Source organism: Emydura macquarii, unplaced genomic scaffold, assembly GCF_026122565.2.
Source record: "Emydura macquarii macquarii isolate MOO-44397 ecotype Brisbane River unplaced genomic scaffold, CSIRO-AGI_Emac_v2 contig_1041, whole genome shotgun sequence".
Lineage (NCBI taxonomy): Eukaryota > Metazoa > Chordata > Testudines > Chelidae > Emydura > Emydura macquarii.
The window spans coordinates 1541721-1613343 of record NW_027131178.1 but is presented as its reverse complement, the minus strand read 5'-3'; the positions used below and the strand labels follow the sequence as shown (position 1 = coordinate 1613343).

The 71623-nt window shown below is 47.5% G+C and overlaps 1 protein-coding gene and 1 long non-coding RNA gene across 2 annotated transcripts; one reads left to right on the top strand and one right to left on the bottom strand.

The window, feature by feature from the left end:
• Positions 1 to 28994: 28994 nt before the first annotated feature.
• On the bottom strand, positions 28995 to 37913 carry LOC137150920 (uncharacterized). The gene is made up of 3 exons (XR_010919117.1): positions 37752 to 37913; positions 36774 to 36820; positions 28995 to 30018 (listed from the first exon to the last, which is right to left on the bottom strand). It is a non-coding gene; the product is annotated as an uncharacterized lncRNA (long non-coding RNA).
• Positions 37914 to 39510: 1597 nt separating this feature from the next.
• Positions 39511 to 60248, top strand: MCM3 (minichromosome maintenance complex component 3). The gene is made up of 17 exons (XM_067544971.1): positions 39511 to 39777; positions 41385 to 41497; positions 41967 to 42175; positions 42505 to 42635; positions 43552 to 43790; positions 44296 to 44404; positions 46037 to 46190; positions 46289 to 46420; positions 47163 to 47371; positions 49142 to 49316; positions 52568 to 52691; positions 53218 to 53368; positions 53803 to 53943; positions 54664 to 54761; positions 55272 to 55366; positions 55620 to 55695; positions 58266 to 60248. Exons 1-17 carry the CDS (start codon positions 39697 to 39699, stop codon positions 58462 to 58464), a joined length of 2436 nt encoding a protein of 811 aa, XP_067401072.1. The 5' UTR covers positions 39511 to 39696; the 3' UTR covers positions 58465 to 60248.
• Positions 60249 to 71623: the final 11375 nt, after the last annotated feature.

Genomic DNA, 71623 nt, shown 5'->3' with positions numbered 1-71623 from the left:
CACTCGATAATTGCCCTGCTTTGTTCATTCCCTCTGAAGCATCTGGCATTTGCCACTGCTGCAGGACAGGATACTGGGCTAAAAGCACCACTGGTCTCACCCAGTATGGCCAGTCTTACATATAACCCGGATTCTCTAGAAACAGCCGCTACTGTCTGGGATTTTTGCACCAGATCACTGTGCTCCCTGGCAACCAGCATTGCTAAGCTCTGAGGCACTGGGAGCTCCAGACACATTTCTGCAGCAGAAGGAAACTTGCAGCATGAAACAGGGGTCCATAGCAACCCAAGCAGCACCATTCCCCACCGAGGAGGGCTGCAGCACCCTCTTAAGGGGTAATGCAACAGATCCACTCTCTTGCATGCGGGACAGCAGTGCAGCAGGCAATGCCACCTGGGGCTTCCTGGGAGTGGATGCAGAACTACTCAGCTCCCATTGCAGAGCTGTGCTTAGAAGGCACAGTCTTTGCCCTCCCTGCTGTTTGGAGGTGCAGGGGTATATGCATGGAGAGATCGTCCTGTAAAAACCTGCAAAGCTCTTTCAAATCTCTCTGTAAAACTCACCTCTGCAGCAATGCCTACAAGATGCTCAGCTATGGCTAGGCAGCTGGTGTGTTATAACCGCTCTTTGTTACACTTAGAATGGGCTTACTAAGGGCATTGCACGTAACGGCAGACACTGCAGTCCCATAACAAAGAGATGGTCCTTGCCCCAAAGAGCTTACAATCGGCTATAAGTTGTGAGCACAAGGTAACAATGAGATGATTACCTAGTTTTTCCCATCGGTTTGTTGTGTCCACCACCTGTCTCTCATTGTATTCTTAGACTCTCTAAGAGTATGTCTACACTGCAATAAAGCCGTGTTTCTCTACCTTTTAAGTAGCAAGTACCCCCTAACTTCTGAAAATGTTAATAAGTACCCCAACACTCAATCTTCCATAGGATTTTATATTTACAGACTAATGTGAGCCATATGTTGGAAGAAGGGCTGAGTATATAAGGCCATGATATGACAGATGTCAGATCTAGTGTGGGTAGGGTTACCGTCTTTACACCAGCGGTGCACAACTCAAGTATGTCCCTGGGCTAGAGGTGATGCTGGCCAAAGCTAGGAGGCTTTGAGCAGCATGTCAATGCTGGGAAATATAAAGCGCTGCACCAAATTTTTTGCCATAGATTTGAGAGGAGGAAGGGGTGAGAGAGAGACAGGGAAGGAGGGCGAAAGCGAGAGAGACAGGAAAAGAGGGTAACTGGTAAAATCTGGGGCTGTAATAGAGCAGTGAAATTGACAAGTTTTCTGGGCACTGGGCTTTGAGCCAGGGAGGGGGCTGCCGCCTGGCTGCCAGCCCGGGAGTTGGGCGACTGCCACCCAATCCGGGCTGGGGAAGAGGAGGCTTCCATGCCGGCTGGGATCCAGGGATGTGGGCAGGCGGCTGCTGCCCGTCTTCAAGCTGGGGCGCAGGAGGCTGTCCCTCAGCTTGGAGCTGGGGCGCAGGTGGCGAGCCCAGCTCACGAGACGCAGGAGGCTGCCACCAGGCTCCCACCTGGGAGCTGGGACCCGGCAGGAAGGAGGGGACTGATGCTCGTCTCCCACAAAAGCCAGCGGCTGCCGCCACCTGCCTCCCAGCTGGGACCCGGGCAGGAAGCAGGGGGCTGCAGCCTGGCTTCCCAGGACTGTGGCGGCTGCCACCCATCTCCGAGCTGGGAACTGGGACTGGGCGGGAAGCGGGGGCTGCCACCCACCTTCCTCACAAGCCGGAGACTGCCACACAACTCCCAGCTGAGAGCTGGGACCGGGTGGGAAGCAGGCTGCTGCTGCCCGCCTCCCCTTCACTCTGTTTTTCTCCAGGTACCCCGTGCCTATGTCTCACGTACCGCCAGGGGTACGCGTACCACAGATTGAAAAACTACGCAATAAAGGACCTGTGGTATGGCAGCGACTCAGAGCTCATGGGGGCTGGACTGCAGGGCTAACAATTGCAGTGTAGACATTCCAGGCTCAGGCTGGGACCTGGGCTCTGACACTCTCCTCCCTCGCAGGACTTCAGAGCATGGGCTGCAGCCCACGCCCAAACTTCTACACTGCAATTTTTAGCCCCATAGCCTGAGCCATGCAAGCCCGAGTGAAGTGACCCAGGCTCTGAGCTGCCGGTTTTTTATTGTAGTATAGTATTGTAAGCTCTTAGGGGCAGGGACCATATCTTTGCTATAGGTTTGTGCAGTGTCTAGAACAAGGACGTTCCCATCCCTCAACTGGGACCTCCAGGAACACAGGCATTGCCAGACTGGATCAGACCCATGGTTCATCTAACCCAGTGTCCAGTCTCTGACAGGACCAGATGCCCCAGAGGAAGGTGTAAAAACCCCACGGTCAGCTTATGTAGGGTAAATTGCCCCCATGAAGGTCTCATCTTAATCCCTCAGAACTCGGCTGAAACCCTGAAGCCTAAGGATTAATTGCCTTTCCAAATCTCTTTTATTATAGCATTTACTCTTCCAACTCTGGGTTCTCCTGTTATCTGTAGGCACTAGCACAATACAAACGACAACGAGAGCCTATGGACCCGATCCTGCAAACACCTATGCTTGTACTTAACGTAACTGATCTCATTACAGGACTCCTATTACTCCGATGTGTAAAGTTAAGCATGTGCATTGATGGTTGCAGGGTCAGGGCTGACTGATCTCCTTAGTTGACATGTACACAACCACCCACTGTCATGGAGACAGTTCAAATACAAGTAAACACAGAGGAGTGTTTTGTTTGGGGGCATGAAGTATTTCCTCCTTCCTCTAAAGCATCAGACACTGGCTATGGCCAGAGACAGGATACAGGGCTTGGTGGATCCATGGTACGATCTGGTACGGAAAGCGTGATATAATAGGGGTCAGTCACATGTAGGTAGGGTGACCAGATGTCCCAATTTTATAGGGACAGTCCTGATATTCGGGGCTTTGTCTTATACAGGTTCCTATTACCCCCCCTCCTCCCCACCCCCAATCCTGATTTTTCACACTTGCTATCTGGTCACCCAACATGCAGGCATCAAGGGCAGAGCATGACTCATGGTGTTTCCTTAGGGGCCTGTTAACTCATGGCTCCACAGATCCTCCCACATCTGCTTCACTCAAACACAAAGTGAAAGAAAGCCAGGAGACGGAAACCACCACTGGAGGAAATCCACATTTGAAGCCAACACTCCCAAACTGAGAAGTCATAGACGAGCCAGAAATTAAGATTCTGAGCCTGTTTTGCAATGTCCCGGCTTTCCCCACTTCCTCCAACAACCCAACCAGTCTTAAATAGAGATTTGAATGGAACTTCCTGATTCCAACAGGCGCTGGTCACCGTTGATAAGATTGCAAAAGAGTTTCTAGCAGAGCGCCCGGTTCTCTTGCCTTCTGAAAATAACACCTCGTGGGCCTGTCATTTGCCATAGTTACCAATGGGGGAACTTGTTTGGTGAGTCTGACTCAGCCCACTTTGGTCATTTCAGGAGGGGAAATTTACAAAGTTCTAATCACAAGGTTGGTTGCGTTTTTTTGTTTTGTTTTTGTATTTTTAAACAGGGCTAAGGCAAAAAAGGTCAGAAGCATGAAAGCTCATCCGGACAGTGCCCTCACTAAGGGCTGCTGCCTTGGCAAGGTTTTGAAAGAACTGGCTTAGGAGGGCACAGAAGGGTTCACAGGGGAGAGTCCTTATGTCAACGGTTCCCAAACATTTTCCCTGCGTGAGGCCATTTTCAGAGGTGGTGTTTCCCACTACCCCAGACTGCATGGAAGTTGCCTTTTAAAAACGGTGTCCTCCCTGCCGTGTGACCTCACACGCACTCTACAGGCCAGGTCATGCCACAAGGAAGCTGCCATTTTGCTTTCCAAAATGGCATCCTCTGGACTGCATGAGCTCACACACATACGGTGCGTGCGAGGTCATGCTGCATGGCGGGCGCCGTTCTGTAGCACAAAGTAGCTTCCCCGTGCGACGTGACCTTGTGCACATGGTGCGTGTGAGGTCACGCTGTGCGGGGGGAAGCCATTTTGTAAAATGGCGTCCTCTGCCCACTCGGGATTGCCGTGACCCCATCGGCTGATGACCCCACTTGGGGTCACGACCCTCAGTTTGGGAACTGCTGCCTTATGTAAACTGAACCCAGGACAACTGTTCGGTGTTGTGCGGTGCTGCTGCTGTCAGCCTCCATTGCGCCATTTCTCCTGTGAACATTGTGCTCCAGGTCCTGACCTGTGACTGAGTGGCATTTGGTGCAATTCGGGAAAGGCGGCACAAAGGAGGTTTTAAGCTACCCATGCCCATCATGCAGATAGAGGTAAGGAATCATTTTCAGGCTCTCTGCACAGGTACTACGGTGGAGAACGATCTGGAAGACTCATCTGAGGGAATGGATCAGAAGGAGACCCTGTTGATCAGAAGGCAAGGGATGCATTGTCCTAGGGATAAAGGTTCCACGACCACCACTCCCAAAAGGAAGAGAAGGGTGATGGTTGGGGACTCCCTCCTAAGGGGGACGGAGTCATCCATCTGCCGTCCGGACCAGGAAACTAGAGAAGTGTGCTGCTTGCCTGGAGCTAGGATTCAGGATGTGACGGAGAAACTGACAAGACTCATCAAGTCCTCAGACTGCTACCCCTTCCTACTTCTCCACATGGGCACCAACGACACTGCCAAGAACCATCTTGAGCAGATCACTGCAGACTATGTGGCTCTGGGAAGAAGGATAAAGGAGTTTGAAGCACAAGTGGTGTTCTCATCCATCCTCCCTATTGAAGGAAAAGGCCCAGGTAGGGACCGTCGCATTGCGGAAGTAAATGCATGGTTACGCAGGTGGTGTCGGAGAGAGGGCTTTGGATTCTTCGATCATGGGATGTTGTTCCAGGAAGAAGGATTACTAGGAAGAGATGGGATCCACCTAACGAAGAGAGGGAAGAGTATCTTCGCAGACAGACTGGCTAAACTAGTGAGGAGGGCTTTAAACTAGGTTCGATGGGGAACGGTAAGTGGGTAAGTGGGACACCACAAGGAAGCAGAAGGAGGAGGGTGCAATAGGGGAGACCTCCTGATTCATACTGAGAAAGTAGGGCAATCGGCTAGTTATCTCAAGTGCCTATACACAAATGCAAGATGCCTGGGAAACAAGCAGGAGGAATTGGAAGTCCTGGCTCAGTCAAGAAACTATGATATGACTGGAATAACTGAGACTTGGTGGAATAACTCACACGACTGGAGCACTGTCATGGATGGGTATAAACTATTCAGGAAGGACAGACAGGGGCGAAAGGGTGGAGGAGTTGCACTGTATGTAAGAGAGCACTATGATTGCTCTGAGCTCAAGTATGAAACTGGAGATAAGCCAGTTGAGTGTCTCTGGGTTAAGCTTAAAAGCAAGAACAATAAGGGTGATGTCATGGTGGGTGTCTGTTATAGACCAATAGACCAGGAGGACGGTAGATGAGGCTTTCTTCAGTCAACTAGGGAAAGTTTCCAGTTCACAGGACCTGATTCTCATGGGGGACTTCAATCACCCTGACATCTGCTGGAAGAGCAATACAGCAGAGCACAAACAATCCAGGAAGTTGGAGAGTGTTGCATACAACTTCCTGGTGCAAGTGCTGGAGCAACCAACTAGGGGACGTGCTTCTCTTGACCTGCTGCTCACAAACAGGGAAGATTTGGTAGGGGAAGTAGAAGTGGGTGGCAACCTAGGCAGCAGTGACCATGAGATGGTCGAGTTCAGGATCCTGAAAAAAGGAAGAAAGGAGAACAGAAGGATACGGACCATGGACTTCAGAAAAGCAGACTGACTCCCTCAGGGAGCTGATGGGCAGGATCCCCTGGGAGGCTAATATGAGGGGGAAAGGAATCCAAGAGAGCTGGCTGTATTTTAAAAAAACCTTATTGAGGGTGCAGGAACAATTCATCCTGATGTGCAGAACAACAAATATGGTAGGTGTCCAGCTTGGCTTAACAAAAAAGTCTTTGGTGAACTTAAACACAAAAAAGAAGCTTACAAGAACTGGAAGCTTGGTCAGATGACTAGGGAGGATTATAAAAATACTGCTCGAACATGCAGGAATGAAATCAGGAAGGCCAAAGCACAATTAGAGTTGCAAGTAGCAAGAGACATGAAGGGGAACAAGAAGGGTTTCTACAGGTATGTTTCTAGCAAGAGGAAAATTAGGGAAAGTGTGGGCCCCTTACAGAATGGGGGAGACAACCTAGTGACAGATGATGTGGAGAAAGCTGAGGTACTCAATGCCTTTTTTGCCTCTGTCTTCACAGACAAGGTCAGCTCCCAGACTACTGCACTGGGTGGCACAGAATGGGAAGGAGGTTAACATCCCGCAGTGCTGAAGGAACAGGTCCAAGACTATTTAGAAAGATTGGACGTACACAAGTCCATGGGCCAGATGCAATGCACCCGAGGGTGCTGAGGGAGTTGGCTGATGTGATTTCAGAGCCATTGGCTATTATCTCTGAAAGCTCGTGGCAATTGGGGGAGGTCCCTGATGACTGGAAAAAAGCAAATATAGTGCCCATCTTCAAGAAAGGGAGGAAAGAGGATCCAGGGAACTACAGACTGGTCAGCCTCACCTCAATCCCTGGAAAAATCATGGAGCAGGTCCTCAAGGAATCCATTTTAAGGCACTTGGAAGAGAGGAAGGTGATCAGGAACAGTCAACATGGATTCACCAAGGGAAATTCATGCCTGACCAACCTGATTGCCTTCTATGATGAGGTGACTGGCTCTGTGGATGTGGGGAAAGTGGTGGACGTGATATACCTTGACTTTAGCAAAGCTTTTGATACCGTCTCTCACAGTATTCTTATCAGCAAGTTAAAGAAGTATAGCTTGGATGAATGGACTATAAAATGGATAGAGAACTGGCTAGATCATCAGGCTCAACGAGTAGTGATCAATGGCTCCATGTCTAGCTGGCAGCTGGTCACAAGCAGAGTGCCCCAGGGGTCGGTGCTGGGGCTGGTTTTGTTCAACATCTTCATTAATGATCTGGAGGATGGGGTAGATTGCACCCTCAGCAAGTTTGCAGATGACACTAAGCTAGCAGGAGTGGTACATATAGTGGAAGGTAGGGATAGGATACAGAAGGACTTAAAAAACTGGAGGATTGGGCCAAAAGAAATCTGATGAGGTTCAACAAGGACAAGTGCAGAGTCCTGCACTTAGGACGGAAGAATCCCATGTACAGCTACAGACTGGGGACCGACGAGCTAGGCAGCAGTTCTGCAGAAAAGGACCTGGGGGTAACAGTGGATAAAAAGCTGGATATGAGTCAGTAGTGTGCCCTGGTTGCCAAGAAGGCTAATAGCATATTGGGCTACATTAGTAGGAGCACTGCCAGCAGATTGCGGGAGGTGATTATTCCCCTCTATTCGGCATTGGTGAGGCCGCATTTGGAGTACTGTGTCCAGTTTTGGGCCCCCCACTACAAAAAGGATGTGGACAAGTTGGAGAGAGTCCAGTGGAGGGCAACAAAAATGATTAGGGGGCTGGAGCACAAGACTTATGAGGTGAGGCTGAAGGAACTAGGCTTGTTCAGTCTACAGAAGAGAAGAATGAGGGGGGATTTGATAGCAGCCTTTAACTACCTGAAAGCGGGTTCCAGGGAGGATGGAGCTAGGCTGTTCTCAGTGGTGGCAGATGACAGAACAAGGAGAACGGTCTCAACTTGCAGTGGGGGAGGTCTAGGTTGGACATTAGGAAAAGGTTTTTCCCTAGGAGGGTGGTGAAGCACTGGAATGGGTTACCTAGGGAGGTGGTGGAATCTCCATCTTTAGAAGTTTTTAAGCTGCGGCTTGACAAAGCCCTGGCTGGGATTATTTAGCTGAGGTTAGTCCTGCTTTGAGCAGGGGCTTGGACTAGATGACCTCCTGAGGTCCCTTCCAACTCTATGATTCTATGATTCTACACTTGGGTCCTATTTCCCCTCCCCGGCCCCTCAGTCCTGGGGTCATCTGAGTGCTGGGTCATTCCCTGCAGTAAGATGGAGCAGCTTCAGGGCAGCTGTGTTTTATGCTGGTGATCCATGGGGCGTCCTGGAAGCCACTGATCATCATGGAACAATTTGCCTAGGGAGGTAAATCTCCATCACTGGAGGTTTTTAAGAACAGGTTAGACAAACACCTGTCAGGGATGATCTTGTTATTACGTAGTCCTGGCTGGAGTGCAGGGGACTGGACTAGATGACCTAGATGAGCATGGTCCCTTCCAGTCCTACACTCCTATTATTCTATGATATAGGGATGCCCCAGCCATGCCCCTTTTCTCAGCCATCCTGTCCTGTGTCAGCTGCAAGGATGGGTCAATTCAGTGGCTCTGTGCCACTGAAGTATCCTGCTACAGCGGGGAAACCCTGCAGTGGCTCTGTCTACCAGACTGGAGGGTCTGGCTCTCTGTATTCAAATCCTTTCCCTATTTAACTTTAATCTTCCCTCCCATCGCCAGTTGCTCAGTTGCATCAGTGAAGGTGCAGAGATTGGAGCCGGACTAGGGCTTTTCTCATGCAGGAAGCAGCAGCACTGGGGTAGTACCACCGGGCACCAAGCTCCCATCACTAGCAAACAGGGAGGAGAAGCAAAGTGTCGTGAGGAAGGAGGGGCTGGCGGCTAGCGGGAGAGTGGGCTGACGATGCTGTGCAGAACTCACTAAGTATTTTGTCTCATGGTGCCATGGATACACTTAAAGGGCCTGATCCTGGAAGCTGCTGGGCACCCACTAAATTCCCACTGAAGTTCAGCTCAGTTCAGCCAGGATCTGGTCCATAGTCCTCAAACTAGGTCCTGCAAAACTCCCACCGAAGCAAGGCTGTCTCTGGCCCTGCGTGGGTGCGGAGAGTGCAATGCAGCTACCTCTCCCTGCACCGCTATACAAGGGTCATGCATAGCCACACACACCTGACAGTCATTCCTGCGCAGGGGCTGCGAAAGGCCTGGACTCCACTTACGCCACCAAGATAGAGCTTGACAGAGGAGCTAAGGGTGCCTAGGGAACTTCTGCAGGGGGGGCAGTTTCATCGAGGCAGTGCTGGGACTGCACAAGACTAACTCCTGCAGTAGCCCCTGCCCCTCCAATGCTTCCCTCACTGCGCCACCCAGTGATCCGACCACACACTGCAATGAGGGTAGGCTGCACCCCAAGGCCGCAGCAGCCATCACCCTCCCACGCCTACTTCAGGAACAACCCCTACAAAGATCACACCGGGGGGAGAGTGGGGACAGCTCTGCAGGGACCCCAAAGCGGGGCTGTGCGGTAAAGGCACAATACAGCCTGTAATATCATAAATGTGGCGGAGGTTTTCAGCATGGGATTTATGGGATATCGACTGCTCTGAGCATAGTGTGTCATGGGTTCCTCGCACTCCCCCTTTGGGACTACTGCAATACAAATGATAACACAGATAATGCTCCGGAAGGAAAACACGCCCACGCGTCTTGCAGATTGAACCATCTGTAGTGTGATGCAGAGATCCCATTGTCTGGTGTCTCCTGCTGGCAATCAATGGTCCATTGGTTTTGCATTATACCCCTGCGTGAGCGCTGACCTTGTGCTGCACGGTACACACCAGCTGGTTATACACCCTCTCTCTGCAGTCCCCCCGGGGCTCCCAGCCCTGCTCCTGACACCTCCCTTTTTAATAATTGCTGAGCTTTGATCCTGAAAACTCAATTGAAGCATTTAACCCTCCCCCAATGCCATCCATTCCCACACACAGGGAGCAGCCAAACACGCTCCTCCCCACACCAGGTTCCCGGAGCTGTAATGCCGCTTCAGGGCTCGGGTGACTCTGAATTATAATAGAGTGAGTGCCATTCAAACCTCAGATTGGATTTTCATCCCAGCGGCTCTCTCCAAACTCACAATCCAGCATCAATTGTCCAGGGCTGCCTGCTGGGAACGTCCGGCACAGCCCCTGATGTTTAAACCCAGAGACTCGAGCACATTAGCTGGCCTTCATGGTCATGGGGAGAGAGGCAGTCATGGCACAAAGACCACTAAGACCCAAGCCACTTGGAGAGACAGCTGTGTAGCAACTTCCTGCAATCGCTGTAGCTTCCATGTGCAGACACACGGTTCTCACCTTTCAGCATATGATCAGCCTCTCGCCTGTGGAATCATTGCTTGGGTGATGCCCACTGACAGGTCCCAAGGGAGATGGGTGGTAACCAAACACCATGCTAACCATTCCCCAGCTCGCTAAGCAAACAGCAGCCAAGAACTCAGCCCTGCTAAGGAAGGCTTAAAGCTGGGTGGTAATCACCAGGCTACCAGTGAGAACAGCTTATACCAGAGGGAGGATGGGATGGGTATTGCTAGCTTGAGTGACAAGACATGAGGCCTTTATTAACTCTATAAAGCCTCAAACCAGGATCTACACGATACAAACCCATTTATCCAAAGGTCCTGGGGCCATCCAGACTATGGCTAGTACTTTGCTGATTGGCTACTACCCTGGTGGGTGCAATCTATACATCTCAGATGGATTAGCCAGACACAGATGTGATGGCCCCTTCTGCAAACAGGGCACTGATACACTGCAAAAGCAACATGAACACGTGGTCCTGAAGCCTGGCTCAGCCTAGGCAGTGCTTCTTGTCCATTCTGCTCAAAGGCTGGGGAAGACGGTGAAGAGGGGTTCGAACAGGTCAGGCTAGCTGGGTACAAGCATGTGCACACGACCCTGGCTCCCTGGTCACAAGCCATTACATCCCCTTGGCACTGCAAGTCACAAAGGCCATTCAGAGGGGTGCCTCTGTGACTTTTGGTAGAATCCAGCCAGCCAGCGTCTGTACTAGAGTAGTACTGGTTACAATTAATATGGCGTGCGCGTCAAAGTGCGGGCCATCCAGAATCTATCTAGGGCCTGCTGTTCAAAGGTGCTGAGCCCTCACAACTCCCACTGACTTCAAGTGGAGCTGTAGGCGCTCAACGGATGACAGACAGAGACACCCACACACTCCGAGCAGTCATGTAGCTAACGGTCTAGAAAGTGCTAACTTTTAAAGAGCTAAATCAAGGTTAGACATTTTTACAATACTAACTTGATATAAAAAAAATCACAAAAAAACACATTTGAAATCTGGATAAACAACCCTAAATGTAAGAAACTCCTAGGTGGCTTATTTTCAACAAAGCCCATGACACTAGTGAGCAGGAACAAGTTGGCAATTTCCAGCAATCATGTGGTGAACAAAGCAACAAGCAATTAATGTTACAGAGAAAAGAAATCCAAGGTCAGCACTGACTGTTTCCCTTTCACAGAGCTTCTATTCTTTCCCTTCACGGGGGCGTAGCATCAGCTGAAAGCTGCATTCATTTGTAGAGCATCTATTTCAGAATCTGTCCTCATCCTGCTCTCTGGAGGATTCAATTATTTTGGCTGCTCCCAAACAACAGCAAGCAAATGTCATTTGTTTGGGATCTGAGAAAAGAGAAAGACTGAGGGGACTACAGCCAAGTTGTGTCATTACAGGCTGAATAAAAATGTGCAGATTCAAGGAGAATGATCCCTCTTCCATTTTCTCTCCCTTTTATTAATGCCACAAAACAGGTTGAAAAGATTTAACAAACCCAGACTGTTCCCAGCCCTTTACTTTTGGTCTAAGTCTAGCAGGGAGGTTTGAGTGAAGAAAATCTGATGCTATGTGACGATTCCCTATTTCCCCATCAGTTTGGCCTCAGAACTGTGACACAGAGATTGCTGATATGTTTACTTTCAGTATGTTATTGAGCAACCAGATGTCTTTGTGTGATACCTGGCAAACAAGGGTGACAAAGCTGGAACTGGAGCTGCATGGAAGTCTATTCATGTCTGTACTTGTAATTGTTGTATTTAATAAATGTCTCTTGTTTATGAAAGATTATGATTCTTTATAACATGATAATAGCAATGGTGACTTACCTCCCTCAGCAACAGCACATGTCATTACTATTTATGCAGTGCTAAAAGCATGCTTGCCACTTATGGCAGAGTTCTAGTGTCATGGGCTACAAGGTTTTGTTGACTTGCCTGCAGGCTCTTGTGATAGCTGATGGCCTGGTCCTTCAGCAAATTCATTAGAGATTGTTGAAATTTTTTGAAGTACAAAGTTTTTTAGTTGAAAATGACCATTTTTAAAAATCAAAATATTTTTGCAAAAAACATCAATGTTAAATTGTTCATGAAGTTTTTTCCAGCATTTTTCAAAGGCATCTTTTTCAAAAATCATTATGGAAACTTTTCATTTACAAAACAAGGTTTTCGGTAAATGTAAAGTTTTGGTAATGATTTCAATTAACAAAAATGTCGCCAAAACATTTGGAAAACAAAAATGGAAAATGGGTCCATTTTGAAACCTGCACAAAAAGCAACTTTGGAATTTGTCACAAATGTTTTCATCCTGACCAGCTCCAGAATTCCTTCTCCCCAAAGGGATTCTGCTTCCGTCCTGTCATCACTCCTGTTCAAACATCAGCCTCTCTCTTGTGTAATATGAAGCCCCTAAAAGGGACTGCAGGTCATTTTGGGGCGCAGTATTATTAGCTGATACTCAGCTCTATGCCTCCTTTGAATTAAAGGTAGGTTCTGCTGGCTCATTACCTTTTCAGTAGCCAGCTGAGACTGGGAACTGAGTGAAAGTGATCAAACCTGCATAAGATATGCTTGGTGGCAGTGTTTAAAAGAATGGGCAAGTCATCAGCTGAAGGGTTATGTCCACCAGTAAACATGATGGCTAATGGCCTCTGGCCCTGTTGGGGGCCACTGCTTCCTTTCAGTTCTATATCTGTAGCTGGCCAGAGTTTGTGACCATCTCTCTCTAATGTGGTCCACGCAACAGCCACCCACATGGTTGTCACTGTAATGTTCTTGAATTGAGATGGCCCTGGTAGTCCCCCTGGGACATCAACGGACGCAGAATGCAGCTGCTTGATGGCTGAGTGGGGCACGTCACAAGGGGTATGTCTATATTGCAATGTAAGCCCATGCTTGAGCCCAAGCTCAAAACTAATCCCCTCTTGCGTCTACACAGCAATTTTGCAGTGTAGCCACAGCCCCACTTGCCTCAGGTCAAGTATCCCACAATTCCATGGGACAACTTCCTTAGTCCACTCTAGCCCAACAATCTGCAACCCACTCTACTGAAAACGGAAGTCCCCTCCTCCCCCCCAGCAAACAGCAGCAGCTCAGGTCAGCGTTAACCCATTCTCTTCTGATCACCAATCTCCAACCACATTATCAGAGAACCTCCTGAATTTGTAATGGAGACTGAACCTGTAATGTGCAGGGTGGGCAGTGAAGTTTTCCCACAGTGCACCATGGTCCTAAGGCTAGAGCGCCCACATTTGGGGGTGGATGCACTAGGGACTCTGGGATATGGTTATTTTGACTCAGGTCTTGCAGTGTGAACACCAGAGTCCTAGGTTTGAGCATGGGTTAGAAAAGTCTTAACATAGGGTTTAAACACAATGTACATGCTCAAGCCCAGGGTTCCCTAACACAGGTCAGCTGACTCCAGTCCCACTAACTCTGGGCTTACATTGCGGTCTAGACATACCTAGGACCACATAGCTCTGGTGATTGAATCTCTGCACAGGTTTCTAGTTGCAGTTCAAGGTGCTGGCCATCTTTGGATTCTCTGCAACATAATTATCAGAGAGAAACTGCCCCTTCTCAGCAGTGAAGACCAATTAGGGGAGACTTGCTGTCAGTTCCTTGGGCTAAACACTCCCAGACGATGATGGGGCTTTCTCAAGGAGACCCCTGCATTTCACCTGAAAGGCACCCACTAGGAACTAGACCGAGAGCAGCCAACTCCCACCAAACAGCCTTCAGATGATCATGTCTTTGGCTTGGAACGATGTAGTGAGAGATGCACTCACAATGGGCTTGATCTGGAGCCTGCTGAAGCAGGAGTCTTTCCACTCACTGTTCTGCATTTTGATCAGGCCCATTGCCCATTTGTACTCCCCAGTCAAATCATCCTAGAACAACCTCACCTCTCAACAATCGCGGAAGTAACTTGGTCTAAAAGCAAATAGCAGAGGGGGAAAAAAATAATGGAACTTGCTTTGAATTGAGCAGCCTGGCACTACTGTAAATATTTCCCAGCTCTAATCAATGTGGCCATTGGGAACTATTGCTACCATGGCTGAGAAACAGACAGAACAATATACTTGCTGTCAGTAGCTCCCTGCACTTTCAGTCTTCACTTTCTCTTCCTGTGGTACATAAAGCTGTCACGTCCATATTTCCTGCCAACTGCTACAGCCTGAAGGTGGTGAGTACTATGCATTCAGATAACCTAGAGATAGATTCTGATCTCAGCTAAACCTGTGCAAATCCAGACTTCACTTGAGTTATTCTGGATTTATACTCACGTAGCTGAGATCAGAATCAGTTTCTGTTCTTGCACTGTCTGCATAGTAGCGTATGAGAAAATAGATTCAATGAATTTACACCAGGGATGAATTTTGCCCAAGGTGTAATGGGTGGCAATAAAAGACGCAATGATATTTTGATCATCTCGGCTCCAGTTGTCAGACACGCTGAGCACCCACACCTCTCACAAACAGAAGCTGCAGGAGCCCAGCACTTCTGTAAAATCAGGTCCCAGCTGCCTCATACTGGGCATTCAAAAATCAAAGCACCAACATTAGAGGACACAATTGGGAATATGCTTCTTAACCTCTCCATGTGAATCTACAAAATGGGGATAAGAATACCTACCAGCTTTACTTGTACATCCGTGCAGTGTGGTTTGAAATCCTTGGACGGAAGGTGCTCGAAGTGCTATTACTACACAAAACATGAAATAGGTATGATTTATTTCTCCCCAAAGGATGCAATCCTGGACCCACTGAAGTCAGTGGGAGTTTTGCCACTGATTTCATTGGGGCCAGGATTTCACCCAAACTCTATTAGATCTCTGTCAGTCAAAGGGTACATTACAAAGCGCTCACCCAAGTCTGGGACTGAATGCGTCAGGATATTAGAACTCGGCTGTGGAACTTTTCACTCTAGGTCACTCCTTTGAACCCAGACTAGGCAGAGACCAAAAGTTATTCCCACCTGGAGTTATTGCTTCTTCATAGTGAGTTGGTGGTTGCAATCTAGTTTCCCCTAGACAGCAAACGACTCCACAACTGGGTCTCTCGGATGAGAGGGGAAGGATTAAATAGGTACATTTCATAGCCTTAAAACTCACTTGGGCCAAACTTCTCTAATGTGGGTGTAGTCAGGCACCTATATTCAAGTGCTTGGATTTCCAGAATCACTGGGCCCCCACAAATCCTACCGAAGTCAACAGGAGCTGTAGATGCTCAGCAGTTCTGAAAATCAGGCTGCTTTTACTTAGGGGTCTAAATTATGGATTTAGATGCCTAATCTTAAGCACCCCGTTGGAACATTTTGGCCTGGAGGTTTCAAAAGGAAAGGTGTGTTAACTAGGTGCAAAGTTCCTCATCTCTGACTTTCTGAATCTCCGGCTGCTGCTATAGCATCTATAGCACATTGCACTCAGCCTGAAGTGTGTGGAACTGGGACGGGGACTACAGAATCCTACGGCAACTCCCACATCCTTTGCATCCTCTTAGATTTGCTCTTTAGGAGACATAGCTGCTGTTCCGTGTCCAGCCCCTTGGCTGTGAGTTCAAACAGCACATAGGGTATGGGGTGGAAACCTTTAAACCCTGAAAACATAGCTCAGTGAGACAGAACAATACAGGGAGGCTCTCGCAGATGGCAAAAGGGAAGAAGGTTCTTGCACCAGTAGTGAGGAGAGTGTGACATGAGGAAGTGGGTGGCGGGAGCAGGAAGTGACAGAAAGAGTTCAAGAGGAAAGACTGGAGCAAGTTTGAGGAGGGCTATAAATAAAAAAAAATGGGCCTAATCCTGCCCTCAGACAGACACATGTACAGCTCAAAAGGGAACGGAATACAGGGAGCTGAAGGCAGGATTTGTCCCCATACGTATTAATCCAAGATCACAGAACAAGGAGCAATGGTCTCAAATTGCAGGGGGGGAGGTCTAGGTTGGATATTAGGAAAACGTTTTTCACTAGGAGGGTGGTGAAGCACTGGAATGGGTTACCTAGGGAGGTGGTGGAATCTCCATCTTTAGAGGTTTATAAACTGCGGCTTGACAAAGCCCTTGTTGGCATGATTTAGCTGAGGTTACTCCTGCTTTGAGCAGGGGGTTGGACTAGATGACCTCCTGAGGTCCCTTCCAATTCTAATCTTCTATGATTCTATGATTCAAGAATTGGCATCTCACAATTTACAAAATTAGCCATCAGAAATGACAAGCAAGAGCAGGAATCACCATTTAAATCCACAGGAACGTCAGGGCTCCCTGTTTTCTTGCCTGGAGGCAGGCTCAGCTAGCAGCCAGCTCAGCTGTGCAGAGCCATAGTGCCTCTTGACACCAATGCTGCATTGTCTCCAGCAGATGGGAGTTGTTTATCTGGTACAATGAACAGAGTGCTAGGGCCTTTGATGACAGAGAGCTATGACAAAGCTGTGCAAGAGCGTGGCCAGACAAAAACATCAACGATGGTGGCGCTCCAGCAAAGGGAAAGGCGGTTTGCAAAGTCCTGCCAGGAGGAGATGTGCTGGAGAATTCTTCATGGGTTCTTTCAGTGCCTTGGGGACAAGAGTGGGCGAGTAGATTGAACTCATTCATGGTTGTGAGCCAGGAACTGAGGTCTAGTCTTGGCTGCTGGCTCTGCTTTCTGTGCCCTAGGGAAAGTCACTATGTCACACACAGTTTTAACCCTAGATACCGTAAGTTAGACATCTAAATATGTGGTTCAATTTGCAGAGAGACTGAGCACCCAAAGCAACTCCTAACTTGCTCAGCACCTCTGAATTCAGGCCATAAATTTAGGTGTCCTCATATGGATTTAGATGCCCTACTTTAGGCCTCTACATTTGAAAAATTTGGCCAAAATTTCTCTGTGCGTCACTGGTCATTAAGACGCTTTAGCTCATTTGTACAGTAGGGGGCGTAGTCCTAACCAAATTCCAAATACAGTTACTTTCTGCTTTCCAAAAGTCCTCTTGCAGTTTCAAGTGAAAAGAGGATCCTTCTCCACCTCCTGTCCCATATTATTGTGCAGTGTTACTGCACTCCCCAGAGGTGGCTGCATTTCAGTGGCGATGTACATGGACAGTCTGAAAAGTGGCATGCCCCCGGACAATGCCACGCACCTTCAGCATCAACCAATGGCTGGGCTGAGCATACGTTTTAAATGAAGCAGGCCAAGATCCCTTATGGGCATACATTCCACCAGGTGTAAGCAACGCTAGAGTGCAGGCTCAGCACTATTAACTGTTGCTTTGGTAGAGGTGAGTCATGGGAATCGGTAAGAAGCATGAAAAGTAACAGATATGCTTCAGAGCAACCACAGCTGGGAATTACCCTCCTAGGCCTGGGAGCTTATCGGAACATTTTAGAAGGCAGCTCCTGACTCTTTGGACACCCTCCCCCTGTCCATTTCCTCACTGTTGACAGGGTAACCTTCTTCCAGACTCAATACAGGACCAATAGCCCAGTATGGTGCTAGGGGGCGCTATGCTGCCAGAGGTTTTGTAGATGCAGCATCAGGAATCCGTCCAACAAACCCTTCCTCACACAGGTGATCCATGGACTTTGAGGAGACGACTCATGTGAGCAAGGCAAGGCCTACTTACACAAGAGTTTGCTGGATCAGGCCCTCAGGGAGGTCACTTGATGACAGCTGAAAAAGTGCTCCAAGGGCTGCTACCCAGACCAGGGGGATTTACAAGTGCCCTGCACTGCACCAACTGTGTTGCCAACTGCATTACATTTACATTCTGGGTATGGATTTTGCAATCAGGTGGCTCTCTGCAGCATGCCAAACAAACCAAACAAAACAGTGAGACCACTGTGAGAAAGCAACAAGATCTCCCACTGCACGTCCTGCTGCACGGATTAGTTTTGCTATAAACATGTCATCTCCACAAAGACAAATGCACAGAACTACTTCGAAGGCTATCATCCGGGTGCCACAGTCATTAGAAAAAAATGTACACAACTTCATGCTCATCATTAGCAATGCCCCTGAACTCGCCAACAGCGAGTGTGATTGCCGACCCTTCAGGATTACCCTGGAGTCTTTAATTAAAGATCATGTCATGTAATGAAACCTCCAAGAATACATCCAACCAAAACTGGCAACCCCCAGTCCTAACGTAATTGCCCTAGAGTTATGGATCTTTTCCATATCAGGTCTCACTTACATATTGGTAACTCCATCCTACACCCTCCTCCAGTCTAGCCAGGATCCCCTTCCCATTTAGCAATATGAGAAGAACAAAGTGATCACAACCCTCTGACACCTGTTTGCGACCCTCCAGAGAGTCATAGCCCCAGGCAGAGAACCCCTGGCTTAGGGACTCTACAAGGGAAGTTATAACTCTTGAGGATTTATGAAGCAATCATGAGTATCAAAATGAAAAGGCCAATAAAGGTTGCTGGGAGAGGATTCCTGATGCAGCTATAGCTAAACCTTGTAAATAATGCAGAATCATCCAGTTATGCACATAGCTGCTTGTGCAACCACATACATGATCCTATCATTGTTATCCTCATCCTCCCTAACTTTCTCCCTTCTGTTGTTGTTCTGCTCACTTGTTGCACGTTGCAATCAGACTGTAAATGCTTCAAGACAGGGCCCATATATCTGTGTTTGCCCAGCACCTAATGCAAAGTTGTTGGGCACAGCCTCAATGTAAACATCAAATATTAAGTAATAATAAATGATGCATCAGATATTTTTAGAGTCTGAACATTCCTGCAAACACACGGGCTTGGTGGGAAACACCCTTAGCAGCAAACACGAATAAATAAGAATGTTTTTGTGGTTTGGCTTGATTTTTCTTTCTGTTTCTAGGAATTGTTAGACAACAGCCAGATAAATTCACACTGTCCCCTAACGGTAAAGGAGGAACACAACTTATTTATATAATCCACTGTTACATTTCTATCCCATATACAAAGGGCAACCATATATTTTCAGCCTGAACATTTTTTTATACTAGATTTAGATAGGAATCAAACAAAAAGTAACAAAAGTGAGGTCTCCAGGATAAGGCGCAGCACGCGTGCCTTGTCTGTAACATACTGCACTGAACGGCAGCTGCCCTCTAGACAGGCAGACTTGTTAGAAATTAAATGGGACAGTACACATCATAAAAAATAATAGCAGTTATAGAGCTACATACAACACATTTACCTTTTATTGTATTTTTCATAATTATATAGTACTGGCATTGACGCTGGAACAATTTTTATAGTGAGGGTGTTGAGAGCTACTGAACCAAACTGTAAACCCTGTATATGATGGAAACCACTTCAAGCCAAGGTGCAACAGCACCCCTAGTTCCAGCACCTATGAATACTGGTAAGCAGCCTTTTTTTCCATGCCAGCAATAATTGAAAGAGCACAAAATAAGCAACCATATTTACGACTAATATTTTGAACACCTCGAGTTCTTTTCAGCAAAGTACTTCACAAAGGTTGGTGAGGGTTAGTCTCCATTTACAGATGGGTAAACTGAGACACAGAGAAGTTAAGTGAGCTGCCCAAGTTATTTTACCAGACAGTGGCAGAGATAGAAATAGACCTTAGGTCTCCTTCTGACAATCCATTAGATCAGCAATACAAATCATAGTTGCCCCCGTTCAGAAGTGGAGTGCAGGAGGGTTTGTCGGATTGCCATTTAACTCAAGTACATATTAAATCTTAACCAGTCAAGGTAGAAGAAGTGCAGTCTGTGATTTGTAAACTCAGGCTGTGTCTTCATTGCAGAGATAAGTCAAGTTATCTACCCTTGAGTTAACTTCTCTTGAGTGAGCCTAACAGAAGTGATCTCTGGAACCTTCTCTAGACAAAATGTACTCAGAGCCAAGCAGCAGGAGGAAGTGGTCTGTCTGCAGGATGAAATCAACAATGAACCACTCATAAAATCACAGAAATCAGAAATGGCGGAGGGCTTTTATTTCAGGTATCAAGCGCCCTAAAGTGTGTTTATATACTACATGCAATTGTGTGTGTGTGTGTATAAATAAATACACATGGGGCTGAGATTCTGCTTTCAGTCCCACTGGAGTAAGCCTCAAAGAAGTTACTGTGTGACTGAGAGCAAAATTTGGCCATGAGGTTTTAAGCAGTGATGAAGGTGGGGCTAGGAGGCAGGGGACACAGATCCAGAAAAAAAAATGATCTGAGTTACTGACAGACCCCCTATACACTTCTTCTAGACCTCTCTAAGTGCTTGTTGTAAGAAATAGACCTTTAAATTATTAAGTACCAAGGCAGAGAAACTGGCAAAAGGAAAAGCAGATTTGGGGTTTCTTTCCCTTAAGTGCAGGGTTCTCATTTTCCAAATATTAGTGAAATATACTAGCAACAGAGGGCCTGAGCCAAAAGTCATAGAAGTCAATAGAAAGACTCACCTTGTTGGATTTCAGTGAGCTTTGGATCAGGTCCACAGCTAATATACACCCTGGAAGTGTGTGTGAGGGAAAACAACACATCCCAGAAAAGAAACAAACAAAAGAGTGCATCCTTAGACAGGCAGATCAGAAATATGCCCCACTGATGTGCTAATATTGGGCCAAAACCTCAAGTCCTTATGCAGTTGTTAATCAAGGGCTTTGCTTGAGCAAGGGCAGCTGGTTTTGGCCCAGGAACCTGAAAGCTTCCCAGGCTTATGTCCTAACCACTGGACCATGTTCCTTTCCCACCACCAGGATCACCACTGTGTGGCCTGCTGTACATGCACGGCTATCTCTGTTGGTGCATAAAAGGGGAGATGCCCATCTCTGGGGTACACAGAGGCACCTATACAACAGGTGTTCAGCCTAGCCCCCCAGCTGAGAAGGGGGAAGTACAGTGGTAGCTATCTATCCATGTGGACACAGAAGGGGTGTTCATCTGGGGCTGGGGGGGCGGACAGTGGTGCCATCCATTTGTGCGCCACTCAGGGGGTGCCCATCTATGGGGGGGGGCGGGGGGGGGGCCGCACGGGACTTTCCCACGGCTGCCCCGGGAGAGGAGGTGTCTCTGCAGACTCACCGCGCCCCGAGCAGCAGCAGCTCCCGAGTCCCTGCGATCCTGGAGCGCGGCAGAGCCTGGCAGCGGCAGCCACTGCCCTAGGCTGCCCGCGATGGAGCCGCCGGCCGGCTGCGCATCTCTGCCGCCCGGGGCTGCCTGAAGGGCCGGACGGGCGGCTGGGGCGGAGCCCGGGGCTGGCGGGGAGCCCTGCCCCGCGCATGGCCCTGCCCACGGCGGCCGCCCGCCTCCGCCTCCGCCCCCGCTCCAGTGACTGTCCCGGCCGCTACCGGGCAGCGCCTAGTCCCGGCCCGAGGCGGCCTCGCTCGGCATCCGGATGATCGGGCCGGGCGGGATCCTCGCAGCGGGGGGCTGGCTCCGCATCCAGCCCGGGCTGGGACCCGGCTCTGCACCGGGACGGGACGGGCCGGGACGGGCCGGGAGCCACCCGCACAGCCGTAAACACCGCCCCAGCGAGCCCCTCCCCCACCGCCCGGGACACACCGACCCCCACCGCCCCAGCGAGCCCCTCTCCCACCGCCTGGTACACACCGACCCCCACCGCCCCAGTGAGCCCCTCCCCCACCACCTGGGACACACCGACCCCCACCGCCCCAGTGAGCCCCTCCCCCACCGCCCGGGACACACCGACCCCCACCGCCCCAGTGAGCCCCTCCCCCACCGCCTGGGACACACCGACCCCCACCGCCCCAGTGAGCCCCTCCCCCACCGCCTGGTACACACCGCCCCCACCGCCCCAGTGAGACACACACCGACCCCCACCGCCCCAGTGAGCCCCTCCCCCACCGCCCGGGACACACCGACCCCCACCGCCCCCAGCGAGCCCCTCCCCCACCGCCTGGTGCACACCGACCCCCACCGCCCCAGTGAGCCCCTCCCCCACCGCCTGGGACACACCGACCCCCACCACCCCCAGTGAGCCCCTCCCCCACCGCCTGGGACCCCCCCCACCGCCCCAGTGAGCCCCTCCCCCACCGCCCGGGACACACCGACCCCCACCGCCCCAGTGAGCCCCTCCCCCACCGCCTGGGACACACCGACCCCCACCGCCCCAGTGAGCCCCTCCCCCACCGCCCGGGACACACCGACCCCCACCGCCCCAGTGAGCCCCTCCCCCACCGCCCGGGACACACCGACCCCCACCGCCCCAGTGAGCCCCTCCCCCACCGCCTGGGAGACACCGCCCCCACCACCCCCCAGTGAGCCCCTCCCCCACAGCCTGGGACACATCGCCCCAGTGAACCCCCCACCACCAGGTACACACCGACCCCCTCCAGTGAGTCCCCCACTGCCTGGTACACATAGACCCCCACAGTGAGACCCCCCCCAACTGCCTGGTACACACTCAGCCCCATACCCACACTGGCCCCCCAGTGAGACCCCGCCCACTGCTTTGTGCACACTGATTCCCTGTGCACTAATCTTCTCCCACTGCCTGCTACACACACTGCCCCCCCAACACACCCTGCTACACACACTACACACACCCTGCTACACACACTGCCCCCCCAACACACCCTACAACACACTGCCCCCCCATAAACACAGCCGTGGTACACACACTGCCCCTCCAACAAACACACCCTGCTACACACACTGCCCCCCCAACACACCCTGCTACACACACTGCCCCCCCAACACACCCTGCTACACACACTGCCCCCCCATAAACACACCCGTGGTACACACACTGCCCCTCCAACAAACACACCCTGCTACACACACTGCCCCCCAACCCTGGTACACATACTGCTCCTCCACACCCTTGTACACACACTGCCCCACATATACACACTGACATCCCATACACAGTGACCTCCCCACACCCTCTGGTACACACAGTGACCTCCCACCCCCTGGTATAAACACAGTCCAATCCCCCCACATCCCTAATATACACACTGACACCATCCCCAACACCGCATGGTACACACACAGTACCATCCCCCACACAGTGACCCCTCCTCAACTCGTGGTACACACACGCTGACCACACTCCCCCAATACCCCCCACACCTGGTGCACATATAGCCTGATCCCTCCCCCCACCCCGGTACACACACACGGCCCCCTCCATAACCACTGGTAGATACACAGTGACCCCTCCATACACCCAACCCAATACATGCATTGCCTGATGATCCCCCACCCAAAGAGTGGTCCCTCGACACCCCTGATCCCTCTCCACACACACAGTGACAACTCCACACTCCCTGGTACACACACAGCCTGACCTCTGCACAATAACCCCTCCGCACACCCTGGTACACAACCCAATGTGACACACAATCCAATTCAGACACACATACCATTCTCCCCTTTCATACGCACAAACATATATTGCCCTCCCCAAACACACACTCTGACACAAATGCGCATAAACACACACATTTTGACCCTCCCCCCTCTTTTGTGACAGACAGGAATTACATTCACATATACACTTTAAAACACACACAATCACACACTTTCACACTCTGACACTGTCACATAAACACACACAATGTAACATACTGACACAAAGCACAAAGTACTGTGTATACATCCACAGTGTTCCACAGAGGCACGCACACAAAAATCACATACACAATGTAATACACTGACACAATCACATTAACCTGCACCCACACAGTCACATGCATGCATGCACACACTGAAACAGACACCCCCACGCCTACTTTAAACTGTGGTTCCTCTATTTTGTCACAACATAATACTCTATAAATCTTTATCTCTTCTCCCTTCCCTCCTTTACTAATCTAAATTCTTATCTATTACCGACAAAAATCAGCAATCCTCAGCTCTAGACACCCGCAGCAGAAAGCCTATTTGCATCCCCTATACACAGGTTTGATTTCTTTTAGATGATTGCATTTTTGGTAATATTTCCAGATCTGCGTGTTCTTTTTTGGCAAGGTATTAAAAAAATGACTTTGAAACAACAGTTTCTGGATAGGAAGAACCCACAAGATCCTTGTCCTTATTTTATGAGATGGAATCTCTGACTCACACCATATTGCCAAATCACGATGGCATTTCTGTGTTGTGCTATGGTTGATTACAGCCTCAAATCATGGTGTTCTGGCCCTGCACGCAGCTCAGGGTACTCACATAGGAGGCTTTAACATCCTGCATGGTAATTTTATGAGACATGGAATAGACCTGTAAAAAATCAGGCATCTCCTGTGAATTTTGAGGTCATAGAATCATAGAATATTAGAGTTGGAAGGGACCTCAGGAGGTCATCTAGTCCAACCCCTTGCTCAAAGCAGGACTAACCTCAGCTATATCATCCCAGCCAGGGCTTTGTCAAGCCTCATCTTAAAAACCTCTAAAGATGGAGATTCCACCACCTCCCTAGGTAACCCATTCCAGGTGGCCGATAGCAATCCAGAAAAACGTCTTGTTCCTCTGCAGCCATTCAGACACTCAGGCTCCTGTCCTGCAACTATTTGCATGAAGATGGACTGCTGTCCCTGCATTGATTTCAGTGGGGCTTCTGCTGGGAGTGACTGTCCTACCAAAATCAGTGTAAGTCCAAGCAGGTACTTCAGTCCCCCTGTGTGCAAGAAGCTGCAGGATAAGGAGCTATGGCTGTATTGATGTTAGATTTTTTTCCCATTAAAATTTCCCACTGTTGATGCTTCCAGTACAGCTCCACCAGTGAGTAGGTGCCCCCAGTGTAGACAAGATGCCAGCAGCTGCTGCCATTTTAATCTGTTTAATCTGAAATCTGTTCAGCTCAGGTCTAGTCTTGCAACCTATACGAATTTTGGATCCTGATTGATTTTCTTTGCTTACCCTGGGCCAAATTCTGCCCTGCCCAACCCCAGGGATTTCGATGAGGGTGCATGGGATGGAAGATTCTTCTGTTTTAAAAGGGGAACTGGCTTGCAACTGCTTTGGTGTAAATACAGTAGATTGGGAAATGAACTAGTTTCGCAGCTGTTTCGGGATTAAGCCCCTTTCTGCATCCTCCACTGAGCTGTTGTTTTGTAATTTCCGACACGAGGAGACAGTTTATTATATCAAATAACCCTATGTTACCAAGCGCGACTCTACTCACAGGTGACTGGTTTCTTTTCTCTTGAGTGGTTAGAGCACTGTCGCATGCTGGAGAGGAGTAACCTAATATTCAAAGCCCGCAGAAGCGTGACCCTGAGAGACGCTTCGTGCCCTCATCTCCCGTTGGAGTTGAGTGCTCTGCACCTCACTGAGTCAGACCCAAAGTTTGGAAGGCAAACATTTTTTTCCCCCCCAGGTTCAAATCCATTCATCTTTCTAAGGAAGATAATAAATCTGAGTTCCACTCAGTGCCCTGTGTGTGTCTTCATAACGAGTTCCTGTTTGATCTCTGTGCGGACAAACAGTGGAGCTATGCCCTGACGTCCTCAGCCAAAACTTTCCCTCCCGCTCTCTTGTTCTTTGTTCTGTAGGCTGGTCTCCTCCCCAGAAGTGGGCCCTTGTATAGTTAATTATCTTTTTTGAGAAAGGAGACGCTGTATGAATGCCAGGTGTTACTTGGTAACGTAAATTGTGCTATAGCCAGCATTTGTTCTTTCTACACTGATGCCATGTCACACACAGGGCCATAAAATGCCCTCAATAGACATTGCCGCCCCATAGATATCCGTGAAATTTCCCATGTAGCTCAAGAGCATAGAGCTTGTAAAGTGCAGGCCTAAATGTGAACATGAAACAAAATTCAGTACGCATTCTGAATCCTTTTCCCAGACCTGAAAAAAATCTCTGTGTAAGCACAAAAACTTGTCTCTCTCACCAACAGAAGTTGGTCCAGTAAAAGATATTACCTCACCCACCTTGTCTCTCTAATATCCTGGGACCAACGGAGCTACAAAAGCACTGCAAACAAAATTCAGTAGGCATTTGTATTCTGATTGCTAAACTACCGTGTTTCAGTCTCATAACTATTCACCCTTCTTTAACCCCTCGTGCTTGCAGGGATTCTGGCCGCTCCAGTCCTACTAGATCAATGCTACTGCATGTGCATTAGGTTTGGATCACAACCATAGACTCCACAACCGCATCCAGGAGCTACTTGGGACTGCACAGACATGCAATTGAATAGGGGGAAACTGAGGCTGAAAAGTCAGGGGGAAAAAATCCTAAAAAGAAGATCTATTAGATTGTTAGGAAAGTGGTGGAACTCCCCATGGCTGAGTCATTAGGTCACAGGACTACACTATGCAGACCACAGCACACGCACAGAGCTACAGAAGCAATGGTTGTGGACTAGGTGACCTAATTCGTCTTTTCCAGCTCTGATTTCTGTGGTTGTATGGTGTTTTATTTATAACAATTTCTCTTATAACCCTAATTACTGTTACGTATCACAGCCAAGGTGCTAAAATCAAGGCACTTTTTAAAAAAATGCAATGAAATAACCTTTTGTACAATTTTAATCTCTATTGTTTCCCCCTCTTCCAGCCAATGAATGGGCATCTTGGTTTGTTTATGTAGCGTTGATGCCTAGTGCAATGGGATCCTGGTCCATGCTTAGGGCTGCTAGGTGCTACGGTAATACAAAAAAAAATAATAATAATAGTAAGAGCACTGAAGTGTTTACTAGGGGAGAGCAGAGGAGCCATATATAAATCATTATATGCAAAAATATGAGGAAGAAAATATGGTCTCATTGTGAGCCTACTGACATTGCAAATATCCCTCTGAAGGCTTCAGCTCATCTTCCTAAGCACCCATGTGTCTGGCTGGCGGGAAGCTGCCAGCATTCTGTGAATTAACAGCAGGTTGCAATTATGACCCACTACCATGACATGGCTTTAGCCTGCTAGACATAACTGGGTAAGAACTCAGAGCCTGTGGTGAAGGGGACCGGCCAGACTGATCTCTCTGACTGGCTGTCAGTAATATTATAACTATTGCAATAATACTTGCTAAATGGCCATCATAGACCATTGAAGACAATGGAAAGAGTTGAAGGCTGGACATGCCTGCTAGGAGCACGAAGGAATAAGCAAGATCCTTGTGTGTTTCCCTTCAAGGATATATGGTCTCTGGATGGAACTTACTTTTCCTTTCCTTGCAAGAGGGAGTGCAGCATGGTGGCCAGGATGACGTGTCTCCTATGCTTATCTGCAATGCAGGCCCAGGCTGACAGCCCCTAGTGCTTTAAAAATAGTTGTGTAGACAGCACTTTGAAGTTGTAGCTTGGGCTAGATCTCGGGCTCTGAAGCCCACCCTCCACCCTAGGTATCAGAGCCCCCACTGCAACATCTATGCAGCTATTTTTTTAGCGAGGTAGCACGAGCCTCACGCACTCAAGTCTGTCAACCCTGGATGGGAGGCTCACTGCTGTAGAGTGGTATGAACAACCAAGCAGTGTGGCTTAGGGGATAGAGCACTGGACTAACTCAAGAGAACTGGGTTTTATTTCTGGCTAGGTTGCTGGGTGACTTTAGGTAAGTCATGTCACTCTGTGACTTAGTTTCCCTATCTGTAAAGTGAGCTTTGAGATCTACTGATGAAAAGCCACTGTGTAAGGGTGAGGTGGTATTATTATAGTCCTACAGCTTTCCAAATGGTAGTGCTTTGCAGATGTCACCCTATGGAGTATCTGCTTAACAGGCAGATTGAGGCCAGAGAATGAATCTGTAGGAAAGAAGTACCATAAACATCTCTATGGGAGAAGGTAAACTGGATTTGGGCATCCTGCTAGACTTGATTTGTAAAGCCCATATCAGGTTTGCCTTTGCTTTCCCTCTTGTATGGTTTGTGATATAGATTGCTTTTCCCTATTTATCTTAAAGACACACCTGTGAATAGTCTTTGAGTAACCTTATCACAGCTCACTGCACTGCACTGCAAATTGCTCTCCTGGGTGGGGGCAATCAGTTTGTTTTGCATGCTAACTTCTCTTGATGTTGAAAAGCAAGACCTGTGTTAGGTACATTTAATTACCTTATTTTAGCTGAATGTCCCAGGTATGCTAAGGTAGAATACACCTACCATGCTACGGAGTGCACCAGGTACAGTCCCATAGAGCACACCTTCTCTGCTGCAGGTACATATGGAGAGAATACACCCAGAATCCTGCTGTACATGCAGATTTATCCAGGTAGAAAACCCCCGCTGTGATGCACAATGCTATAGGTGTTTTCAGAGAGATCACACCTGCTCTGCTGACAAAAGTTTTAGGTGGAATGCACCTGCCATGTTGCCAACTGTTCCAGGCACATCCAGGTAGAACGTACCAGCTACTCTGCCACACGCAATACAAAGGTATACTAGGTAATGAATGGTTTAGAGAAGGTAAATCTGGCACTTCTAGTCACCTTTCTCAAAAGCAGCTGGTGCTGTCCACTGTTGAAGACAGAATGCTGAATTAGATGGAGCCCTGGCCTGCTCCAGTCTGGCAATTCCTATATTCCTAGTTATGTGGTTTGATAACTCCAAATTCATACAACCATCTCTCTACACAAAGTAGTTATAACATGAATGGTGTTACTCTAAGGAGGTGAAAATGGCTGGGGTAGGAACTGTCTTTCTTTTTGTGCCTCATTCAGTGTTGAGCACATTCTGACGACTAGATATCAAATCATTGTTACTCTACTATTATTGTTATGGTTGAAAAATTACCCACCCATGTTTCTGAAATTTACCATTTTTCTAGTGTTGAAAATAGCTTGTGTAAATGGCCAGGGAACACCTCCCCCTCCCCAGATTTCCCATGCATTCTAGGAGCTGATCCTGGAGAGTGCTGTGCTGAAGCAGGGAGCAGCTTTTGATACAACTCACAGAAAATCATGTTTTAAACACACATCAGTAATTTTTTACCCTTAAAGAGGAGCCATTGATTGTGCAAAGTAAAAATAGCAGCTTAAAACCTCAGAGGCTCCATATACAGAAGTGAATCCTGGCAGGGGATCAGCCAACAGCGCCTAAAGGTGAAAGGTAATACATACTTCCCTAATTACTATCATCACTATCACATACACACACCCTCTCATCTGTGCTATTGGGAGTTTTGCTGATCCAACCACTCCTCAGTTTCTGTTTGTCATGGCGATGACTTTTTAAAAACTTTGCTAGGCGTCACCACCTGTTTTATTCTTTGTTCCAGACAACCTGGAAACAAAAAAGCAATAAGCCTGACATATATGCCTGGAGGTAGCACGTCTACCCATGCATTAGCAGCAGAGTTCAAACCAGAATGGGCATGATCTAGGTTATCAGCACTGTAGTATCTGTGCACTTCCTCAAGCATTTCAATACAGAAATATCAATAGCAGTCTCCGAATGGTGTTTTTTTTTCTTCCCAGCCTGTAGAGGAAATAATTAGACACTAAGTGAGAGAATGGGTGTATTGTGTGCGAAGCAAGTTTGAGGGAAAGCTAAGTCAAAGATGCCTGAGCGGGAGGCAGGAATCACTCTGGATGAAATTCCCTGGTCTATGTTATGTAGGAGGTCAGCCTAATTGATCATAATGGACTCTTCTGGCTTTAAAAATCTATTGAATGAGTTTTGCATTTAGTCCTGAACTCAAGACAGATCTGTGATCATTCTTCTCTCTTGCAGGAGCGTGTTCCATATTCTGAGTCCAGTTTGTCCACTTCCTGCACTCATGAGCCACCCCCAGCACCAGTCTACAGTTCTGTTGTGTAAGTGGAACATGGCTACCATGGGAAGTACAAGGTTGCTCTAAGGATGGAAGATACAACAAAGGCAAATGGCAATGAGGACAGAAGTGAAAATGACCCAGAGCAGCTCGGTCTTTTCTGTCCAATGACTTTTAAGGTAGATGGAGGGAAGCCAATCAAGCAAGAAAACATAGTTAAAGTCTCCAGGATAGCATCTGTTGTGGGTGTATCTCTTCTGTTACAGGCGGCATCTGAACCCAGCACAAAATGGCAGACGTCTCCAGGTGACTCCTATAAATGTAAAGGCACAGCACATAAAAAAAATCATAACCATTACATGGCTACATACACGGAAGAAATAAACACTCAATTAGGACTCAAAGAAGCTGTCCCCCTGCAGATCAGGACTGAGGCATGTGGCGTGCAGTTGCATAGGGGAAGCTTCCGCACCTGCTGCCTTCACTGTACCTATGCTAACAATTTTGTTCTCCAGGGCTGGTGAGCAAGTACTTGTCAACCTCCCCACTGGCTCCCTTGCCTGCTTTGTTAACTCAAGTCAAATCAGCCCACACTTTTCAACACTATCTATTAGTCTATTAGACTAATTCAAACCAAAAAATGTTAGCAATCCTGGGAACGTTACAGCAAATTCTTCTCTTATTTACACTAATTTCATCTACACCCCTGGCTTTGCTTTTCTGTGTGTATAAAGCTTGCTGCATCTCTCTTGGTAAGCACTCTCATTATTGCATGTCTGGATTTCTTCTATTTGAAAGCTGCCAGGTTCAGTGCTGTAAGTTAAATTCACCTGCTGCATAGAATCATAGAGTTGGAAGGGACCTCAGGAGGTCATCTAGTCCAACCCCCTGCTCAAAGCAGGACTAACCTCTGCTATATCATCCCAACCAGGGCTTTGTCAAGCCGCAGCTTAAAAACCTCTAAGGATGGAGATTCCACCACCTCCCTAGGTAACCCATTCCAGTGCTTCACCACCCTCCTAGTAAAAAACTTTTTCCTAATGTCCAACCTAGACCTCCCTCCCTGCAACTTGAGACCGTTGCTCCTTGTTCTGTCATCTGCCACCACCGAGAACAGCCTAGCCCCATCCTCCCTAGAACCCCCTTTCAGGTAGTTAAAGGCCGCTATCAAATCCCCCATCACTCTTCTCTTTTGCAGACTAAACAAGCCCAGTTCCCTCAGCCTCTCCTCATAAGTCCTGTGCTCCAGCCCCCTAATCATTTTTGTTGCCCTCCGCTGGACTCTCTCCAACTTGTCCACATCCTTTTTGTATTGGGGGGCCCAAAACTGGACACAATATTCTAAATGCGGCCTCACCAATGCCGAATAGAGGGGAATAATCACTTCCCGTGACCTGCTAGCAATGCCCCTCCTAATGCAGCCCAATATGCCATTGGCCTTCTTGACAACCAGGGCACACTGCTGACTCATATCCAGCTTTTTATCCACTGTTACCCCCAGGTCCTTTTCTGCAGAGCTGCTGCCCAGCTCGTCGGTCCCCAGTCTATAGCTGTGCATGGGATTCTTTCTTCCTAAGTGGAGGACTCTGCACTTTTCTTTGTTGAACCTCATTAGATTTCTTTTGGCCCAATCCTCCAGTTTGTTTAGGTCACTCTGTATCCTATCCCTACCTTGCAGGGTATCTACCACTCCCCCCAGCTTAGTGTCGTCCGCAAACTTGCATGGTGACCATTTATTCCTGCTGTTCTGTGCATGCTTGCATGCACACATTTTTGATTCTCAGTGGAAACTCTTTGCCTCCTAGGCCCCTTTTATTGCTTGTTAAGCCTCCATGTTAATTATTAACATCTCTAGACTACAAACCAGCTTGTTCCAATAAAGGTTCTGCTTACTGGAAGGCCACTCAGTTTATTTTTACTCAAGAGCATTAGTTACCAAGGGCTTGCATTCCAATGGGTAGCAGCCAAAACAAACCCCTTTCCATGCTGCCCCCAATGATGGAACACTCTCCACAACCAGTTTGCCAATCTCCACCCACATGACATCCAGATCCCTCCTTAACACTCACTTCCACTGCAATGCCTATGAGAAGTGAACCAATGGAAACGTTCCTGACCTAACCAATTCACACACCGCATGACCTTATTGCTGGAGCCTGGTTCAACTCTCCCCCTTCCCCCATCTTCTTTGATCTTGCTCTCAATGGCTGGGTCATGTCTAAATCCTAGAACACAAGAACGGCCATACTATTCCCTTTACCAAAAGTTCTCCTGATCCTCAAAGGGTCAGCCACATTACCAGACCAATACTGGTTTGGATCTTACCCAAAATACCACTCTGCCAGCCAATCCTTTAGTAACTAAAACTAAAGATTTATTATAAAAGAAAAGAAACAAACAAGATGAGAGATGTTAAATGATCAAAGCAATCAGTTGCATACAAATGACTTTAAAGTCCATATATATCAGATTCTTAGCAGTATTGGAGTTTGCAGGCTTGTACAGTTCCTCTGGAGTACATCCAGTACCTGGGGGAGGGGGGGGTCTCAGTCCTTTGTTTCACAGCTTCAGTTGTAAAGATGTTGATCCAGAGGTAGGAAGCAGGAATGAAGACAAGATAGAGATGATGAAGCTGCTTTTTATGTCCTTTTGTCATGTGGCAAGCTTTTTGAGACAGCAGGACCAGAACTGCACACAGTATTCAAGGTGTGGGAACAGCATGGATTTATATTGTGGCATTATATTTTTCTGTCTTATCTATCCTTTCCCTAATGGCTCCAAACATTCTGTTAGCTTTTTTGACTGTCACTGCACATTGAGCAGATGGTTTCAGAGAACAAGCCACGATGACCCCAACATTGGTAAGAGCTAATTTAGACACCATCATTTTATATGTATAGTTGGTGTCGTAATGGGTTAAAATCATTGTATTATGTGTGTGCCCCGAGTCCATGTTGAGAGAGGAACAAGTAACCAATTTACATGTGATAAATGAAAGAATCTATTGAAAGTTGTTAATTGTGCTTTAAGGTTTTGTAACCAATTATTTTTGTAGTAGATAAGGGGAAGTTGTTAGTTTTGAGATAAGAAAATGTGAGTTATGAGCCGCATGGGGGAGAGAACTCAAAGGCAGCAAAAAGCCCTGGCCTAACCAAAAAATGACCGATTACATTTGAAATAAGGGGGACTTGTGAACCCAGCAGTTCCAGGCCCATATTTGGCGACTTTTAATTGGCAAGTTACACCTGGTCAAGGATAAACTCCTGGCCTAGGAATTCCTCAAGGAGGGACCGACAAAGTGACGTAGAAAACGCCCATGATTGGTTTGGCGGATGTATAGGCAGGAGTGGAGATAAAAGGGTTGTCAGACAAAGCAAAAAATCGAAGAGACTTGTTGTAAGGACCACCAAGCCTCCCCAAGGGGAACACCTGAATCGTGTCTGCAAGAGGGTCTGATCAGCCATCTGGCCTCTTTCCAGCTCCGTCGTCACTATATTTCCTTAGAACAGTTAGATAACTGAGCTGATAACCCGGTGGGACTTGTCCTGCGGATGATAACCTGGGTGTGAATACGATAGAGGTTCCACCTGGATGAAAATAACCTGGGTGTGAATACGATAGAGGTTCCACCTGGATGAAAAAATAGAATTCTAAATAGAAAGACCAGGTCATGAAACATCTGCTATCTCTGCTGCTGCTGAGTTCATTTCTATATGTGGTGAGTACTCAATGTCAATGTTTGTTTAAAAATACCAATTCTACTTATGTTCCAGGAACTATTGTAAGCATAATAGTAATAGTGACCGTTGTTAGTGTTGCATGCGTAAGGTTTTTTTGCTTTTTTAGTTTTGTTTGTGTTTTGAGAGTTTGTAATAGAATAAGGGAACAAGATTTGTGGTAAAATAATTTGTTTAAGTTACTAGTTGTTGTATTAGTAAGTGTTGTGTCTAGAATTTAATCATTGTATTCAATTTTTTGTTGTTTGTAATTATATAAAATAAAAAAAGATCAGTAAAAGAAAGATTCAATTGAAGTAGTTGTAGCAAGTTGATAAATAAAGACTATTAAATGGTTAAGAATCTGAGTAAGCCTGTCAAGTTTTTCTGGGAAGTTTGCTAGGTTTTCTAAGTTAACATTTCCAAGCCTTACACTCTGTCTTAAAAGGGGATATATACGAATCGCCTTAGTGCCTTAAAGCACCCTTCAAACCGCCCCCGTGATTTAGGAGGCCGTTTGTCTCTGGTAATCTTGATAACCTTATCAAAACACGGCACTTAGGCACGTCAGTTGGTATTATTTTTTTTTCAGTGTGCATTTCTTTGCACTTAATATTGAATTTCATCTGCCATTTTGTTCCTCAGTCACCCAGTTTAGTGAGCTCCCTTTGTAGCTCTTTGCAGTCAGCTTTGGACTTAATTATCTGGAGTAATTTTGTATCATCTGCAAATTCTGCGACCTGACTGTTCACCCCCTTTTCCAGATAATTTATGATTTATAATCCTAAACTGTAAACACTTCATGGGAGGACTGCCTGTTTGTTCTGTGCAGTGCCTAGCACACTTTTGAGCGTAGCACAAATCATTGTGCTCAATCAGAAGGCCTGAGTTCTGTTCCGACTTCTAGCACAGGCTTTTTGTATGCTCTTAGATGAGTCACAATTTCACTGGGACAGATTGTGAGGTTCTTACCATCTCCAACGGTGTCCAAAAACAGCTGATGGTGCAAGGAAGCCTGCAAGAGGCAGTTGTGAGATAACCTGTCCCCAGGGAAAATTTCCTCCTGACTCCCAAAATTTAGAGATTGGCATAAACCCCAACGCACAAGGGCTTATAGCCCTACCAAAAACGCTTTATTTTTATTATTGACTATAACTCTGGGTTTTCTAGGTATCCACACAAATGTCCATTTTTAAAAATTCTGCTAAACTCTTGGCCTCAATAACATCATGTGGCAATGGGTTCCCCAGGCAAATTGTGCCTTTTGTGAATAAAGAATTCCCTTGTCTCATCTGTCATTCAGGGATGATGCCCATCTCACTCAAGGGGGTTTTGTGAAGCTTTATCATCATGTGTAAAGTGCTCCAAGATGATCAATGCTATATAAAGGCAAAGTATTACTAATTATTACTATTATGATTAGACTGTATAGTAATTTAGTTGTATGGTACCATGGCAATCTTGGAACCTACTCTGGGACAGGAGCACAAAGTAATAGGAGTCAATTCCAGTCTCCCAGCTCTCTGTCTCTCTTCATTCCTAGGGACTGAATTGGTCAAATACATTATTAATACAACTGTTACAGTAGCTGAGCAGCTGCCATGGGGCACTGCCATGAATAACAATAGGCTGCTATTTTTAGCCCTAATTCTTGTTATTTTGAGGCCCGGAGCCATAGTCCCTTCTGGCTTTTCAGGTGCTCTACCCATGTGTGTCAGGGGTGAGGAAAGGTGTTAGTACTTGTTCTTACCATCAGAACAAATCCATAGCCATCTAGGGATTTATAGGTTCATTCTGCTTCACACCACAACCTTCATGAGCTTCACTGTGACAACAAGCATAAAATTCAGATTCTACTGCTCTAAAAGTACAGGACCCTGCCAGAGGAGACTTTCCATTAGCTAGCAGCTGTATCAGGCCATTGATGTTCGGTACAGCAATTCTGGGTCCAACAACCATGGGGCAGTGGTGCCTAATCAGAATGTATGCTAACAAATCAACACACTCCTCTCCCTCACACTGGGGGTAGCAATTTACACTCTGCACAGATGTAAATAACTACACATAAGGGGCAAATCAGTGAAGAGCAAGGCCTGTAACTTCTCTGTTGACATAATTTATAAATATATTACATGCTGGAAATTTACAATGAATTACTACTGTCTTTATTGGTGTTCATGGCTTGTTTTGTAACCAAATCTACAAGTGCACTGAGGACTGGCTTTTACTGAAACAAACATGCTGTCAGATCTCATCCTACTAAATCAAATGCTCATATCTTTTGTTTCTCTTTCCCTTCAGTGACCACATGGGGTAGTATACTCTATACTGTCTATTACAGAGAGTGGATAATATGTAACATGCATTACAAAGAGAGGAAAGTTGCCTCAGAACAGATATTTAATGCCATGTCCTGATAACATTTATAAACAGCTCCAAATTTCCTCTGGTGACTTGTTATGATGGCTGAATCCCTCAGTCAAACTGCAGGCATATGACTGGCTTGTCTGCTCCTGCTCCATTCTAGCAAATTCCTGTCATCTGTGTTTACTGCACTCATTGGTTCATTTCAGTGGCTGAGGTTATCATCTACACACACATTAGCCAGCATGTTCCTGGATGTTGCTATCCTGCACAAAACCCAACAAGCTCTTTTCAGTTTCTCAACTATAAAAACATAAGGCTTGATCCTGTTCTCTCATTGCTGTCGATGGCAAAACTCCCAATAGCTTCTGTGGCAGAAGGAGCAGAGAAGGTCCCTAATCCTTTCTTTTGCTGCTCCTGCTTTTCTTCAACATGGTACACAGGACAATAGATGCTTATGGTGTTTTACAGAGAAAAAGACATGGGGCCAAATCCTCAGTTGAACCTGAAGCAGGCACCATAGGTGGCTTTCTATCACATTTCCATCCCCTCTGATTTTGGAGGCCACCAAGAGCTATTTTGACCCTACGCACAAGTTGGAGCATCCTCACCCTCAAAGGTGCTCTAACTTGCACCAGCTGGAATGGGCTGGGGCTGTTTTTCTAACCCAGAATCACTGGAGTGCATTGTGCTCTGACCACACTTTCTTATACCTCCAACATGCTTCCTTGTCAATTGAGCCAAGGGCAGATGGTATATAGAGTCAGCTACGCTGGGTTTATGCCACCCAGAGATTCCCTTATCTGAGAGGAATCTAGTTTCATTAGAGATGCTGTCTAGTTGCTTCATGCCATCAGAAACACACAAACCAGCCAGAGCAAGGGCCAGAACCTGGTCAATGGGACCTAATTCTCCACTATCATGCACATTGTGTAGTCATTTGCAGTGAGTTACCATCCTGACCCACCAGGTAATGTTTTACACCTACCTTGTGGAGTATCAGGTCCAGAGTCACTGCTCCAAACATCTTCCAACCTAGGTTAGACACAGAATTAAATGCTGGAGGCAGACATGACACAAGGGGAAGGACAGTACATGCAATACGGTTATGCATTTGCTTGCATTACAAGGGTCACATTACATTAGGTTAGCCTAGAATTTACATTTACATTTGCCTAGAATGTCAAATGTTAGCTTGGAGGTGTGGGACATTGGGCCCAAATCCTCCCTTTCAGTTACACAGGTGCAGCCCCATTGAAGTCACTACAGCTAAGAGGAGAATTTAATTCATTCTTAGAGAGACTGGGGAAAGAGACAGATTTTAAGGATTCTCCACTCAGACCAATTTTACACTAGTGAAGCTGTATTAACTTCAACAGAGTTATTCCAAGAGAAGAACTGGACCCAAGCGATGAAAAACAGGGAAGGGGCAGAGCTGTACAGATCCTTGAAGATGAAGAGCAGGAGTTTCAGTTGTGGAACCAGTAAAAGGAGTAGAGGAGTGAGTAATTCAGGGTATCCTCCTAATTCAATAACAATAGCTATTCAGCAGATTTCAGATGTCTAGATACCTAACCCAGGAAATAGGAAACAGAACTCCTACTGGTTATCTACTCTCATTTATACACACAGAGAACTGTTAGCTGTGTTTGATTTGAAGCTACTTCCCCCTAGTGGGACTGGATAGGAATGAATGAAGATTTTGACGTAGCATTTTACATAACGGATATCCTGACTATGAGAGAGGCAATATATTTTATTAGACCAGCTTCCGTGGAAGGTACAAGCTTTCGAGCTACACCGAGCTCTATAGGTCTGGCATAGTGTCTGAGCTAAATATTGCAAACAATATGTTGCAATATTTGCAGTGTTGTTATAGCTGTTGTATACTTGTCCCAAGATATTAGAGACACGGTGGGTGAGTTAAAAATATACTTTAAAAAAAAAAAGATATTACTTCACTCGCCTTGTCTCCTTAATATCCTAGATGGGCATTAATCATCATCATAGCTGCCACCACCATTATCACAGTAATGCCTAGAAGTCCCAGTGAAGTATTGGGGCCTCCTTGTGCTAGGTGCAGTACACACACACACACACACACACAATGAAAAGACAGTCTATTTGTTTTTCTTTTGCATGCATTTCTAACTGCAGTGAAACAAGCCTGTTTTAAAAGAGAGATTGCAATGGTCATCTTATAAACATAAGTCAAGGAAATTCAATATGAAAAAACTAGTGGCCAGCTATAGGTGCTGGGCCTCCACAATTCCCATTAGCTTCAGTGCATAGAACCACTCAAAATCAGGGACTAAGCCAGCAGTGCTGCCAACACTTGTGATTTTATCACGAGCCTCATGATAACTGGTGTTTTTCTGAAAGCCCTAGTTCCTGGAGTCATGTGAATACATAAGAATCTCTGTTTCCATTTTAATAACTCAAGTTTCTAGCCCACAGTGGAGGAGTAGGGGTGGAGAAAAACATGAAAATGTGACCCCAGTTAACCCTAAACGTTAAAAACGCCTCCACTTATTAATCTCATGGGTTTGGGGTCTCAAGTCATGGTTTTTGAGTGGTAGGGGCTGGCTTAGCAATGCTGTGAGGGCCTGCCTGACTTGCAATGGTTCAGAACTGACCCAAGTGTCACAAGAGACAAAAGCAGCAATGCCTTCCAAAACAAGCCCAAACAAAACAAAACAGGCCCAAAACAAGCTCACGGAAAAACAAGCCCATAGCAAGAGAGGACAAGCCCAAAAACTGGACCGAGCAGAGCAAAACGAGCACCAAGCAAGTCCAGCAAGCCCAAAAAAGCCCACCCAGAACAAGCCCAAACAGCTCATAGCTCCAAAATAAGCCCACACCAAACAAGCCCAAAGTGAGCCTAAAGTGTGCTCCCGACACAAAGCAAGCCAAAAACAAGGGCCCAAACAAAGCAAGCCCAAGGCAAAGCAGACCCGAAACGAAACAATCCAGAAACAGGCCTGAGACGAAGTGCAAGCAGAACAAAGCGAGCCCAAAGTAATCAAAACAGGGCCAAACAAGGCTGAACAAGCCCCAAGAGACCCCTTCTTGAAAGGCCCAAAGGAAAAGAAGCTCAGGGCTGGCCCAAAACAGGGCGCAACCAGAACAAGCCCAGACAGCTCAAAAAGCCCAAAACAGGCCCAAGCAAAAAACAAACAAACCCAAAAAACAGAGAGCAAAAAAGCCTCACAGGAAACAAAACCAGAACCAGCCCAAACCAAAACCAAAACAAGCCCCAAACAAAATGGGGCCAAGGCAAACCCCAAAACAAGCCTATAAACAAGCCACGAGCCCCAATAAAACACAACAGCCCGAGAGCCCGCCCAGAACAACAGAAATCAGTGCCCTATGGGCAACCACTTGTATTTCATGGGGGGAGGGGCGGACAGTGCTCGTAGAAACTACATATCCCAGGATGCCGCAGCGGGGCGGACTCCCAGTATACAACGCGCAGGGCGGAGCCCCTTCCCTCGCTATGGGCAAACCCCCACCCCGCTTCACCACGCCCCGACGTGCCACTTCCCCCTCCCCGCTGATTGGCTGGAGCTGCGAATGATTACCGTCCTTCGTGTTGGGCTCCGCCTCCTCCCCGCGCTCTCCTATTGGCTGGCCGTCGAGCGGCGCCCGGTCGCAGGCTGACCAATGGGAGCAAGGCTGCGGGGAGGGCGGGACCTTTGGTAAAGCTGGCGGGAAAACGCACCGGGTTTTTGGCGCCACAGTGGGGGCGGAGTCAGCGCGCGATCGAGTGAGCGGCGGGCCCGGTCAACGTGCGGTGCGGTGCGCCCCCTCCCCCCGCCGAGCCCGGCCTGCGCGCGGTCGGACGGAGCCAGCCCCGAGCGCTCTGACTGACTGACTGACTTTGCCCCGCTCCCGCTCCTAGCGCAGGCAGCATGGCGGCCGCCCCGGGGGGCCTGGAGGACGCGGAGCTGCGAGAGGCGCAGCGCGACTACCTCGACTTCCTGGACGATGAGGCGAGGCTGGGGCCGGGGGCCGGGGGCCGATCTCCCGACCCTACTGCGGGTGGTGGGGGGTATTTCTGCTCCAGGCCGGTGCTGGGGAGGCTGCAGAGGGGATTGGGGTCAGGGAGGGTCGGAAAAGGGAACGGCTGAGGTTGGGGGAGGGGCAAACGGTGTGTGGGGGAGGGGAGGGGAGGGCTGTTCCCGGGTTCCCGCTCTTCTGCCCCACAGAGTGAGCTGTGGGTTCTCCGCTTCCCCCGCCCCCTCCCCGTGTCTCACCCTTGCTTGGGTCGAGATCTCCCCTCCCTCCCCCCCCATTACAAAATGCCCCTGTGCATCCATTTCCGGGGAGATCCCGCAGGATGGCACCCCTCCACCACCTTATTCTGAGTAAGGCATCAAAGGACCCCTTGCCATGTGGGGCGGCCCCACGGCCCGCACTCATCCCCTGGTGCTGAGCACCCTTTGGGTTTGCCCTGGAGGCGACAAGAAATCCTATAAAGATGATGAGCCATCAGGTAGCTCACACTAAGATTTTTTCCATCGGGCGTGTCTACGTTTTAAAAAATTGCGTTGACTCAGTTTTAACTAACCTGTGTTAGTTAACTGCTTAAAATAGCAGTAAAGACATGGCAGCTCGTTCCGGTTAGCCCCGGCTTCCTTATAGGCTACTGACTGTCCGCTTGAGGCACCATGTCTTCACTGTTTTAATCCAAGTTGGGTAAACCTCAATCAAGAACACACCTTTTTTGCAATGTAGACATAACCTTTAAAGAATTTGTAATATCTAATGGCTCTTTTACACACACAAGTTGCACTATTTTAAGCATAAAATGTTAAAGTGACTTGACTGGGGGGCTTGTTCTCACTGCAATGGTAACACTTGAGTTACACAGAGTGATTGGGTTAGTTGATGAATTATTATAACTCCTGGTTGCATTTCCCCAGTGCATTACTAGCTTGAGTTTCAGCAGTACTTGAGCTTGAAGCCTTCAACCACCTTTCACCACTTAGCTAGAGATTGTGTGTGGGCAGGAGTCCAGGTAGGGTAACATTTTTTATACTCAAGCTGACTGTGCTGTGAAGACACATCCTTAGTTAAACTTGCACAACTTAGTGTGAAGGTCAGGCCTACTTAAAAGGATTTAAGTATGCCCTTAAAGCTGGGGGTGTGATTCCCAGCTCCAGGAGACATTTTTCTGCTAGCTCTCATTGAGCTAGTGTGCTAAAAATAGATTGTAGTTGTGACGGCGCAAGGGTACTAGCCCCCCAACCAAGTACATGCCTCTTGTCTCAGATGTTGGGTGGTTAGTCCCTCCTGCTGCTAGCGCTGCCATGGCGACACTCTATATTTAGTGAGCTGGCTCAATCAGAGCTTGTGTGTGTGTGTGTGTCTCCTCGAGCTGGGAACTGCATCTCCAACTCAAGGTGAAGACCCCCATGGAAGGCATTGAGAGTGCATCCCTCTATCTGGCCTTTCCTTGCAACAAAGATATTCTGCCATCAATGACAGTTTGGGATTTAGAGCCATTAAAGACATTCCTCTGGAATCAGATCAAATGGGCTGCAGCTCACCAGCTTAACTTCATAAAATGGAACCCTTTTTCCATGGTGTGTTGCAGGAGGATCAGGGGATTTACCAGAGTAAAGTCCGGGATGTGATCCGTGAGAGTCAGTATCGTCTGATTGTCAGCATCAATGACCTGCGGAGGAAGAACCAGAAGAGAGCCAACCGGTAAGCATGGCCTCTAAAGCAATTGGATGAGAGTGGTTAGCAGGATACTTCCAACTTGGCTATTGCAAAGCATGCAACCTTCTGAATGTCCTTTTGTGACTTGGGAATCTAGTGGGGTTTAGGGCCAGACTTATAAAAGTACTTTGACGCCTACAAATGAGCACCTACTGAGACGTTTGAAAGTGCCCTAGTCACTTGGGTTCCTAAATCCCATAGACTTTCAGTGGGGGTTAGGTGCCTAAACTGGTTAGGTACTTAATGTCCATAGTGCATTCTCTTTTTGACTGAAGTGAATTCTCATGTGGGTGGTGCAGGAACATCTGTTGGTGTTTGCCAGTCTCTGCTATTAATCTGTGAAGGCACTAGGAATTGCCACAATGTGAAGAAAAGCTATTCCTGCTGCGGATGTGCTGGCAATGTCCACTCCTAAGAGCTGAACTGACTGGCAGCTCACTGCTCTTTGCTTTAGGCTCCTGAGCAATGCCTTTGAGGAGCTGATCGCCTTTCAGCGCGCCCTGAAGGACTTTGTTGCATCCATTGACGCCACATATGCCAAGCAGTATGAGGAGTTCTACATCGGGGTCGAGGGCAGCTTTGGCTCCAAGCACGTGACACCTCGGACGCTGACATCCTGTTTGCTGGGCTGCATGGTCTGCGTAGAGGGCATTGTGACAAAGTGTGAGTACAGGGGGGCTGAGACATACCCTCTGAGTGCACACATGAGAGCATGGGATTGATAGTTATCTATAGATGCTAGAAGGGTGGGAGCATTGGGAATGGTTAGGGTGATCTAGAATATAACTTGGAGTCCTAGGGTGAAATGTAGCCAAGAATTTTAGGCTTGTTATCAGGAAACATGCCCTGAGAGCTGTTCTGCTGTGGGATAATCTCCCAATGGAAAAGGTGGAAACCCCATTGCTGGAGTCATGGAGAAAAGGTCTGGACAGGGACTATAAGGTTTCTTCCTTCCTAACTTTTTTCCTCCCACCAAACAAATCTAAATGCAGGCTCTCTGGTACGTCCGAAGATTGTCCGCAGCGTCCATTACTGCCCTGCTACCAAGAAGACCATTGAACGCCGATACACGGACATGACAACTCTTGAAGCTTTTCCATCCAGCTCTGTCTACCCCACTAAGGTGAGTAAACGGGAGCTATATCAAATGTTCGCCAGAGGCATGGGGTGGGAAGTGACTTGCCCAAGACCATACAGCAGGCCTGTGGCAGAGCTGAGTATAGATCCCAGGTCTCCTGAGTCCCAGTCCAGTGGACCCACAGTGCAGCCGTCCCATATAGCTATTGGGAGTGAGTTACCTTCCTCTGGCTTCATCTGTGGAGCATGCATATTGACTAAAGCAGCAGTAACATATAGGCTCTGCTGTGGCAGAGGTGCTAATATATTTGGAGCCTCTCCTAGTAGCCAGTTGAAGTCCCTCCCAAGAAACAGACCATCAGCTAACACTGTTTCAGCCTTGAAGGCAGCAGCTCAAAGGGGGCAACTTATGAATTACTTTGCAGTCTCTGCTGGATCTGATGGAGTTCAAATCTAGGCACTTGGTCCAGTGGAAGCATCTGTTAGTCAGACTGGATCAAGCACTCTGTTCAGCAGAGGGATCACAAGGTCTCTGGGGAAGATAATGGGTAATTGGGCTGCCAGTGGCCAAATTACTCACTTCTCACCTGAAGATCTTGCTCATGTAATTGCTCTTGCACAGGTGATCTGTGATTGCCTGTCTGGTGTAGCCAGCAGACCTCTCCATGCCTGCTTAGTCCATGCTAGTGCTTGGGTAGACCAAAGGGGCTCCCACATGGTAGCATAGGCTGTTAGTCTGGGAGCTAGAGAGCCTGGGTGAACCACAAGGTCTCTGTGTCCAGCAGCCTCAGTGAAGAAACACTTTGTGGCACAGTCCTGTCTCATTGCTGCCACAAGGGGCATTTCAGTCTCCCTCCCCGTTACCCAGTTAGGGTGACCCTGTCCTCCTCCCCCCTCCCCCCCCAGGCTCTTCTCCCATGCTCCTATGAATGAGGAGCCTCATAGCTGTGTCACTCTTCTAGGATGAAGAGAACAATCCCCTGGAGACAGAGTTTGGCCTCTCTGTCTACAAGGATCATCAAACCATCACTATCCAGGAGATGCCCGAAAAGGCCCCAGCTGGGCAACTTCCTCGCTCTGTGGACGTGGTCCTGGATGATGACCTGGTGGACAAGGTGAAGCCTGGGGACCGAATCCAGGTCATTGGGACTTACCGCTGTCTCCCCGGGAAGAAGGGGGGCTACACATCAGGGACATTCAGGTGAGGAGCACAAAATAAATCTGCTCTTCATATTGCTGCTTTCATCTTGAAATCTGAGAGAGCATTATGAGAGGATCACTTTGCTTACCACTGAAATGCATCCACTTTTGGGGTGGGACATATTAGCTGTTGAACAGCAGCATGGTGTTATAATTAGGCTAGGACACTGTGTCAGACACCCTGAATCGCCTGAAAAGTACCATTCGCTCTCTCGGGACTATGGATAACCATCACCAAAAAAACGACTGGTAGTTTGGTGCTGAAGAGACACACAGGGTAATGCAAGCCTTAAGAATGATCTTATTGCTCAGTTAATTAAGCAGACATGAGGGCATCACCATAGGGTTTTTCTGAGCTTCCCAGAGTCCCCAAGACCCAGCTTGAGGAGTTGACACATAAGGAAGGATGCTGTGGGTGATTGCTATCGTCTTTAGCTCCTTGGGTGGTTGAGGCGTCTGCAGGGTGATCGTGTTCTGGACTTCACCAAGCTCCCTCTCCTTTCCAGGACCATTTTGATTGCCTGCCATGTGAAGCAGATGAGCAAAGAGGTTTCTCCTCTCTACTCTGCCTCTGATGTGGCCAAGATCAAGAGATTTAGCAAAAGTCGCTCAAAGGTACTAAGCTTCATTTTCAAATGCCTCCTATAGAAAATTGTATATTAGAGATGGGAACATAAACTGGTCAGCCAGCCCATCCCTAGGGCTCAAGGCAGGATTGCTCTGTATGGTGTTTGCTAGTACTTTGTCCAGCTTTAAGTGGCTCTAAAGATATAGCTTCCCCCACTTATATTATGCGGGGTGGGAGGCTCTTCCTCAGTCTTCCCAATATTATATCTTCTGCTTAGTTGCTTCTCATCCCTGAGGCCCAGCATAAACAACTCTTCATAGAATCATAGGGCTGGAAGGAACCTCGAGAGGTCATCTTGTCCAGTCCTCTGTACTCATGGCAGGACTAAGTAATATCTAGATCATCCCAGACAGGTGTTTGTCTAACCTGCTCTTTTAAAAATCTCCAGTGATGGCAATTCCACAACTCCCTTAGGCAATTTTATTCCAGTGATTAACCATCCTGACAGGAAGTTTTTCCTAATATCCAACCTAAACCGCCCTTGCTGCAGTTTAAGCCCATTGCTTTTTGTCCTGTCCTCAGAGGTTAAGAAGAACAATTTTTCTCTCTCCTCCTTGTAACAATCTTTTATGTACTTGAAAGCTGTTATGTCCCTTCTCAGTCTTCTCTTCTCCCGACTAAACAAACCCAGTTCTTTCAGTCTTGCCTCATAGGTCATGTTTTCTAGATCTTGAATCATTTTTGTTGCTCTTCTCTGCACTTCTTCCAATTTGTCCACTCTTCCTGTTGATGGTGTTCAGATACTAGCTCAGTGTCCGTGTAATCCTTTGTGCATGTGCTGATTGAGCTGGAATTCAGTTGTATATCTCATGCGTTTGCTCTTCATAGCAGTCTTAAGTTGCTTCACTCTCAGACCCTTCCCTTCTCCTTAGCTGATCAAAGATTGAGCATTGCCAAGACTCAAAGGATTCAAGGTCAAATCCTACATTTATCTATGAGAAAAACATATCCGCCCCAATCCACTCCCCTCCTCCCTTACTGCTGTGTCCGCAGGTCATTTCTTAACCATAGAGTCCCCGCAGACTCACCTCCCCTTCAGAACTATGTCCTGAAGAGATTTCCCAGCCTGCCTTGCTCTTAAAGGGATCGCTGCTTTACCAGGAGATAGAAAACTTGAGCAATACGTGGGAATATTAAAAATATCAATCTTTTTCTCTTGTAAATAACATTGATGTAAGGTCTGGCCCAGTGTAAAAAAAACCACACTCCTTTTGTTGTGTAGAGGTGCACCCGGATTAAAATCACAGTTGTAAAAATGAACCCTTCCTTCCCCTTAGATCAGCTGAAGGGATTTAAAACACCTTATGTAACCTCTCAGTTGCTCTTTACCTTTTTTCTCGTTTTACCTTTTTTCGGGTTGAAGTACAGTGAACTAGTCAGAACAATGTCTCCCTTGCTAGTTCTCATGACCTAGCCCAGTTCTGGGAGTTTCAGTCCTGCCGGGGAATGTGTCTGATGCGTAACACTTGCCAGTGAAAGCCCCTTCATTTCCTATTAATTTTAAACCCACTCATTTGACTCAAAGGCTGAACTGCCTGATCATGTCCCTTTAAGGGGCAGCCATTTTTGTTAGCTGACTGGGTTTCTTTATGTGTTGCACCTCATTTCCTCTGCCTTAGGATATCTTTGACCAGCTCTCGAGGTCTCTGGCCCCCAGTATCCATGGTCATGAGTATATCAAGAAGGCGATTCTCTGCATGCTGCTTGGAGGGGTGGAGAAGGTCCTGGAGAATGGGAGCCGCATCCGAGGAGACATCAACATCCTGCTGATAGGTAGAGCAGGGGGGAGCAGCATTGGGATGCTATGGTGATTAGAGGGCAAAGCCTGTGTGATGGAATGCTCCATAATCGCTTGGCCTTGTCCTTTTCAGGAGACCCTTCGGTTGCCAAGTCTCAGCTGCTGCGTTACGTGCTTGCCACAGCTCCCCGGGCCATCCCCACCACTGGCAGGGGCTCCTCTGGGGTTGGTCTGACTGCTGCTGTCACCATGGACCAAGAAACCGGTAAGGAGCAGCGTGGGTTAAAGTTGCAGTGCTTTGCTGGGAGAGGATATTGGGAGGAAGGAAGTAATGGGAATAGCTCTGTAAGGTGTGAGTTTGCTGTAGCATGTGTCCTCCAGCCATGACAGGACCATTAGTTGCTCTTGCTGGAAGCTTTACATGGTGGGTAACCTCTTCTCTGGAGCCAGAGCATTGTTGGTGGGTGTCTGCTCTGCATCTGCTGGCTTGCAGCTTTGTACATCTTCTCATACTGCATGTGATCTGAGCAGAGCCTGCCTGGGCAGCTAGGTAAATGGTTCTCAGCTCTTCCTGATCCTGTGTGTGGGATCCCACAAGGCAGCAGGAGCTGGTTGTGCTGTGTCCCTGAGTCACTGCACAGATGCTGTTGGCCTTCCTGCTGCTGGAAATATCTGTGTGAGAACTAACAGTACTTAGTTCTTTGAATAGGGTCTGGTTACTTACCACCCAAGGTCCCATCCCACTGTCAGTTCCTGCCATGCCTTTCAAACTTGAGGATCCACCTCACTTGACTTTCCCTGTGTCATCCCCATCACTCTGCCTAGCTCTTTGCAGCGGAAAGGAGAACTCTTTCAAGCCAGGATTTAATATGCTCCTCAGCCACCTGGGTTTTGGGGTGTTGAACCCCAGATTTTGGGGAGCTGTAGGATCTCTATGAATTTCAGACCAAAGGGGAGGGCTTGAGGATGCTGGCCTGTACATAACCCTAGATTCCTCCCTGCTCCAGGTGAACGCCGCTTGGAAGCAGGGGCCATGGTCCTGGCTGACCGGGGCGTGGTCTGCATTGATGAGTTTGACAAGATGTCCGACATTGACCGCACAGCCATCCATGAGGTGATGGAGCAGGGCCGCGTGACCATTGCCAAGGCAGGCATCCATGCCAGGCTCAACGCCCGCTGCAGCGTGCTGGCTGCAGCTAATCCTGTCTACGGCAGGGTGAGTCAGGACAAGCACTGGTGATCAAGGGGGGCTCTCTGGATCAACTCTTCTCCTAGTAGCTACTGAGAACTGGAGGTGGGAGCATGCAAAACTGGAGGTGACCGGAGCCACCTTCCAGGAGACAATCATCTGATCTCCTGAGCAAGAGGCCCTGATAGAAATTCCAGATGGTAAAAACCTTCAATCCAAATAACAGGGCTGCTGGGTAGATCAGAAGAACATAAGAGCAGCCATACTGGGTGAGACCAATGGTCCATCTTGCCCAGGATCCTGGCTTCAGACAGTGGCCAATGCCAAGTGCTTGAGAGGGGAAGGTCCCCTTGCAGCTGCAGAAGCCAAAAGCCTATGCCAATGTCCACACTGGGCAGGGCCCAGACTTTGCCTGGATGTCCAGTGCATCCCCGTCTTGAAATCAATGAGCTGGAGTCTGAACATGGCTTCTAACCCATTCTGTAGAGTTCATCCCAAGAGCTGTTAAACTGGTCAACTAAAGCAACACCTGGTTTTCTGAACTGATCTGGAAAGTGCCTGGCTTCTTGTTGACTCTGGGGGAGGCAGAGTGTAAAATGAACTGGTTGTCTTTGTAAACAGAGCAACAATGCACGGTGGGGTGGGAAGATGCTTCTGGGTTTGGTTTCCAGGGGCAGCATTCAGACCAGGATGGTGTTGGCACCTTCGTTCTTAAACCCTGTGTCAGGAGGGTTCTCCCAGCCACATGAAAAACCACGATGTCCAAACACTGTTCATAGTTCTGGATGTAGTCTTTTATTTGTATTTAAAGTAAATTTTAGTGATGTTCTATTACCCCATCGAGAGTTCGGCTCTGGTGGCTACAGTCTTGCGTTCAACAGTTATCTCTGGCTGTTCTAGATCTAGAGCTTATAGGAACACATGAAATCATAGGGAAGTAACATCTACAATTACAGGAACAAGGTTTACTATCTTTGACTAATTTTGTAAAGTTACCAACAAAGTTCTGAATGGCACAGCATATATAACTCCTAGATATATCCATGCACCAGGTCTAGTTAGTCACACTCACCACCTCCTAGATAGCATTAGGGCTTTATAGAGGGTGTCATGGAGTGATTATCAGTGGAGGGATGGTTCCTGCTGGTGTTTTCCCATAGGAAGCTCAATTTTCACAATCTGGGCACTTTCTTTTTACAATGTTATTTGACTATCCCTATGTTCTGCACATGTGCATGATGGTGTCAACCCCCTTTTTTTCTTATTGATCTGATATCCCCAAAACGTGTTACCCCATTTTCTATAGGTTTTGTATAGTTCCCTTCATTCTCATTAGCATTGATGCAGAACCTGTATCCTGTGGTTAAGACACATGTTTGAGATAAACATGCCTCTAACGCATATTTTTGTGATTTTTAAAATTAATCTTCCGGCTACATTTTTGCAATATTACCCCTTGGTACATCTTTTCCTATAATCTTAGGGCATCGGGTTGTTCGTTGGTCACTTACTTGTTTCAGCATTTCTTCTCTCTAATGCCTAAAATAGCTAAGCTAAAATCCTCCAGGCCTCAACCTGTGTTTCAGTTTTTCTTCCTTAATCCTTAATACATAATTATCACTTCTAAATGCTGATCAATTCTGTACTTCTATAACCCTGCAACTTAACTTCAGTTAGCATACCATGATTATATACGACATGACGTCAGTTAATTATAACCTCACACAATAAATTAATGATAAAATAAAATCATTGGCTACGTGGGTCTCCTATAACTCCTCTCCCTACCTTTTGCAGTATGATCAGTACAAAACTCCCATGGAGAACATAGGCCTTCAGGACTCCTTGCTGTCCCGATTCGATCTGCTCTTCATCGTCTTGGATCAGATGGACCCGGAGCACGACAGGGAGATCTCAGACCACGTCCTGCGAATGCACCGGTACCGAGGACCCGGCGAGCAGGATGGGGATGGTGAGTTCAGTCTTCTCTCCCCACCACTCTCCCCAGTCCTTTGTGAAAACATCTGCTCAGTGTATAGTGACAATCAAAAAAGCGAACAATGTTATGAATTATTAGAAAAGGGAAGATAATAAGACAGAAAATCTTAATGCCACTACATAAATCCATAGTATGCCCATACCTTGAATATTCTGGGCAGTTCTGGTTCCCCCAGCTCAAAAAAGATACCTTAGAATGGGAAAAGATACAGAGGCGGGCAGCAAAATGATGAGGGGTATGGAACAGCTTCCATATGAGGAGAGGTTAAAAAGACAGGAACTTTTCAGCTTAGAAAAGAGATGACGAAGAGGAGATATGATAGAGGTCTATAAAAACATGACAGGTGTGGAGAAAGTTAACAAGGAAGTGTTGTTTACTCTTTCCCATAACACAAGAACCAGGGGTCACCCAAGGAAATTAATAGACAGCAGGTTTAAAACAAAAGGATGTACTTCTTCACACAGTGAGTTACTTCTTCACAGTGAGTTGTGTGTGTTACCCCACCAAGTCGTGGTTATTCCAGTCATATCATAGTTTCTTGACTGAGCCAGGTCTTCTAATTCCTCCTGCTTGTTTCCCAGGCTTCTTGGGTTTATGTATAGGCACTTGAGATAACTGGCTGATTGCCCTACTTTCTGAGAGCAATTCCAGAGGCCTCCCCTGTTGCACCCTCCTCCTTCTGCTTCCTTGTGGTGTCCCACTTCTCCACTTATCTCCGGGCTTAGGTCCCCGTCCCCCACTGAACCTAGTTTAAAGCCCTCCTCACTAGCCAGCCTGTCTGCGAAGAAACTCTTCCCTCTGTTTGTTAGCTGAATCCTGTCTCTTCCTAATAATCCTTCCTGGAACAACATCCCATGATCAAAGAATCCAAAGTCCTCCCTCCGACACCACCTGTGTAACCACGCTTTTAGTTCCGCAATGCGACGGTCCCTACTTGGGCCTTTTCCTTCAACAGGGAGGATGGACGAGAACACACTTGCACCTCAAACTCCTTTATCCTTCTTCCCAGAGCCACGTAGTCCACAGTGATCCGCTCAAGGTCGTTCTTGGCAGCGTCATTGGCGCCCATGTGGCGAAGTAGGAAGGGGTAGCGGTCCGAGGGCTTGATGAGTCTTGGCAGTCTCTCCGTCACATCCTGAATCCTAGCTCCAGGCAAGCAGCAAACTTCTCTAGTTTCCCGGTCCGGACGGCAGAGTGATGACTCCGTCCCCCTTAGGAGGGAGTCCCCGACCACCACCACTTTTCTCTTCTTCTTGGGAGTGGTGGTCATGGAACCCCCATCCCTACGACAATGCATCCCATGCCTTCTGATCAACAGGGTCTCCTTCTGATCCATTCCCTCAAATGAGTCTTCCAAATCGTTCTCCACCGTAGTACCTGTGCAGAGAGCCTGAAAATGATTCCTTACCTCTATCTGCATGATGGGCATATAGGTTCTCTTTCTTTGGGAGGTCATATGCTGCCAGTTTTCTTCCCCATTCTTCAGTCTCCCCTCCACTGTCTTCTCTGATACTGCAAGCACAGCATAAACAATGGAAGAAAAACAAATCATGTCTTTGATCGAGAAAGACTTCATTTTCTTTAATGCAATGCAGGGTTGATATTTGGGTCTCTAGTCCTTTAACCTTCTCTTCCAGTATGGAATCCAGCCTGCACTTTGTACAGATAAAGTCGACTCTATCCTGTGGGAGAAAGACAAACATAGCACATCCAGTGCAGGTGACAACAACAGATCGCTCACTTTCCATATCTTTCCTCTGAGAGCCTCTTCAGATGGTGTATTTACTGCTCAGCTAAGTCTGAAAGGCAAAAACCTGCTATGGGCTCTCCCCCGGTGAACTCCCAGGCAAACTCCTGTTTGCCTTTCCTCTGTTCACAGCTCACTTGGTTCGCAACTGGCTGCTTCTTATAAGGATGCTGACTCAAAGCAGTTGCCCTGGCTCAGTGCCTCCCTCTCCAATCAACCACTCAAGGCTCACCTGGAACAAAGCACTCCCAATTCACACTTTTCAAACAATCACACACACACAGTCAACTGTCAAACAGTCCCTGTCATTTGCACCAGTCAATCAAACAAATGGTCATGGAGGATATGTCCATCAATGGCTATTTACTAAGGGGGATCAGGGATGCAATCTCATCCTCTGGGTGTCCCTGACAGCCAGAAGCTGGGACTTGATGATAGGGGATGGATCACTTGATAATTCCTCTGTTCTGTTCATTCCCTCTGAAGCATCTGGCATTGGTCACTGTCAGAAGACAGGATACTGGGTTACATGGACCATTGGTCTGAACCAATATGGCCATTCCTATGTGAAAGCCCATCTTTTTGTTCAGGTACCCCTGACTGTGTTTCTTCTCCCTTGCCCAAGACCTTGGGACCATGCGCCCCAAATTTTTCCAGGCTTCATGTCACATCTGCCATTGTACTGGCTGTGGAGTGCATCAGCCCTGCTCGTTTGCAGCCTGGGATCCCACTGTCGGTTGGATGGATGCTTCTCTTCATTTCTGTGCCCTGAGGATCTGGAACCAACAGAGAGGAGGGGCTGGACTTTGATCTCCCACAGTGCAGTGCATAGGCCATTGAGCAGTCTAGCTCTCTCCCTCTGATAGCTTGCTACGTGCCAGTCCCGGCAAGGGTGGAGAATAAACAGAAAACTGGGCTATTGGGAATGAATGATGTTTGACTCAGGCGGAGACATACTAATCTGAAGTGCTTTCCTGCATTGGTCTGTGTCTTGGTTGATTGGGTGACAAGGTGAACCCAGCTAAGCAATGCATGAAACTCTCTTGGGGGCTCAACCTGCAGCATAATTGGACTCAAGCTTCCCCTTTCTCAGTTTTAAATGAGAGGAAAATCCTATTAAATCTTGTCCATCCCTGGGGTGAGGGCAGTGCATGATGATTGCCTGCAGTACATTTTTCAGTGGCTTGTCCTGTCCAGTTGGGTATTTCCTCCACTCCTCGTGGAAGATACTCAGATCTCACAGGTAATGAGCTTTCCCTGATATTTGGCCTACAATTTCCTTTGCTCAGTCAAATCCCATTTCTCCTAGGTATACATGCCCTGTTATCAGCCTAAACCATGGCTCTCCCTCCTTGATACTAGCCAGTTGTAAGGGTTTCTGGGGTGATATCTGTGCCTTAGCCAAGCTATGTACTAGCCTCTTGAGGGTTCAGGCCTGGAGCATATGTAAATGCTGCTTTCCTAATGTATCACCCAGCCATGCCCCTGGGCAGCGCAGTAGAGATCCTGGCTACGGATGATCCTAACGTTCAGGAGGAGGAACAGGAGCTACAAGTCTATGAGAAACATGACAACCTTCTGCATGGTCCCAAGAGGCACAAGTGAGTGTGTCCCCGTGTCCGTAGTGATTCAGACATGAGCAGACTGCCATGCTGCTCTCAATGCAGAGGGCTGAGCCTGCGGTTTCGTTCCTGGTTTTATCTTCTAGGAGGTTCGCGGTGCGACTGATTATAAACTGCTGGGGCTTTGGCATGACCCTGTAAGCTCCTTTGTGGGCTTTCCAAGGGAGTGGGAGAAAAGGTACAGTTAGCAGCAGTACCTGTTTGGGCAAAAGGATCCCTGGAAGGATCATTAGCCTACCGCTGACAGGTGCCTCGCCCTGGGGTGGAACACAGCAGCCATTTGCACCTGGCCCATAACACAAGTCTTCAAGAGGGTCATGGAGAGTATGTATGTGGCTGAGCATCCCTGGGATGTGTATATTCCACCTGCAGCCCTGAGTGTTCCTGTTCTTTCTGTGTTGCTCATATTCGGGGGGCTTTTCTTGTACAAGGGAGTTGCATGGTACAAATGGAGTCTTCTGGTCCCACTCCATAACTTGAGCAGCTGTTTGCATGTCTCCACCAGAGAGAAGATAGTTAGCATGGAGTTCATGAGAAAGTACATCCATGTGGCCAAGAACATCAAACCGGTGTTGACTCAAGAGTCAGCGAATTACATAGCAGAGGAGTACTCCCGCCTCCGCAGCCAGGACCAGATGAGCTCCGATGTTGCCAGGGTGAGCGAACCTATCTGGGATGGGGGAAGCAGGAGGAGACATAGAGAGAGCCCTGAATGGGTCAGCTCCATCCTTTTCCCTTCCTCTGCTCCCTTGTGCCAAGGAAACTGAGTCACACATCCGGTCCTGAGGTGTACTCTCTGAGATGCCCATTGGGTTGTGGTGCTCTGATGAGGTGAACTCCTCTCATTCTCTCAGGTCCTTGCTCTAATTCTGTGTGTGTGGGTGGGGAGGGGAGGGTGAGAAATGTCAGTCTATTTCCCATGCCCCAAAGATGGATTTCAAACAGCGTCTCTTCCCTTCAATCAGTCTGTGGTGGGACTCTGCTTGCAACTGTCCGACATGGACGACAATAAATGCGTGGGCGTTGCCACGACATGGAGCTGTTATCTGACCCCTCAGTCATTGGATTGTCCTCTGTTCTTCCTTCCCAGACCTCTCCTGTCACGGCCCGTACATTGGAGACGCTGATCAGGCTTTCCACGGCCCACGCGAAGGCCAGGATGAACCAAACGATTGACCTGCAGGATGCGGAAGCTGCTGTCGAGCTGGTGCAATTCGCCTATTTTAAAAAGGTGAGAGTGCAGTGTGGGTGTCCATGGGTATTGGGAACCACACAGGGCTCCTGGTGCCAAAGGGCTCAATTAAAGGAGGGAAACCCACACTGAAACTTCCAGAATCTGGTTGTTCTCTGCATGGCTTTCCACTGTGGAGCTGGCTGTTCTTGGCGTCCTGGTTGAGCACTGGGGCTTGGCAGCTGCAGAGCAGGGTACGAGACTCCCCTCTGTGAGCCGCCTTCTAAGACCCAAGCTGCAATGGGCTTCTCGCTGCATGATCTAAGAAGCAAGCCGCCTAGCTGGTTTGCTTTTGGTGGTCTTAGCCGTTTGGGGGAAGGAGGGATTTGGAGCTTTGCTCTTTTTCATGGAGAGTTGACTTAATCTGTGTCATGATGCTGCAGCAGCGGGTTCCTTAGAAATACATCTTGTGGTAATTTTGGAATACTGGGTGTGAGGACTCCTGGGTTCTATTTCCAGCTATGCTGCTAACTGTGGGTAGGTGATTCAAACTCTGTGCATAAGTTTCCTTGTGTAAAATGGGAATAGTACTCTACATCTTGGGTTGTTGAGGCTTAATTAAGGTACATAGCACTCTGAGATCTCCACTGCTACATAAATACCCTGTATTCCCAGGCCACTGCTGTGATCTTTCTTGGATACTGAGCACGTATCAAATGCCTGAGGCGTTTACTCGCCCATTAATCTGCTTGCATTGGGTTGTCTGACTTCCTTCTGCAGGTGTTAGAAAAGGAAAAGAAACGCAAGAAGCAGGCAGAGGATGATACGGAGACCGAAGAGGAAGAGGAGCCAGAGGGTGGGGAGAGAAGGAGAAAAAGGTGTGTTGGGGGGGGAGAGGGAGTGTTTTGGGGAGAGGGTGCTAGCTGGGATTGGTGAACCCAACTGGGTGAGAAAGATGGTGAAATTGATCAGCCACATCTGTGTGGAGAAGCAACACCTGGAATGGATTTTCTAGGAGAGATCAGACTGTACTTAACAAAGCCGAATCCCCAAAGGCTGTTGGCTGGAGGGTATTTCATCAGCTGGCTGTAAGCTTGGAACCTCTGTCTAGGAGTTGGGGGCAGAGGGAAAAGCTTCATAAAAAAAGTTTTAGAAAAGGTCATGGACTTTGGGTGGGGTGGAAATCTGAATTTTTTTTAACTTCCAAATGCTTTGACCAGTCACAGGGGTGCTGCTCATTTGTTACCAATCAGTGATTGAAGAGAAGTGCTGAATTCACTCCAGCTGTATCCTCACCTTGTGGTTACAGATGTGCAGCATCTCTCCTGTGGCATGGGAGGCACATTGCCTAGTGTGGTGAGGGATGGCAGTAACCTGTTGCCTTGCAGGAGGAAGAAGGCGCGCTCTGCGGATCAGGAAGCCAAGGAGGGGGATTCCTATGACCCGTATGACTTCAGTGACACGGAAAAGGAAATGCCAGAAGGTGAGTGGCTTTCTTTCCCTCTCTTCCGGGATCTTGTGTGCACAAGGCGCTGTACGTTACTGTCTCCTGCCTTGTGCTGATGGAAAGAAGGGGACTGGTGCTGGACATGGGCATGACATGGAAGAGTCCTTTGAATGGCATGCTGCTTGGAGTCTTGTGTCTTGTGTCTCGTGTCTCGTGTGTATGCATGCATTGGAAGGATGATGTATGGCTCTTAGTTGCCAGTTGTCACATCTTTGCTTTCTGCTTCCAGTGCAGGCACATACGCCAAAAACTCCTGAACCTGCAGAGACTGGAGGGAGTAAAAAGACAGAGTTGGCTGACTCAAGGTGAGTGGTGGGTTAAAGAAGAGTGGGGTTTGTCATTGGATCTGAAAGGGGTCAGCTTTCTGGCTTAGCTTCAAATAAACTCTTATCCAGAAACAAACATGGAAATCTTGGGGGGATTCCCCACTTTTCCTTTTAAGTAAAATAGCGAGCCTGCGCGACAGCCCAGCAGACAGACTTCCACAAAACAGGTGCAGCGTGAGCTCACCCACCCTGTGTTGCCTTTCTCCCTGCTCAGGGAAAAGGAGGGGTTAGTTAGACCTTCCTCTTCCTGCTGAGACAGGCTGCCTTTGATGTGGACACATGACAAGTCCCTTGTCTTGCTTCAGATAGGCACCTGAACGGTGGTAACTTCTGATCATTACTGGCTTGGGGTGGATTTGAACCAGCCCCCTGGATGTAACAGGTTCTTGCCCTGCTAGCAGTATATTGAGCTCTTCCCCCCCCCCCCCCCTTTTCTTTTTTTTTGGGTGAAGGTGGCTTACATTGCAGACAGAAATAAGGATAGTGTACTTTAGTCTTTGTGGGATTTAACTCCCAAGTGGGGGAGCGAACTGGGTGTTGGAAGACTTCATTCAGTCCCTTGGAGTAAAGAGAATAAGGAGACCAGTTCTGGACTTGCAAGTCTCACAGTATCTTATCAGCAAGCTGAAGAAGTTTGGGTTCAATGAATGGGCTATAAGATGGATAGAAAACTGGCTAGATCATCGGGCTCAGTGGGAAGTGATCAACAGCTTGATGTCTAGTTGGCAGCCAGTATCAAGCGGAGTGCCCCCGGGGTTGGAGCTGTGGTCTGTTTTGTTCATCATCTTCATTAATGATCTGAAGGATGGGGGTGGATTGCACCTTCAGCAAGTTTGCAGATGACACTAAAATGGGGGGAGTGGTAGATACCCTGGAAGGCTGGGATAGGATACAGAGTGACCTAGACAAATTGAAGGATTGGGCCAAAAAAAATCTGAGGTTCAACAGACAAGTGCAGAGTCCTGCACTCTAGGACCTAAGAATCCCATGCACTGCTATAGACTGGGAACCCAATGGCTAGGCAATAGTTCTGCAGAAAAGGACCTGCAGTTCACAGTGGATAAGAAGCTGGATATAAGTCGAAAGTGTGCCCTTGTTGCCAAGAAGGCTAAGGACATATGGGGGCTGTGTTAGTAGGAGCATTGCCAGCCGATCAAAGGAAGTGATTATTTCCATCTATTCGGCACTGGTGAGGCCACATTTGGAGTATCGTGTTTAGTTTTGGGCCCCCCACTATGGAAGGGATATAGATAAATTGGAAAGAGTCCTGGGGAGGGTAACAAAAATGATTAGGGGGCTGGAGCACATGATTTATGAGGAGAGGCTGAGGGAACTAGGCTTGTTTAGTATTCAGAAGAGAAGAATGAGGGGGGATTTGATAGCAGCCTTTAACTACCTGAAAGGAGGTTCCAGAGAGGATGAAGCTAGGTTGTTTGGAGTGGTAATAGATGACAGAACAAGGAGTAATGGTCTTAAGTTACAGTGAGGGAGGCCTGGGTTGGATATTAGGAAAAAGTTTTTCAGTAGGAGGATGGTGAAGCTCTGGAATGGGTTCCCTAGGGAGGTGGTGGAATCTCCATCCTTAGAGGTTTTTAAGGTGCGGCTTGACAAAGCCCTGGCTGGCATGATTTAGTTGCGGTTGGTCCTGCTTTGAACAGGGGGTTGAACTAGAAGACCTCCTGAAGTCCCTTCCAGTCCAAATCGTCTGATTCTATGAAAGGTCGTACATGCTTTCTAAACCTTTCAGAATTAACCCATCTTCCACCTGAGGAGCCTGATAGGCCAATGTCCTTTTCGACCCTTTCACAAGAGTTGGGGCTGTCTGTTTGCTGAACCGGAAGGATGGCCTTGAGTCTACTTAAACCCAGACTTTATGTATCCCAAGTTAATTCTTTCTTGCTTGGGTTCTGGCAAACCCAGTTTGAACTAATGTACACAAACAAAGTATTCAGAAAATGGTACTTCTCTAGGGAAGTCTACAGTCTTAGTGACTTGTCTTTATCACCCCCAGTGTGTTTAATCCCTGGAGGAGATGTGGTAACCTTCTCCCATGAAGTAGAATATAATCATACGAAAAAATTAATAAATTTAATACTGCATGAGGTTGCAATAGCTGTCACAAGCAGTCTTTGCAAGAGTTAGGGGGACTTTAACCCCCCTGAGCTGTCCAGGTTGGTTATTGGATAAAATACCATCTGCTGTTCAATTAAAGTATTTTTTGCTTCCTGTTCTGAATGATATTTCCCTGTTGGGTGCAGCAATTCTATCTAGTTTGTGAAACACTTAGCACCTTCCAACCAGTAGGATTCCAATGTCAAATAGCCATTACCATTGACCCTGACTCATGTGGCTGGTAGATAAGGCACTAAGGCGATGAGTCCCTTAAAAATTCCCAAGATATGCTGCTGGTATTAGGGGCCTCAATCTTTGGTTAATGCTGAGAACATTCTTGTGCGTGCTCTCTCTCTGGGGAAGAACTAATGGCTGGGAATGAAGAATGATTTGAATCTAGTTTCTGATTCTAATTGCCCTTCCTCCTGCTTGGCTAGACTGAAAGCGTTCAAGGCTGGCCTCCTGGAGGTGTTCAGAGCTGCCCATGCGCAGTCCGTGGGTCTGAAGAGCCTGATGGAGTCCATCAACCGGGACAACCCTGACCCCTTCTCATCAGCTGAAGTTAAGGTGGCACTGGAGCACATGCAAGACGATAACCAGATCATGATGTCAGATGACATTATCTTCTTAATCTGAGCTTTGGGTGGGAGAGGCCGAGTTCCCATGAATTTAATCTGGAAACTCTTCTCCTATGAGGCCCAGACCCATCCTGAAAGCTTTACTCGGAAGAACTGAACTTTCTGCCACTTGTAGCCCAAGCCTGAATTGGGGAACTCTGCAGCTGTAGCTCTGTACTGTCTCATGGAGCTTGGGGAGGAATAGAGAAATTGGTTCCTAGAGGCCCGGGACTCCAAAGTCTGTTTTGGTTAGTTGGATTCCAAAACCATTGAAATGTTTTTTTTTTTATGAGTAGCAAAAAGCCCTTAGTACATATTACTGGTCTTCCAAATGTGCTTTAGGTCAATCTCCGTTATATGCAGCCTCTAAAGAGGTTCAACCGTCGTCCTGAATGAAGTCGATTTGGGCTTTTTTATCTTGGTATGGAGTGCTCAGGATACAGGTTCTTGCCATATACTTTCACATAGCACAGATTTCTCATTCTGAAGTGGTCCTTTTTAAAACCCACCTCCATTTTTTAAAAATGTCTTCCTAAAGTGTAATTTTAATTTTTTTACAATGGCATTGCACAAATTCACCATTTGGTGGTGACAGTTTTATAAATTTTCATACTTTAATGATTTTAAATGGGATGTTATTGTGCATTTAGTCAGAAAAGTGACTGTCAAAATGACATTGGATTCCATAGTTTCTAGTGATTCTAGACTTGAATCTGCTCAGTTTGAGTCAGGAAAATGTGTTCTTTTCCCTGTATGCTTATGCTGCATACTGAACCTCAGCTGGAATATTTGGACCATTTTCAATAATGATTCTGCAACTGGATCTTAGTTGACACTCCCAGGAGTAGGCATGTTTGACTTGGCAGATGTGATTTAAAGGTTATTCCTATTATGCAATATTAGATTGGGTGTGGTAGGTGAGCGAGGCTAAGAATGAGTGGATCTTGCAGCCCTATCTAGAATTTCAAAGCCAAATTGATAATGAGGGTTGGAGAGGTTAGAAACTGCTGAGTTGGGAACATGTTTCAATACCAGGGTTCTACATATCAAGGAATTTAAGGTTGCCGAGTTTCTAAAGGATACATACAATTCCAGATCTCTGTCCAGAGTTCTCATCTATGTCATTAACAGTTCTACCTATAGAATGAGTAGAACAAGACCCATGATAAATTGAAAGCCATGTCTAATAGTGGAGACAAAGTAAAGGTTTCCTAAATCGTTTTAGGTGCTTTTGAGCCTATATCCCATTACTTTTCTAAGGGATTTAAGCACCAAGTCCCACTGAAAGTTAAATTTTACCCAGAGACTCCGTGAGTACTGTCAGCTGAATTAGTGCCCATTCCTATCACTACTGTACAAGGGCAAGCAGAGGAAGATGCAAAGTGTTATAAACTCCCTTTTGGCCGGTGATTTGTCAGACTGAAGATTTGGGCTTCTGGAATATATGATGTAATAGGCTTATGCACAGAGAGAGAATCAGCTGTTCCTAGAAGGCTCCAAACCCAGATGCCTAGAGTTATGTTTCAGATGACTTGTGTTCAGTGGAACCTGTCCTGAGTAACTTTCTCATTGTACCAGCACTTGCCTAGCAGTGCTGCTGCAAAGTCGATCAGAATTGTGTTAGTAACTTTGTATTAGGAGCTCTCTCTCTAAAGGGTTCTGAGCAGCGTGGCTGCCGAAAGTGGTCCTTGCTATTTCACTTTTTGTACAGCGAATACTGCTTTTTCCTTTGTATAACTGTTGTCTGTCTTGTGTTCAGTGATGGGGATGCTACAAAACTTATTCAAATAATAAAATGTCAGTCATGTCTCTCTGGTGCAGTGCCTTCTGTTGCAGATGTTCTGTGGAATTGGATTTTGCCGAGCAGAGGGCATGTAACTTGGCTGTGTTGGGAAGCTCTGCACCCAACGTGGCAGCTTCTGAGCACATGGGCAGATCCTTTGTATTGAGGGATGGCTTAGAAGTGTTGCCTCCATGGGTCTTTAAAGCAGGTGTGTGTGAAGCAGGACTTGTCAGCTTTTGTGCTGATGCCAATGAGATCAGCAACCATTAAATATTTTGGGATGGGTATATTGTAGGCAGAGTGAAGTAACAGTTGAGACAGGCTTCATTTAGAGATGACTCCTCTTGGCCCGAGGGTGTTACTGTCCAATCACTTTTGAAGACTGATTAACAAAGCACTGCATTGTATGGCATTTGGTACACGCATTACTCTATATTATCCCCTGTTGTGCATATGCCTAGAACAAGGGGCCCCACTCGCAGATGGGTCTTCTAGCCACTTCAATAATACAGGTGATTAGCAATAAGCGGGCACTGGAGTGCACTCAGAATAATGATGGTAGCTAAAGAAGTTATTACAGATGGCTGCAGCTTGACTCAGTCATGAGTGCTGGGTCTGTGGAAATGAAATACCTACATGAGTTAACATCTGTCAAGTTTCCCTGGGGAAATCACTGCACCATTCTCACATGCCATGGTTGTAGCGGGCTGAACACGGGAACCAAAGCCTAAATCTGAGCCTCAGGTCTGCTGCTGACTGGCCCTGCACAGGTTACTTAACCTCCTTGTCTATCTGCCCCATCTGTAAAATTGGGATGATGTCTCCCGGCTATGTTAAAGAATTGGATTAGAGGCCAGTCATGCAAGAGCCTAAGCATGCTCCTTGCCCTCTGACTCTGAGTGGTGAGAGCACTTATTACCCTGGGGCTTAGCAGCTCCTAGTATTGATGTTTGTGTAACCTAGCACATCACCTTGTAGCTTATATTGTAAATAGCATCTTTTCCCCCCAAATAAGTGAAAAATAAAAAAATTGCTTCCTCTCTCAGTGAGAGCCAGCTGTCTGGTGGAACAAGAAACCCGATCCGTTGCCTGATGCCTTCACTGACTGTTAGATTTGTAGATTTTTATGGCTGGCGAGCATCATGCCTAGCAGCACATTGCAATACTGTCTCATTGGGCTTGGCAGAATTTGATTTCTGCTTTATTTTTAATAGTTATGATGGATAATACAGAAGTTTATTTAAGCACTTTTTCAATTTTTATTGATTTAAATGTTCACAGTTGTGCAAAATTAGGAGTTTGAATTATTTATTTTTATCCATTTAAATTTTCACTATTGTGGGAAATCATGAGGGGGTCAGACTTTTTTTTTTTAATGGTAGAAGAGATTAAAAAAGCTTTATACCTGTTCAAAACACAAATTGTTTAAAATATACATAGTTACATGTCCTTAAATCAACAAACAAGTTTTCAGGCAAAGTAAGAATAGTGCTGCTTATCTGTAAATTTCAATTGTTAGGGAGGGAAATATTTTTTCAGCAGTGTGTGTATGGTGAAATCAACACTTACCAACAACCATTTTTCTTCTGTGTAATAACTCAAGTAGTAGTAATTCAAAGCTGTATAATGTTTTGTTCAAAGTTACAAACGTTTCAGAGTTACGAACAGCCTCCATTCCCGAGGCGTTCATAATGCTGAGGTTCTACTGTATTAAAAATACACAGCTTCCAACTAGAGTTGGCCAAACCTTTTTTGTATATTGATTGTTTTTGGTAAAACGCTGAACTATTGCAATGAAAATATCTTTTTTCCCCCCTCAGTTTTCCAACCAGCTGTTGATCTGGCTGAAATGTCTAAATATTATTTTGTACTTGTTTTTCAGCCAATTCTACTTTAAACTCATTTCTATACATAGGAAAATGGGGAGAGGAAAGGGGCTCTGGTGGAACTGGCCTAATTCTTCACTTTTCCAGGTAGTTTGAGTAGGGGTGAAAAAAATCTGTAATAAAGCAATTTTGGGGTCCCAGGCTTTGTAGAAAGATTTTCTATCCTTCGTGGAAAACATTTTATCCCAACCTGCTATTTTTGGTACAGTGAACAAGCAAATGTAAGACATTGTGCCTCGATCCCAGATGTAAGCCAGTGTAATTGTGGAGTCTTTACTCACTTTGATTCATTTAGACTCAAAGACTTTAAAGTCAGAAGGAACCATCATGATCATCTAGTCTGACTCCTGCACATTGCAAGCCACTTCTGTAATAGACTCCTAATCTCTGACTGAGTTATGAAGTCCTCAGATCATGATTTAAAGACTTCAGGTTACAGAGAATCCACCATTTACACTAGTTTCAACCTGCAAGTGCCCCATACACATTTACTCACACAAATAGACCTGTTGGCTTCAGTGAGACAAGTTGGGGTTATGGATGTAATTAACTATCAACCTCAGGGGTGCACAATCTAGACCTAAATCTTTACTGTAGTCTCAGCAGTAGCACTAATTTCCATTTCTCTTGCTGTGGCTCTCACTCCTTTGTTATTTAGAGCTGATCTACGCATAGACATTCTACAGGTGTCATTATATTGGGTAGGGATGTAACTTTTTGCCAACATACTTATACTGGTAAAAGCCCTAGCCTAGATGCAATTACACCTATAGAGATTATTTCGGTTTCTGAAGAATAAGCTATCTCACCATAAGCACTTTCTATATCAGTATAACTGTATCCACACTAGATTCTCCCCCTCCTCCATCCCTTTATCTATACCGGTGTAGTTAGATTGTTATCTTGTTTGAAAATCCCCAAGCTCATTTTCATTCTGTTAGTTTTCAAAATAGAATGCTTTGTTGTTTGATGTTTTCTCCATAAATTTTATTGCACATCTTTTAATTTTCAAAAAAAAAAGGGTGGGGGGAGGCTGATTTTGAAGGTTTTTCAAAAATGTCACTTTGATTTTGAAAAAAAAAAAAAAATCCCCCCAGCTGCCTGAGCTGGCCCATCAAAATCAGCACAACAGCAGAAACAAACCAGCAATGATGACTGAACACAAAGAAGGGCTCAGTGACTAGACACACACACACACACAAAAGAAGAGCGGTATGAGAGCTGCTAAACACAAAACAGGAAGGTTTTCACTGAAGACTTTAGGTCACGAAGCCCGAAGTAGACAACTGTGTGGGAAGCCTGAATGTACAAGGAGAAGAGCAAAACGTAAAAGGAAAATTTTGACTGTCTTTTTGTTCTGTGTTTGTACAGGGCCTAGCCCAGTGAGGTCCTGGTTCATAAATGGCATTCCTACGTGCTACTATAGTGCAAACAATAAAATAACAGAAAAATGAAGGCCAAAACCCCAACAGGCATTTTTTTTTTTAATTTACAATTTCCATTAAAACTTTTGAAAAGTGAAGCATTTCCAAAAGAAAACTCAACTTGCAGGCTTTACAAACAAAAGCATCCTTTATCAGAAATGAAATATTTTCTAAACTTTCACCCAGCTTTAATAATTCTGTGGTTCCCCAGTTGCAAATAACCATGGTAGCAAACAATAGAGGAGTGAAATATACAGCTGAGTCTAACATGCCCAATTCTCCATATTTTCTGGGTGCTGACATAGCATTTTTGCTATTCAATAAAAAAAAACACATTTGCCCTTGACAGAGATGCTATGAGATCAAGCTGGAGGCCTTTATTTCTAGGACCTGGCATAGGGCCATTATCCACCTGAAACCCAAGTCTGCCTAGACAGTCCCTCCTCCTATTGGCTTTCATGGCTACAGTCCCCGATTCATATCTATTTACAGATAAAACCTGAAGCTCTGCTGTGTAATATGCAAATATGGTACTATCATGAAAACAGTTTAACCTAATTAAGCTGACCAAACTTTCGATTCCCATCGCATGAAGCAAGTGCACTTTGTCAAGTCAGCAACATTTTGGTTGTTTGGGCCAAAGATCTGAGGCCAAGACTTGCAATTTAAAGCATTCTTCTGCCACAGCTGGGATCAGAGCGTTCTGGCCCTACATTTAGCTTAGACTTTGAGCTGCATCGCTGGGGTGGTTTTCTCTGTATTGTTAGCACAGGTCCCATCCCTCTCCTTACTCAGATACAAATGCAGATCACTATCAGGAACCAAGATTGCAAATGATGGACCAAAGGAAAATAATAAGAGAGCCAATTATATAGCACCAAAAGCGAGGGTTAGGTTGCTGATTCTGTGCTCAGACTGCCCACTATCCCACAGTAGCTGGTTGTTTCTGCTGGAAACATCAGTAATAAAATGGTTAACCATGTTGAAATTTAATTTTTCATGAGGCTTCAGAGATAGTAGTGCCAACTGAGATGACTGGGACAGTTCCAATCTCTCTTATGACCTGATCTTAGAAGCTTCTGAGTGCGCTGAATTTCCACTCCTTTTAATCAGCACTAACTCTTGGGTGCCTGAGTGCAGCTGTAGGCGATAAGCTTCCAGCACCCAGCCACCTAATGTCTAGACCCAAAGTGAGCTTCATCTTCTCAGGCAGAACCAGTGGATGTTGATGTGAAACACTGAATACCTCTTCACTTTATATGGAGCCTTTTCTACAAAAGGTCTCCCAAAGCACCTTACCCAGTTCAAGCACGCTCCGCACTTCCCCCTCTTCAAGCATCAACTTTCCACTGCTGTGAGGGCAAGTATTCCAACAAACAGAGGGGGAAAGTAAGCCTCAGAGAGGAGAAGCAACAACGCTCACCCGGTCAGGGAGCTAAGACGATCCTTGTTCTTCTAGCTCCAATGCTACAGGCCTCGACAACTTGAGGCAAAGAAATTTTCCTTCACTTGATGCTAGTAATAGGTCTCTTATCGTCTCTGAGCCAGGCACCACACACACGCAGCACTAGTACCAGCTCACCAGGCCACAGGAGGAGTCAGGGTCAGAGCAAGGATTAGAACAAGGGTCTATTTCAGGAGTGGTGGGGTGAGGTTCTGTGGCCTGCGATGTTCTAGCTGGGAAGGCCACCACAGCCGGGCTTGAACTGGGGACCCCTGGAGCTAACGAGGCAGTGTGATAGTGTTGGAATGCAACACCAAAATGCTGTATCAAAACACCATTCCTCCCACACCTGGAGTTGTGGCAAATAGACAGTGGTGTACCGGGGCGGGGGCGTCGGCCTGGGGAGGGCGTTGGCCAGGCCCTCCTCGGAGCCTGTCGCAGGTGGCCAGGGGCCACCGAGCTTTAACATCCCCAGCAGCTGCGCCTACCACAGCTCAGGCCTGCTGGTGGCCCGAGGGCTCCTGTTGCCAGGGGAGCAAGTGTCCTCCCAGGCCCTCCACCCCCGTGCTGGACACAAGGAGGGAGCCATGGAAATCCCGGCGGCACAGGGGCCAGGTAGCCAGAGGCAGGGCTTTGGAGCAGAGCCCCTCATGCCCCCACCCACCCATCCCCCACTGCTGGGCAGCCCCTTCATACTTATATTTGCGCCCGTCCCCATCAGTGGGAGCAGCAGCAGCGCCCCATGGAGGGGTGGGGTCTGTAGGCCCTTTCCCTGCTTTCCTGCTCCCTACCACACCTGCCACCCCCACAGCAGGGAGGGGCAGTGGGGGAGAGTGAGAAACAGGCCTGCAGACCCCATGCCCCCGCTGGGTGCTGCCACCGCTACCACTGCCACCAACGGGAGTGGGGGCGCAAATGTAAGTATTGGCCCCCGGGCACCATAGACCCACGGTACGCCACTGCAAGTAGATGCCTACAAATGATTTCAGTGCTGAGGAAAGTCGGACTCCCTGGAGCAGGTGAGAACTGTTTTCACAATGCTTCCAGCCCCGATCACCTGGAAAGTGAGACACTGGGCCCAAGAATAAAGATTTGGGCTTTTGCACGGTGGCTTCGGATATTAACTACAAAGCTACAGGGCTAGCCCAGTTGTTTTAAAAGGCCCATCACCAAGACTTTTCACACAGCATCCTTTGTTTCCTCAAGCCCATGTACACATGGCTACTGGAATACAGCTGTGACATGTACACTAGGTTCTGTCTCCAGGAGTTTCTTTCTAAGTGACTCTCTGGTCCTACCTAGCTTTCACCAACCCAGCACCAGTCCTTCTTGTAGGAGCCTTTCCCCTCTGCCCCCCAGCATGCCTTTCTGGGGCTGTTCTTTTAAACTGGGCAGAGCCAACCAGCTGCTGTCTTAGAGGGGCCATTTTGTAATTAGCTGCTGTTTGCTGTATCTCCCTGCTGGTAAGTCTCTGTTCTTCTTCAAGTGCTTGCTCCTGTCCATTCCAATGTAGACGTGTGCGCCCCACATGCACTGTTGCCAGAAAGTTTTTCTCCTCGTGGTATCTGTCAGGTCAGCTCCAGTTCCCCTTGGAGTTGTGTCCTCATGCCGTCGGTCTATAGGGCCCTGCCGACCCTCCACCCCCTCAGTTCTTTCTTACCATCTATGACGGTTGCTGGAACTTCTGGTTGTCCTTGTGTTTGCTGTACTCTCCCCAGCAGACTTTCTTTTTTATCTGTAAATAGTTAAAATAGTAGTTAGGAGTATATAGTTTCTAGTTCTAGTAAAAGAGTCATAGATAGGACCCTGCTTATCGGGGCTGCTCCCCCCGGAACCAGGGCCTGCATCAGTCTCCAGGGTTTAAGCCATGCGGAGCTTGCCAGAAGTCCATCCCAGTAAGTGACCTTCACTCGGTTTGCAGTGTCTGGGGGAATCCCACCAGCACGAACGCTGAAGGATTTGTAAAGGGAGAAAGAAAGGGACCAGAGACTTAAGTTCCTCTTTATGGAGGCTACTCTTCATTCCCACACAGAGCCAAGTCAGGCTGAGCACCTCTACCTCAGTGCCCGACGCGCCGGCTTCCCTTAGAGAGACACTGGCACCAAGGAAAGATTCCACATCCAGGGACTCTTGGCACCATCAGGGCTCTCCAGTGAAGGGGTGCTCGATACATGGAGATGCTTGGTGCTGATCTCAGTTTCTGGTGCTGCACAAGAAGCAGTGAAAAACAGATAAGGGATGTTCCCCTACACCAGTGTTTCTCAATTAACTTTGGCCACGGAACCCTTTTGAACTCCATAAATAATTGCGGAACCCCCCAAACTCTTAACAGTCTTCAAATGTCGAAATAAGCAAAGGTCAGCATTTCTCAATTAAATTACACTTAAATTACGCTTATACTGGATACCCTCTGCCGGAAAATCCGGGACATCTTCCCTTTTTCAGTGGCGCGGAGAACAGCTGATCGGCGGCGCAGAGAACAGCTGATCACGGAACCCTAACAGTGTTCCCGCAGAACCCCAGGGTTCCGCGGAACACCAATTGAGAAATACTGCCCTACACCAAAGCCCACCGGTCACAAGGATCCAGGCAGAATGAGACCCCTGCCCGGCCACTTGGGCTCAGCAGTGACCAGCACCTGGATAGGGGTCCATCATGTCCAGTACCTTTGGACTCTCCTTCAAGGGAGAGCCATAGAGGCATGGTGTTGGTGCTCCCTTCCATACTAGACCTGGTACCGCTGTCCCCCACCAGGCGAGAATAGACACCAGACAGGAGAGTAGCTGTGGCTCTGAGACATCATGTGCTGTCAAAGAGAAAACGGGCCATGATGACACCTCACCGGTCACCCCGCACTCGGCACTGCTCTCCGCTACCGTCTGGCACTGTCCCTGCTTCCCTGTGGTCACCAGAGAGCAAGTCTTTGACTTCAGAGTTGGAGGAGTGAGTCCTACACATTGCGAAGGAGCTGGCAAAGGTCCAACTGCCGGGGTTCGAGGGTGGATATGGGCCAGAATTTTCCACCCATGGCCTGGCCTGTGCAGTGGCAGATGCTGGCGCAATGGCCCTTTTGGACCACCTGGGTTTTGCATCAGGCCCCAGGGTCTCATTCGTGGAGATGGTACTCAGTGGCATGGGAGAGCAGAGCTTCCCCACCTCTTTCCTCAATACGGGAGCCTGGGCACAGTACTGACCCTGGCACCGAACTTGAGGACTTGGCTCCATGGGACCCCTTGGGTGCTGAAGGACATAACAGGGCCCTGTACCAGTCCTAGCATCTTTCTTCTCTTCTCCTGATGAGGCAGTAGCAGGTACCTCCATTGTGCCGATGACAGGATGACAATAGGCTCACCAAGAGCTACTAAGAAGAACCTAGCCCAGAACTTGGGGATCCAGATGGAGGAAATATCTGAGATCTCCCATGCCCTGGTCGACATCTTGGCACTGTCAGGCCCATCTTGAGTGGCCCTACCATTGAACAGTGCCATATGAGAGCCCATTAAGACCTTATGGCAGACTCCAGCTTCCTTACATCCCATGGCAAAGAGGGTAGAGAGAAAATATTTTGTGTCCCCAAAAGGGTTTGAGTACCTGTATACTCACCTGCCTCCTGGGTCGTTAGTAGTATCTGCAGCAAATGGGCAGGAGGCAGGGGCCCACACCAAAAGTTGAGGATGCTAAGAAGCTGGATCTCTTCATCAAGAAGATATATTCCATCAGGGGGACTCCAACTCCGAACTTCAAATCAGCAGGCGCTCCTCAGTCGCTATGATTTCAACTGTTGGGGGAGGGGGGGGGGACGGAGGGAGACTTTAACAAAATTCAAGGAATTCTTCTTCTTCTTTTGCATGGCTTGGGTAGGTGGCAATGATTACAAATGTATACCTAGGTTTGATAGCCAGCACATTGCCACAGCAATGAGCTGGTGAATGTCCTTCAGGTCCCTCGTGTAAGAACAAAGGGGACACTCAGATATGAAATGTACTCCATTGTTTGTGACTGGTGACCACAGTCACATACAGGTGTTTGCCTCATTTTCCATTTAAACAGGGTTTGTCCACATCTCCCATGAGATATCCTGCTGCAATTCAATCTCCAACAGTTTTTCCAATATAAATCAAAACCTGGTGGTTCCTCAGCATGGTCAACGATGAACTGTTTCTTTTGAGCGGTCAAAATGCTCCGTGTAGCTCTCCATTGAGCCTCAGCGTTGAAGTTGAGTGTAAGGGTCTTGAGGAGCATACAGAGTTGCGGGATTTTAATCCTGTTTTTGTCAGGTTCTGCAGGTCATTGTGCAACGAGATCATTGTGTTTGCATTGACATGGTTAAGAAAGTGAGATGTCTGGGCAGCTCTTCTAATCTACGGAGGATGGATGTGTGATAGGACAAGGAGCCAGTCCACTTGGTCGATTTGAGCGTCCCTGACACTATGCGCATGGCGTTGTTGAGCTGAGTATCAAGAAGGTCAGTGTTACTGCTGTGAGACCACACTAGTGCACAGTATTCAGAGTGTACAAAGGCAATCGTTGCGGTTCATAAGGTCTGTGAACTGGAGCCCCATGATGTTCTGTCCAGTTTCCTAATAAGCACAACATGAGATCTGACTGTATCGTGAGTGTTCTTGAGGTGTTGTCGGAAGGTCAGACTCTGGTCCAGTGTAACGCCGAGATACTTTGAGTTAGCCTCATGGCTGACGCTCTCACCACAGAACTGCACATTGAGTTTGGTATTCGCCATTTTACTGTTCAGATGGAAAGTGGTCAGCACTTTGGGTTAGGCCTAAGTTTCCAGCTTTGGAAATAAATCAGCCATTATATTAAGACCTCGGGTTAGGGTGCAGCTGATGGTATGGAGACTTGTGTGCTAAGAAGCTAGGCCAATGTCATCCGCATACCCTAATTTCCTCGACTCTGGCAGTGAATGATACGGGAGATGTTGAGGAGGAGGCCCTGTCTCCAGATGGTGTCATATGCCGAGGACAATTCAACAAGAGCAATCCCTGTCTTCAATTTACATTGGAATCCTGCCTCAATGTGGCCAGTGAGTGAAGCTACTTGGTCACAGCAGTTCCTCTTTTGGCGAATCATGCCTGCTCCTCTGCGAGGATGTCTTTGACAATGTCAGACTGATGGCGGAGCAACACCCGTTCCATGAGCTTGCTGGTGGTTGAGAGGAGAAAGATGGGGCGGTAGCTGGCTGCATCCTTTGGGAGTTTCCCAGGCTTCAGCAGGGCAAACACTGTTGTCTGTCGCCAGCTTGTTGGCACTTTTCTGGTTCTATGCACAGCAGTGAAAAGCGCAACCAACCATTCCTGTCCCTGTCTCCCCAGGTTCTTAAGATTCAAGGAGTTGCTGCCACAAGAGTCTAAGGCTGAATTTTCAGCTCTAGTCGAGGAAGGCAAGGCAGTGGCAGTGTGCTCTGCAAGTGGCACTGGATGTGGCCAACTCAGCGGTGTGAACCAGGGCTTTGGCCATAGTGGCAATGAAGAGGAGCTCATGGCTGCAGGCCTCAGGCTTTCCATACGTGGTGCAGCAAACAATCCAGAACCTCCCCTTTGAGGGCACGTTCCTCTTCTCTGAACAAACTGACTCCAAACTTCATAGCTTGAAAGAGTTGAGGGCCACCCTAAAGTCTTTAGGACTTCATACCCTGGCCCTTCAGAGGAAGCACTTCAAACCTTTGCGTCACTTCTACCAGTCTCAGTCGAGGCAGGACTGTAATAAGAGACATGGTAGGATCTACAGGAGACTACCTCCTCCCTTGTTGACCTTTGGGCCTGAGCCCGTGAGGCAATCATTTGGGTCAAAGCAGGCCTTTTGAGGGTGTGCCCAAGGATGGCATACCAGGACAGTGTCTGGATCCCAATTCCCTGTGTTTCTTGGACCATCTATTCTACTTCTATTGGGCATGGGCCCATATTACTTCAGACCGCTTGGTGCTACGCGTGATAGGACTGGGAAAATCCCTGCAGTTCAGTTATTCCCCTTCTTCCCACCCTTCCTCCTCATCCCTCTTCAGGGACCCTTCTCATGAGCAACTTCTAATCCAGGAGGTGTGCACACTCTACAAGTGGGAGCAGTAGAGGAGATTCCTCTGGAATTAAGGGGCAAGGGATTCTACTCCTGTTATTTCCTAATCCCAAAGGCCAACAGCCATCTCAGACCCATCCTGGACCTGTGAAACCTCAACAGATTCATGAAGAAACTGAAGATCCACATGGTCTCCTTGGCCACCATTATCCCGTCTTTGGATCCAGTTACTGGTATGCAACCCTCAACTTGAAGAAGGCTTACTTTCACACTTCAATCTTTCTAAGTCACAGAAGATTCTTCCAATTCGTAGTGAACCGGGTTCACTAACAGTTTATTGTCCTCCCATTCAGCCTGTCAGCAGCCTCCTGGGTATTCATGAAATGCATGGCAGTTGTCGTGGCCTTTCTGAGGAAGCAAAGGGTCCAGGTTTACCATTACCTCGACAATTGGCTGATCAAGGACTGCACCAGGCCTCAGGTAGAGTCAGATGCAAGGTTGATACAGGCAACCTTCAAGAAGTTAGGCCTGTTAATAAATGTGCAGAAGTCAACTCACCTGTTCAGAGAATAGAGTTTACAGGGGCAGTCCTTGACTTGGTCCAGGCTAGA

What these genes read in the sequence shown, in the direction of transcription:
- MCM3 (XM_067544971.1), top strand. Translation starts at nt 39,697, where the DNA reads ATGGCGGCCGCCCCGGGGGGCCTGGAGGACGCGGAGCTGCGAGAGGCG. An exon ending in AGAGGGCATTGTGACAAAGT is followed by an intron (nt 42,176 to 42,504) that starts GTGAGTACAGGG and finishes ATCTAAATGCAG; the next exon opens with GCTCTCTGGTACGTCCGAAG. An exon ending in GGGGAGAGAAGGAGAAAAAG is followed by an intron (nt 54,762 to 55,271) that starts GTGTGTTGGGGG and finishes GTTGCCTTGCAG; the next exon opens with GAGGAAGAAGGCGCGCTCTG.